Source organism: Cryptomeria japonica, chromosome 11 (assembly GCF_030272615.1).
Source record: "Cryptomeria japonica chromosome 11, Sugi_1.0, whole genome shotgun sequence".
NCBI lineage: Eukaryota > Viridiplantae > Streptophyta > Pinopsida > Cupressales > Cupressaceae > Cryptomeria > Cryptomeria japonica.
In genome coordinates this window covers 602,542,036-602,614,124 of record NC_081415.1, presented here as the reverse complement: position 1 = coordinate 602,614,124, position 72,089 = coordinate 602,542,036, and the positions used below count along the sequence as shown (strand labels likewise).

The window sequence follows — 72,089 nt, the reverse complement described above, 5'->3', positions numbered from 1 at the left end:
GAAATTGAAATTGAAAATGTGCCACAAGTTATTGAAAATGAAAATGTAGATTTTGAAAGTGAAAATATTGAAAATGTTGAAAGTGATAATGAAAATGCTCAACATGTGGAATATTTTGACATAGGAGGTGAAAATGTGGAAAAACTTTAACATTGAAGGTGGAATTGCCTCACCAAGTGAACCATATGTAACACCTAATTACTTTAGAAATGAAGACCCTCTCATGGATGAAAGACAAATTCCAAATCCAAGACCTTCAAGAACCCCAAAATGGTTATTTTGAAATCGATGAGAACATTATTGAGAATCTTGAAGGCAAGAGGTCAACAAGAACCGTTCGGTTGTGGGTTACAAAAATTTTCAACCAAAATTTTAGCAATAAGACATTGACCGAGCAATGCCAACTCTTTGTTCAATTGCTAAAGATGATAAAGATGAGACCATTGCTAAACAAATTGAAGATTCATATGAACAAGAAAATGGAGAGAAATTCTATTATTGCAAAAAAATCTATTTGACGCTCTCAATTCTATTGGAAAGAATACCAAAGAAAGAGATAAGAGAGCCACTCGAAGAGTGATTACAACCTCCTTAGTAAGCCATCAATTGAGGAAGGCTCGTCAAATGAGAAAAAACTTGTGTTTATTTTTAACATAAAACCGTAAAACTTTGGATAGAGCACTTGCATGAAGACAAAGACTTAACGATCCACTTCAACAAGATACATGGGCATTTGGTGGGAGGCTTCCATGTGTTGGGAGATTCAACAATTTTGGCACTCTAATTCTAGAGTGTCACTCAATGTAACGGACATTTTGAAATTAATAATCGGCAACCGAGACTGCACACCCACATTCGAAACATTTCTTGGAATCAAGCCAAACAATGTTGTACAATTTTTTTTGTGAATTACATCCAACTTTGCAAATATCACAAAGGGCCTTTGAATCTTTGAAACCATTTTATTGTGTTCCTCTTAAGATTTGCAATACCTGTTGTTGCAAGTACCATGTTGAGTTTTCAATGTACCATTAACTTTTATGTCATATTCGTTCTACGATGCATACTAATGAGATGTTGCAGGAGTGTGGTGCAATGCTATTTCCGAGATCATCAAGAGACTTGCAAGATCTATTTTTATGCCCTAGAGATGATGGCTGCTATTTCTATAGAAATGATTGTTTGAATGAGAAGTGCTCAGAATGCAGTGGGTTGTCAAAGTTTGTTTCATGTTTTCATGACGATAGCAAACACGAGTTTGGAAATAATTATGTTGAGAAAAAAAAGATACGAGATAGTGAAATATAATTTGAAGAGTGGAGGTGAATGTTATAGATGCAAATTAGTCTCAAGAGAAGTGAGTATTGCTGATTTTATTTTGGATTTTAAGGAAAATCTTTTCTACAAGTATGCAAGGCACACCCATAGGTCTCAGTGGTTGGATCAACAGTTCAGGATGTGTAAGAACTCTTTTCCCGATTGGCACTATTGTATCGGTGGTTGATTTTGCAGAGAACTATACATTGCAAACCACAAAATGATGTATAGCCCTTAGTACTTACAATTCAGTCCAAATTGCTATTTTTGTTCACATTACATATAGGACATGCTCTTGATAGTATAGAAGAGGACAGGAATATAATCAGGGAGTATCATTTTTATATGAGCGATGATAGATCGCACTCCTCCGAGTATGTGCAAACATTCTTTCGAGAATTTTTTTGAGTTCTTGCATGAGAAAGATATTGCAATTGACCAAACATATAGTATGGTCAGATAAACTGTATGGGTTAATTCAAGAATGCATGTATGTTTTTATTGGTTGAGTAGAATGCATGTGGAGAGGTGTATACCTCATATTTGGTGTTTTTTTGAGGCGGGGCATGGGAAGGGAGAGCATGATGGAGCAGGTGCATGTTTGAAGAGAGCTCTAGTTAAGGAGCAATTGAGGATTTTAGGTGCAAATTTCTTCTGATGCATGTTCTATTGTTGATTGGTGTAGTTCAGCATTGTCACATGGAGGTACTCTTGATTCAGTAGTGAGCAGATTCTTTTGGTTGGTTGAGGAGGGAATAGTGGGAGATAGATTGGATTGTCAAACAATTAAAGATTCTTCAAAGATGCATTCATTTCTCAGCTCAGATGCAAGTACATGGACCATTTGGACACGAGCGTTGGCTTGTTTTTGTCAGAGTTGTCCTTTGGTGTGATTGGGATCAGTGTGAGTCAAGTGAGTGGGTTGATATGTGGGTTCCCCCACTATCTAACTCCTTTATCTCAAACAATATCCTTTTCAAACGATGACATGGAAAGTTTCACTTGAGTATGATCGTCTATCAGATCTTGTACAACCAGGACATGTTTTTTGTAGTTGTTGCACCACAAGGGAATGAAGAGAGATTAGAATATTGGTTGGCACGATGTGTACAGGGAAAACAAAAAGCTAACACAACCAGTGACAGATGATGATGGGTACACATATCCTACAGATTCAGTTGTTGTTGTGGGAACTTGGTTGTGAACATACATGATTAGAAAGAATGGCATACCTGCATTTGAAGACTATGAGAGATACAAAAACCATTATAATGTATTCACACCTTATTATAGCTACAAATGTCAAGTTGTTGAAGCATCAAGCAAAACTGAAGACCAAAGAGCTATGGACAATGACTACTATTGATCATGAAGCAATACTGGATACTCTTAAACAAAGAGATGACCCTTCAGGCACACTTGAGTAGTAGGTCTTTAATGGTGCCTTATTTTTTTATCATGCATTTTATTTCAAACAATGATCATTAAACCTTAATGTTCAAGTTTGTTACATGTATATTAAGGATGTGTTCAAAATGCAGGTCTATTGATGAACGTTTTTTTTTGGCAACAAGGTTTTTGCATGCACATAGCGAGTACACTTGATATAATTGGAAGGGGACATATTTTTTGCAACATGACTTATTATCATGCATTTGATGAGCTTTACAATTTTTGTTATTAGAGAACACTATTTGATAATTTTTTATGATATAATTATCGCATAACCTTTATGCTCATGAAGGTATTTTTTGATGATATACAACAGTATCACATTACAATTTTTTGCGTCAACATAGTGGGTTTTGTTGATATAATTCGAAGGGATGTATTTTTATGGTATATGATCCTAAGGGATGTATTTTTATGGTATATGATCCTACCTTTTCATTTATTATCATGCATTTTAGTTGAAGTGATTATCATAAATCCATTATGTTCATCCATGCATTTTATGTGTAGACTAACAATTCTTAAAAATACAGGTTCATGCTAGATCATTCATCGTTGACAAGACCCTCTCTTGGTGATGGTACATATTCCTTTGTGCATTAATGAGATTAAATTGTGTGTCTTGTTGTATTTATTATCATGAAGATGATTCAAATGCATGTGGCCAGGACACATCTGTAGTGGATCAAATTGTCATGACAGATGATCTATTGAATCAAACATTTGACATTGATAGTTAGGTAAATAGGTTAATGTTGAGCCTTCAACATCAACACCTACTAGTTAAAGTGGTCATCGAACTTTCACTCAGGTAACCTTGTCTATTTTTATTCATTAATGGTTTATAAAACAAAGTCAGTTAGATTTTGGCAAATTGAATAACATTCTTTCATTTTCAAATACTGACATCAGATGCACCTAATATTCTCTCCACAATGGAGCATGGTGTTCTCTAGTAGAAGCATCTTTGATGCTTTTGATAGTAGTATGAGTCAAATTAATAAATTTCTAATTTGATGCTTCCCACAGGGCTTTGCGACTTCAGATTGTGAGTGTGCCCCTGTTACAAATGAATTGTACTTTAATCGACATAGATGGTCTATGATGGCTTTTTTGTAAGACTATATGGTTTTATTACATATATTCCATTGAGTGAGACTGACGATTTTTTTTGCCAACCAAAAAATTTCTGCCCTAATAAAATCATAGGGAAACTTGAAATACCAAGATAGGCTTTTGTAGGGACCCCTCTCATGGCCCCGTAGGTTCAAACAGATCATTCATAGGTGCCACAAATTCCAAGTTAGGGCCCGTCAAAGTTTGACAATTCTGAGCACTTAGGGCGCTCAAGGGACGGCGTCGGTAGGGTATGACCCCGAGTATTTGATCAAGTGGGGGGGGAAAAAAGAGGAGAATGCGTAGGGTAATTATGCCTAAATGGAAATTTCGGAGCTGACGATTCATCATCACGACGAGTTGAACGAGAAATCGACTAGGCGACAACATTCCATTGAGTGAGACTGACGATTTTTTTGCCAACTGAAAAATTGCTGCCCTAATAAAACCGTAGGGTAACTTGAAATATCGAGATAGGCTTTTGTAGGGACCCCTCTTGTGGCCCTATAGGTTCAAATGGATCATTCATAGGTGCCACAAATTCCGAGTTAGGGCCCATCAAAGTTTGACAATTTTGAGCACTTAGGGCACTCAAGGGACGATGCTGGTAGGGTATGACCCCGAGTGTTAGATCGAGTGGGGGGGCAAAATAGGAGCATGCGTAGGGTAATTATGCCTAACTAGACATGTCAGAGCTGATGGTTCATCATCGCGAAGAGCTGAACAAGAAATTGACCATGCGACAACATTCCATTGAGTGAGACTGATGATTTTTTGACAACTGAAAAATTGCTGCCATAATAAAACTGTAGGGCAACTTGAAATACTGAGATAGGCTTTTGTAGGGACCCCTCTCATGGCCCCGTAGGTTCAAACAGATTTTTTGTAGGTGCCACAGATTCTGAGTTAGGACCCGTCAAAGTTTGAAAATTTTGAGCACTTAGGGTGCTCAAGGGACGACGCCGGTAGAGTATGACCCCGAGCATTTGATCGAGTGGGGGGGGAAAAAGAGGAGCATGCATAGGGTAATTATGCCTAAATGGACATGTCGGAGCTGATGGTTCATCATCGTGATGAGCTAAATGAGAAATTGACCAGGTGACAACATTCCATTGAGTGAGACTGACAATTTTTTCGCCAACCGAAAAATTGCTGCCCTAATAAAACTGTAGGGCAAGTTGAAATACCGAGATAGGATTTTGTAGGGACCCCTCTCATGGCCCCGTAGGTTCAAACGGATCATTCACAGGTGCCACAGATTCCTATTTAGGGCCCATCAAAGTTTGATAATTTTGAGCACTTAGGGCACTCAAGGGACGATGCCGGTAGGGTATGACCCCGAGCGTTCGATCAAGTGGGGGGGGAAAAATAGGAGCATGCGTAGGGTATTGTTCATTAAATGAATTGTATTGTTTATGAATTGTATTGTTCATTGAATGAATTTTATTGTATTGTTGATTAAATGAATTGTATTGTTCATTAAATAAATTGTATTGTATTGTTCATTAAATGAATTATATTGTTCATTATAAAAACAACACTTACGATGAAATGAAATGAATTGTATTGTTCATTAAATAGGCATTATTAACCATTGTTAATTATTGGAATGAAGATTAAAGATTTCCATGATAACACCACACATAGATGAGCAACAATTTATATGATCGAATATCAACTTTTGTATATATAAAAATGTTGAATGATTACAAATGTATGTCCATACACAAATATGGCATAAACACCAACTGAAACAAAATGTATGTCTAAATACGTGAATGTATGTCCATATACAAAATATACATGCCAACTAGGCATGTAAGCATCCCAAAACTATCTATAACATCCTAAGCTGTTGATGGATCATCAAAATCGATCCTCTTTGCCGCACTGCTCAGCTCTGAAGGATCCTGCACAAGAAAAACAAACCACGATTAATATTAGTTATATTATATAATTCACATTCGAAAAGTTAACATAAAAATGAACTATTTAATTGAACTATTCATGTTTACCTCATCTCCGCGTTTTCTCTTTAGCTTTGCAAGACTCTTGATGTATGTCTTCAGTAGAGGAGGTATGTTTTGAATATTTTCATAAACAACCTACATATGTTTTAGAAACGTGAAATTGATACAAGTTAGCATATAATTGTCACTGATAATAACAAATTATATCTACTAATCAAAAAATAAAATAAACACACATCTACTCGAGGCATCTCTTCTTCTTCTTCAGGTATACTGGGTGTAGTCATCAAGGATGTGAAGCCAAGGATTCTCTATATATATACACAACACGTATATGAAACTATCAATCTATGTCTAGACATGTATAATCACTATAAGTTATTTAAATTATTCATTCAGTCATATTTGCATTCAATTACCTTTCCCTTGTCTCCAATTGCACTACCAAATCCTAGATCACACTGCACCGCACTCGTACTGCTTGTGCCCTACAAGAGTAAAATAAGATATACATGGAAGTTACTACATAATCTAATTAATAAAAATATAAATGATGAGCATGTATGTACAATAAAATACAAATGACTAGGTGCAATAATATATGTACCATCAAGCTATCGAGGCCAAATGAAATGGCTGACAAGGTGCCCTCCTGAATCTGTCTCAACTCATCCTCTATCATCAACTGTTAAATAGACCATGTAAATAAAAATTAGTACTTAATATTATCTAATTTATAAATATTTAATTAAAATATAACATGAACTGTGAAAACACAAATCTTACCAGTACATCATCAATGTATGATGACGGTGCCTCCTCGCCTCTAGCATGTGAGGACTCCCCAGGGTATCCTCCATTCTATGTAATAACCTCTAGTGCATCATGCATCTCATGCACCTCATAATCTGCACTGTCCATAGTAGGATCAATGGGTTGTCCAACTGGACCCAAGCATACGTGCCCACACATGACACAACTATGGGGCATGCATATGTGTGGAGCCAAGGATGACATGTTAGCACCACCCGATGCACCGCTACCATCAAAAGTAGGCTAAGCTACTGACGCAGCCTAAGAAACCAGAAGGCTACTCAAAGAGTCAATAGCCGATATGGTCCGTGAAGCCGCCTCACAAATGATATCAGGATGCTGAACTCTAGGTGGGGGGATCAATCGGAGGAGGGGGGACATATGGGCCCTGGACTGCTCTGACTGCCCTAGGTCTATTTTGGGGCATACCTAAACCTACACCCTCGAAAGGTTGGATGTCAAAGTAGTTCACATGTTTCTGTAAAACAAACTCAGCATACAATTTTTTTATGAAATAGAAGGGGATATCAAGATTGTTGTTGGGTGGTTTGTTGAAAACCATCCACCAACGATCCCAAAAGTTTTTCACAATCCCATCATTTGTGCACCATTTGATAGAAAGTTTTGTTTTTTTGGGATCTACAGGCTGACTAGTACGGGGATTGACAAACAATGAGGTGATTTCGGCTTTGGATATCTCAAGATCCTTGATATCCTTATATGACAAGCCATCTTCATATTTTTCCTTCATAGAATCTCGCCACAAAAGGGCGGCATCGTGCTCCTTAGTCATGGTTTCCATACTTTTTACGATCGACATGAGAGGATCAAACAATGGGTTTAGACGAGGGATCCTACGATATACTTCTGCAATCCCCCTCAATTCATTCAAATTTTGTGCAATCAAATCTTGAATTGAGGGGGGGTTTGGCAAATGAGGGTTTGGTTGTTGCAGTTGTGGTTGGTCAGTGTTTTCATTGTTATCTCCCATTTTTAACCTAATTGAATGTAAACAATTAAATTTAGTAAACAAATTTAAACAATTAGGTATTTGATTTTAAAAAACCTAGTTTTCATGAAAAAAAACCATATTTTCAATGAAAAATCAAATAAACATTCACAAAAAATACAAAAAATGAATGAAAATGATTCAAAATGACAAAATTCTTACCTCTAAATCTATTTTTTAGCAATTTTTTGTCAAAAAACCAAATATCGGATGGAGCAGTATCGGATTTTGACAAATTCGCACGACCTATGAGTTAAAAATGACTCGCGGGACTATCGCTATCTAAATATAAAAGTCTCAGAAAATCGAATATCCGATTTCAACACTTAAATTATTTTTAAATAACATATATAATATAATAATATATTATTATATTATATAATACGTATTGTATTATATTATATATATTATAATATAATATAATATAATATTATATTATATTATATATTATATAATATTGTATTATATTATATATAATATAATATTGTATTATATTATATTATATATAATATTGTATTGTATTATATTATATATAATATTGTATTGTATTATATATAATATAATATAATATTGTATTATATATAATACAATACAATATTTATATAATATATAGTATAATATAATATTATATTATATAATATTATATTATATTATATAATATAATATTATATTATATAATATTATATTATATAATATAATATTATATTATATAATATAATATTATGTTATATTATATTATAATATTATATTATATTATATTATATTATATATAATACAATATTATATTATATTATATATAATACAATACAATATTATATAATATATTATATAATATAATATAATATTATATAATATAATATTATATTATATTATATAATATTATATTATATTATATAATATTATATTATATAATATAATATTATATTATATAATATAATATTATATTATATAATATAATATTATGTTATATTATATTATAATATAATATTATATTATATTATATTATATTATAATATAATATAATATAATATAATATTATATTATAATATAATACAATATTATATAATATATAATATAATTTAATATTATATTATATAATATAATATTATATTATATTATATATAATATAATACGTATTATATAATACGTAACATATAATATATTTTTTAAATTAAAATTACAAATAAAAATCGGATATCCGATTTTATCCGATATCCGATTTGCATAGGTAATTACCAGGCCAAGCAAAAAGTCAACATGGATTTTCGCATTTTTAGGTGAGTGAGGAAGGCTATTTTTTTCACATCACCACTTTTTGGCCCCCCTTGATCCTGCACTAACCCGACTCCTAAGAAGAAGTCTATAGCTCCTATTGACAAATTACTAGATGAAATTACTGAGAAAATGTATAACACATAATCAGATGATGACAAAGATAAAGTAGAAAACAGTGTAGTATTGCACTTAGATATTTTAAAGAAATTTCTGATGCAAGTTGTTGATGAAATACTGACAGATCTCTGCAACAGACTTGAAGCTAGGAGAATAGGTATTATTGAACTTGATAAGAAAATAAAAATTGAAAAATTACTTGCTGTACATCTTGTCAACTCACCTGATGAGATAGATAAATTGATCTCAGAGGTTAACCAGTCAGTATTTTCAATTGCTCACCAGCATGTAGCACTAATGGCAGGGAGAGTGAATGAGGTAACAGAAGAAATAGCTAATGCATGGGACATATTTCTTGTAGAGAAGGAAAAGCATGAAGAGTATCAAAGCCCTAAACCCATCAAAGTATAGCAAAAGGATAAGGGAAAAGGAAAGGTTGGTGGACCACCCAGCATAAAAATAATAGACAATTTATCCCCACCACCTCTAGACACTCCACTAGTAGTTACTAGTGACAATCAACCGGCTAGTGAGAGTATGGACATACCACATGAGGACGCAAATCCTGATTCTGAAGTGTTATATACAATGAACATTGACACTTGGAAAGTCAATATTGTGGTAGATAAGGATTCAATAGGGAAAATGGATGTGGCAAATGAGCCACCAGCAACAGACAGCATAGAAGGTAAACCGATAGTGGACAACACTAAGAAACAGGTAGAGCAATAGGCTCCCTCACAGCAACAGGTTCACGCAGAGACAGTGCCACTGGCAACAGCTGAGCAATCCAAACCTTTGCTTGAAGAAATGCAAACACAAACTGACCTACCAGAGGTCACCACAAGCAAAGAAATTGCTCCCACCAGCAGAATATAGATTGTTGGTTCTTCCAATGTAGAACTCAAACCAACAAATGTGACATAAGTTATTTTGGATTCTATAAAGAAGATAAAAAAGTGTAGTTCACAAGCATACAAAGTAATTGATGACACAATTCCAATTTTGAAAATGATAGCACCCAAGTGTAATGTAGATAATAAATATTCTTTGAATCAACTTGACACATTGTCTAAGTATATTACTGACAACACTATGATAGTTGAACAAATAAATGAGGAAGCATTCAAGGAGAAACTAGAGAAGGAAAAACACAAATTCTTTGAAGAAGAAATAAAGAAGTGCAGGAGACAATTTGACACTCTTTTACCAGATTTATGTAGTACACTAAAAGAATTTAAAACTTTGTATAGAGATACATGCAAAACAAACTTCTTGACAGTAGATATAGACAAAAAGATCAGCAAGGTACAGGAAGAAATAAATAAATTAGCTGATAATTTCATTAATTAATCTATACCATTATCAGTTTTTGAGCAGAAAATAACAGGTTTTGAGGAGGAACTTTTGAAGTTGGAAAGAGAAATGGAAAGAATAAAGGAAAGGCAAAATATCTAAAATGGAGACTTAGTCCAAAATTGGACTACCTCACCTCCTTAAGAAAAGAGATATCTGAGGCTTTAATTCAAGTACAGAAAACACCGGCACAACAAATGTAACACCTCACTGGTACAATTCAGAGGACAGAGGCCGCATTAAAAGATAGCAAACGGTTCACTCAGAGCCTAAATCTGGTATTAGCAAACCTTTTTCAGATTGTAACCAACTGGTTACAAGGATGAAGATGGAAACCACACTCAATTAACACCTTGACAACCTTTGTCATTGATGCCAAAGGGGGAGTAGTGGTAATGAGAAAAATAATCAGCAAATGGATCATCAGTTTAGGGGGAGGCACATATTTTTTTTGGTACACAATTTTTGGTAAGACAATTCTAGCAAATTCTTTTTTATGATACTTTTTGGATTTTTCTCATGAGTGTTGCCATCAATGCCAAAGGGGGAGATTGTTGGCAAATGCACACTCCAATGACATATTGTAGGTGATTGAAGGTTTTTTTATTGATGGCAACCTTGCAATCCTATGACACTGGCAAGACAATTTATCGGCACCAGCAACAACAAACTCTACATCGACACATAGAACACCGGCAATAAAAGGAAGTATACTGGTACCCAAGCCGACAGGAATTTTGTTTATTATATATTTTGTAAATTATTGTAAAATCATTATAAGCTGACTTGGCAAGTTGTAAAATGACTCATATATGTATGAGATCATTTTAGAACAATTTTGTAAGGAAGTAGAAAAATGAAATAAGGCAGAACTGTTATGCGAATTATAGGTTAAGTGTTTATGTATGAAGCAGAGCTAAAACCAGTACTGGAACTAGCATAGTAGATGCTATTTTGAAGTAGTACAAGACATTGGATTTGCATAATCCATTTTGTAAGTCAGTGAGACTTTCCATTTTGTAATTGAGCAGTGAGCTCTAGGCACTTGGCCTTCCTACATGTGCAGGCCCCTATTGTAGCAGTAATATTCTCTTATTGATTAGTAAGTGAATATTGTGGGTCACAAATCCCATTGAGGTTTTTCCCACACCGGGTTTCCTCGTTAAACTACTGTGTTCTGGTGTGCTTTTCATGTGGTTGATGTTATCCTTGTTTATTGCATTACTTTTTGTTTACCGGTATAGAGTATTGATATGCTTTACATGTTTTAAGTTAATAAAATTATCTAACTGGGTAGATACTGATTCACCCCCCCCCCTCTCAGTATCTTTGGGAATCCTAACACACACATGGTGCAACTAAGAAAATTGTGGAGTTCACATCTAAGTTAATTTTCATTCACAACTTGGAGACTAGAGATATCATTGTGACTAGGGTGGTTGATCATGCATCTCGGTTATACTCCTTTTCAGATTTTCTTGATGATGATGATTTCACATATGATGATTCAACACATGATGATCACACTTCTTGTGATGGTTCAAATTTTGAGAACTTGGGGATTCTCACATGTGACCCCATTCTTGGGCCTTGTGTTTCATCTCCTCCTATTGATATCATATCACCTATTGCACCTGATGATGCGAATAGTGTGACAGTTTTGTCTTCATGTGATTCAGTTCAGGAGGATATGCATTATCTTCCAGCTTCAAATTCATGGGATTATTACTTGATAGACATTGTAGGTTTGTTTGTGGAGTCCTACATTGCAGATTTGGGAGACATAATTGATGATATTCATCTTCTCTTTGATGAAAATGATCCTTCTTTGAATGTTGTGAGGGAACATTCTGGCCCTATTATTCATTCTCTACATGATCATTCTTTTGAGGTTGACATGATTGTGGATACTTGTGTACATTGGTTGGAGGAGGTCTCTTTATGTTTAGAGGAGACATGTGAGTCTTTGGGAAATGTTCTAATTTCATCTCCACTAGATCTTGGAGTTCCTTTTCTAGTAGTGTGGAGCAATTTACCACCTTTCGAAGGGGTATCCTTCAATATCGACATGGGGAAACTTGAGCAATTTTCAAAGATTCCATTCATCAGGAGTTTTTTTCATACATCTTCCCTTCATGATTGGGGAGACTTCATGGATACACCTTTGGTTTTGTTTCTTCCTAAGGGTAGGAATGTTGTTCGATGTTCATGAAGCATTTTCTTGATGCATCATCAATCTTCTATCATTGGTGCAGATTATACATTGAGAGGGGGCTTCCTAGCTTCTCTTCTTCTCTCATATGGGGGGGAATTTTTCCTCACATGGGGTTTTGTTCCTCACATACTTCTATGATATTTCTCTTGTATCTAGCTCTCATCTCTCTTTTGGGGGAGGGTTTTTTCCCATTGGGTTTTTCTCTCTTTCCCCGCTTTGTGAGAGATTTCATTGCATTGGTTTGCATGCATTTGCATTTGTAGATGGGTACCTAACATGGCCTTGTAGCCAGGACCCATCTTGCATTGCTTAGTTGCATTATAGAATTAAGTGTATTCCCCTAAGTTTCACTTAAGGGGGTTTGTTGGTATAAATAAGTATTCATCATGGATATTATTACACCTTACTTAAGTTTACTTAGGAAATACATTTCATAGAAGTTTGGGTATGAGACACTTGGGTGTTTGTGCCACATTGGGATAGTGTGTGTAGGAGAATTTCCACCTTTTATGGTGTTGATCTTGTTACTACTCTATCATATACACTTATTGTGGAGTGATAATTCCACCTTTGGTGGGTGATCCACCTATGTGGAATATTTTATTGTTTCTCCTACCTACCACACCTACTTCCTACCTACCCTTGTTTCTTATTGAGCCACATGTCATGTTTGTGCTCTCACATATCCATATAGCCTTGCCTATATAAGCAAGCTCATCTACATTAAACAACACTTGATGATCCAGTTGATCATTATTTTCTAATAGAGTAAAATACTCTGACATCACTACGTCAGAATAGCTACACTGACAAGGAGACTATGGAAGTGCATCGGAGTAACTACTGAAGGCAGAATAGAAAATTTCCACTATCTCGATAATATAAACTATTTGGACTTATTTCTTATTGGAATACCTTATACCAACACATACACCATTAGATTAGATATGAGAACAGGATAGCTATTCTGATAGAAGAAAATGTTGAGAAGTCTCCTTGGTAAGTTCGTCAGAATAATGTATGTCAAGATGGAGGAGGTCTTTGGAGTTCAGGTTCAGAGTAGCCTATGCCGATTAAGTTTATCAACACAGAGTTTGATCATTGGAGTAGCTATGCCAATGCAAGTTCAAGTGGATTCATCAGAACAATTTTATATAGATAGTATAACATCTAAAAGCTAATCCGATAGTGATTACTATTCTGATGAGTATGCACTTTGAGATAGCTATATCGATCAAGGAAAAAGAAGAGTTGACCTTTTGGTTAGATCATTGTTATAATCTATGTCAATGGGGTTTGTCATTGTGGAGTTTTAGTATCAGGACATCTATGTCGATAAAGGGTGAATCAATAGTACATCATGGGTTTAACTTATTCTATCAATTTAACAGGTTTTACTTATGCCGATAGTTATGGTTAACCCGATGAGTGGTCATTTGGCCTAAAGACTTTCAGCCTGGGATAACCCGTACTGATGAAGAGTGTCAACATGGAGAATATGGTTTGGTATAACTTATGGTGATAAGGGAAATCAAAAGAGAGTTTCATATCAAAATAACTCATGCTGACAAAAGAATTCAAAGGCATCTAATAGTCATCAGATTAAGTTATAAAGGTAGCGTAAGTACAAGATGTTAACCCAATAGTTAAAGATACTTCGATAGCAGGTGAGAAATGTGATTTAAGGATAGCTTATTGCAATAGTAGAAATCAAAGGTGAAGATCTCATCGGGGTAACTCATGCCAATGAGGGTGATCAAAGGCATCAAATGACCATCTGGATAGATTATGAAGGCAGAATAGCTGGAAGATGTCATCCTGATAGTTGAAGCTATTCTGATAGTGCTTTAAGGATGTTTATTGGAATGAGTTAACCCGATGTGCCTACATAGCATTCCTTTAGGCCACCTGATAGCCCACATAACCTTTGGTCATGTCTGACCTGACAATGTGGCCTGTATGGAATGAATCAAAGGTTGTCCATCAAAAAGATGAAAGGGTATTTTTGCCGATAGAATTGATGCTTGTGATCGACTCTGTGGCCATATTAGCAAGTCGATAGACTTAGAGGACCATGAGGATGCCAACTAGGATTAAAAAAGTGACTTGGATGTTGAATGTGATCACATGTGTGCTCCAGGTTCTTAAACAAAAATGCAGGATTGTTGAACAAGGTGTTGATGGTCTAGTGAAGTTGTTGATTCAAATAGGGGAAGTAGTCGGTGAATTCATTAATGGAGGATTTGTAGTAGATAGGTGGATGACTCTATATGATCAAGCATATCTTATGGAAAGGAGATAAGATCAGATACGTAGGTGAAGAATCTCAACTTGCAGGGTTGTATGGACAGGTAGCTAGCCTCAAGGTGATCAACATAGGGTGGATCAGATTGGTTGAGCAGATTACAAAGTTAAGTAATCTATGTATAGTATGACCTAAAGACAAATCGAACAAATTTAATATGGACAGCTAGTCTGAGATCATCAAGATAGAGAATGAAATCTTGCAGATACAGTGCTAACAAAATGAAGAGGCATCTGATGAGATGTGACAATAGTGTTTGAGGTAGCTAAGATGGGAGAGATGTGTGGACACATGATAGAGTAGGTAGAGTGGAACATAGAGATGATGTGGCATGTGAAACCACCATGATGCCAGTAGTGAAGGTAGAAATTAGATTATCGACGACACAAATTTAAATTTTGTGAAGGATACAAGTTGGCAGGAGTCTTGTATGCATAGGAACTTGAATTGCTGATTGGCCAAATACAAATCGAATGAATGAATGATCTGTAAGACACATTGGTAATTGTATAGATCATGTGGATAACAACAAGGCAAAATGTTTTTCTTTTTTTGGTTTGTGATGTGTTAAGAATAGACCGATGGTGTGTAGGTGAGTGGTAGAAACAGAACTATGGAGAGTTGTTGTGAAGTGTATGATAGAAACAAGAAAAGATAGAGTAGAGAGAGAACAAAGAGTTATCTACAAAAAACAAAGGTAGGCAAACATTGAGTTTTGTTTTGGTGACACATGAAGGAGGAAGGGATCGGAGAGTAGTAGAACAGAGAGATGGGAGTAGAGCTAACAGAGAGAAAGAGCAAAAATGGATAGAGAGAAGTGAGCTGAGATCAAAGCCTAAGATTAGAGAGCAAAAAAAAGTGAGTTCAATCTCAAGAGCAGTTTAGGAAGGTGTTGCAAAACCTCATTTGCAACAAGGTATCTAACTTGTATTTTTTATCTGTACTCATTGTAATCTTTGAGTAGGTGCTCAGAGCTAGGGGTTGGTGCTCCTTGTGTTAGTGCCCTAAAGCTAGGGGTTGGGGCTCCTTTGGGTTGGTGCCCATAAAATTTGTAACTAGTATTTTCTTGTGAGGCTAGATTGGAGCAATAGACTCCAGGAACATTTCTCACCGAGGATTTTCCCCATTGTGGGTTTTCCTCATATACACTTGTGTTATGTGATGTGCTCATTTGTAGGATATCTTTGCTCATTGATTGATGATTAAATTTATTGATTCTTAGATATTTAGAAAGTAAAGTTTCATTTATTTACACCGATTAACTGCCCCCCCTCTCAGTGTCCATTTTTGTTCAACAGTTATGTCACTTCATTCATTTAAACTCTAAAAATGATACATTTGAGTTTTCAAGATATGGTAATTTTGGTTGGATATATGATTTGTCAAAATAATGATAAATCATTATAATGGTTGATATTAAATAAAATTCATCGCAATGACTTCAACTTAAGAACTTGATTATTACAATTGTTACTTCTTAAGTTGTGATAATTTTTTTAAATTCTTTTTTAATTTTCGTTTTTGTGTGGGAACTAAATTTTTGGTTATATAATTTAAGTACTAATAAAGAATAATGATAGTATGGAACACCATAACTCCAATTCATGAGTCAAAATTATATGACTCTTAAAGGTGAATGGTATGATAGGGATCATTATTGATTAGGAATAAATTTTTGAACCCTTAATATAATTAATAATAGACCATCAAGAGTGAAACCCTAGAACCCTCTTGACCTTTGTGTTGTTTTCTTGTTGAACATCTCATCTAGTTTCAATTGGAATTGTTGTCTAAGATTAAAATCACATATTTAAATCATGAGTTACTTCACCAAATTTTAAGTTCTTAATAGCATCTTGATCCTGGGTTGGAGACAATCACAAAGTTAATACTTTGTAAACTATAAACCTTGGTTACTCTAGGTCTCCCCTTCTACTTGAAATCAAGATCTGGACAAGGTATCTATTAAGAATTAAATTCTTATATTTTGTGAGGAAATAATAGATGTCACTTTGAGGTTGGTAGACAAGTGCTTACATAATGAATTTCATTGAAGTATGAAATCTCACTTTCCCCTATGAAATCAATATAGTAAATTCAACCTAAGTCCATTTAAAAAAAATATGGGAATTATAAGGATATTAAATGTATTTATTATGCATAAAATATATAACTAGAGCATTTGAGGAACACCATAACAAACATTTAGTAATTATTATCATTATATTATTACTAAACAATAAATTGTATAATTCAAATGGTTCAGATTCGTATTAAAAGTAAGAGTGACAAAAAAATTAAGAAAATAATGTTGTGCTTGATAAGAATTCTATAACACTTGAAAACAAGGAAACTTTTTATAAGGATATTAGACAAACCAAACCATCAATCATTAGATAGGACCTTATCTAGGACCCTTATTACCTGATGAGGTCCATTTTCTTTCGTTATATAAAACAATCAAGCATGAGAATATAAAGCTAAAGGTAAAGCAATCTCAGTTATTTAAACATAGGCACTTGAAGCCATAAGCACCATTAGATATGCATTGTGAACTAGAGGGCCATTGTAGTAATAATAATGATATTAAAATAAAATAAAAAATTAAACTACCTTAGAATTATGCATTTTGTAAAATTAAACTTGCATACTTTAGTTGATTAATTAGGAATATTGATAAAGGAAACTATGATAGAAATAAGTTCTATTATCTTATTTGAAGGATAGAAACATTACTGAAGCCACTCTAACCACTATGCGGAAGGCAACACTGCCCAAATTGGGTTACACATGGCTAAAAGAGAAGTCTTTACTAAAGTTTCAGATTAATGAAACCCTGATGGCAATTGTCATTGGTTTGGGGATGACAGGCAGAAAATTTTATAGGGATAGGAAAATCGAGGAGGAGGACTTGACGAGTTTCTTCGAAAAAGACAAGGAGCGCTCTAGAGTTACCAAGAGGGATGATGGTGGCTACAACAGGAAAGATCTTATGGCTCCCTGGGCTGACATGGTCGAGTTCATCATGAGGTATATTACTCTTGATGGAAGATATGCTAGCATCTTTTCCTATCATTTTACCATTTTAAATCACATTAGGCATGGTAAAATCATTTTTGTTCCTTTCTATCTAGTCTCCTCTCTTGAAAATAGCCTGGAAAAACATTTGGAGAATCCAAACAACCCTGTTCTCCACAAGGGACTTATTGTGCTCATCATGAAGAATGCTAAATCCCTTAAATTTGTGCCCCCTCTAACTGAGACTGGCCAACAGATTGATATCTAGGATGTCTTTGACTCAAAAATAGGTTTGGAAGAAAGTGGGGTTCCTCTTAAAGACCCTGAATATCAACCTGCAGATGAAGGGGAGATGATGGTCACCCCTGGGACATTTAGCAGCAAGAATCCTCCCAGATGAGTGGCTAGCAAATACAAAACCACTAGAAAATTGATCTCTAAGGTTGAGCCCCTCCCTAAAAAGAAAAGTTGGTGGCTAAGGACCATTGTCTGAAGATTTTGGATTAGGGAATTAAATTGAACATCCCTATCAACGTCTTGAAAGAAAAATAGGGGACCATGACCAAAGAAGAGAACATTGAGATATAGAGGATTGGTAACCTAATGAATCTTGTTATGGAAGATACAAGAACCCAAAAGAGCTGTTGGAAGTGGGTGGAGCGCGAAATTGATACCCTCAAAGTGGGGGTTAAAGAGATTATTGATATCTTCACTACTTCCCCTGAGCCCAACAAATCTAAGAAACTCATGATTATGACCCAAAATCTCTCCCAGGACATCAAGGTGATGAAATGAAATCATGAACAAAGAATTGAAAAGGTGGAATAGTCTATGGCAGAGATTAAGAAAAATCTCAAGAACCTAGTTGGGATAAGAAAAGAAGCCATGAACAACAGTATAGAGGGGATTGAAAAGATCAATGCCATGGTTGTTGATTATAGATCCTACCACACTGAACTGGTGAAAGATCTTGGAGGGGAAGATATGGTTGTTGGAGACAACAAAACCACTGGTCCTAGTTCTAGAACCAGAAGTAGGAGAAACAACAAGGGTACCTCCAAATTCATTATGGAGGAGCTGGAGGAAATCAACAATATTTCCATCGAGAAGAACAAGGATCTGGTGCTCTCTCTTAATTGAGAGTCTTTCTTTTGTATTGTCTTGTTTCTCTACATCTCTTTTATTTTCATGACTGTTTGGGGGTGCTCCCCTATTTTGATGTTGGTTCATGTCTGTTTGGCTGATGGCTGGGTGTTGTAAAACTTTTGGTTTTGGGTTCCTCTTAAAGTCTTAAAGTATATGTAAAACCCATTTATCTTTATCAAAAACATTATTGATGTTCTAAATTCTTCTCCTACAAAATTTGAGGCACAAGAAACATTTGCATATAAATATAATTTGTTTAGATCTATACTTGAATATTTTACCTTTTTGAGTGTTTTTGCAACTCATGATACTAAATTTTGAATAGATACATGATGAATTAGAAGTAATAGTTTTAAAATATTGAATGTCAAAACATTTATATTAACTTAAAGACTAATGGAATTGTGAAAAATGCATATGATGAATTATCTTGAGACCTAGACATCATTTAATTTATTATGGTGTATGATAATGAGTAATTATATTAGAAACAAGTTACAACCTAGCTTCAAAATAGGTACTTATTTAATACAATTGTGGAAGATCAAAAATGTATGGAGACCAAACACATACATAGAAATTAACACATACACAATTTAATGTTGTATTAGAAGTGCTCCATTGCAAGTCCTTTTGGCCATATGAGATGTGCACAATGTCAATAGGGGTTGAGTGATAGACATCCTCCATTGGAGTCTTATGACATCTCTTGGGTGTGAGACTCCAAAGGAAATTAGTCCCTATAGACTACCCCATATGTCGAACCACATTTGTTGGTTCATAGTGCAAACCTACTCCTCAATGTTTATACCCCATGGGTTGAGGATAAATTTCTATGAGCCATTGTATGAATATTGGATACTTCAGTGATATGGATAATGTTCATCATGATATTATTATTATATGTGGTTAGAGACCACCATTACCCTGCTCCCTTTGAGTGGCTTAAGAAAAGATACGTAGTGAATGTAATGTGCAACTTTTTACAAGTCTAAAAGTTATTGATGACCTTTTTATTGACGATTTATTTCTTAATATTATGGAAACAATATTATCTATTTCATATGGCCTACTTAGCCATTGGAATTTTACCTTAGTTTCCATTTTCCCCAAGGACTTAATTAATTTAATTTTTGATTGGAATTGGAATGTTTTTCATTTTTCCATTTTTACTTTACTTTCTTATTTATACTTTTCAAAATTCTTTTGATGGTTATTGTTAAAACTCTGGCTTAAAATTTTATAAATTTCAATTAAGGCTTTCTTTGTGATTTATAAATTGTTCACATAAGCACTGTGTTGTGACCTTTGTAAACTACTATACACCAGGTGGGTCCCTATCAGGTTGTATAGGAGAGAAAATACTTTGGGGAATATCTTTATGTGGATAAGGGTGGCTAATGAGACTGTTATGGGATGGTTGAGAATCCATTTCCTCCTATGAGATTTATATGAGGTATCTTTCTTTTGGAGGCTAACCCCCTTACACAAACAAAAGGAAGATACAATGAAATGTATGGAGAGGTCCTTAGAGAATTACACACACACACACACAGACACACACATACATATACATATACATATACATATAAATATACATATACATACATACATACATACATACATACATACATACATACATATATATATATATATACTATATACATATACATACACACACACACACAGATATATATACATATATATATATATATATACATACATAAACATACATGCATACATATATACATACATAGAAGCATACATACATACATACATGCATTCATATGAATACACACACACACACACACACAAACACACACACATATTTATATATATATACATATATACATATATATACATACATACATACATACATACAAATACTTACAAACATACATACATATACATACATACATATATATGTAAGAAAGGTTAAAGATGCTCCATTTTTGAGCATTTTTAACCCATATTCATAACCTCAAAACGAAAAAAAGGTTAAGAATGCTCCAAAACGGAGCATCTCTAACCTTATTTCCTAACCTTGTGTGGGCCTGCTTTGTCAAGAAGGTTATAAATGCTCTGTTTTGGAGCATTCTTAACCTTTTTCATAAGAGTTAAAAAAAAATGTATAAACAAAATGCAGTCTCATAGATTTTTGTAAGAAAAGACAAAATGAGTGACAATGCAAATTTGCAATGCAAATTTTTCTTCCTTCCATTTCATCCGTACAAAGTTGTGAGCTTATAAACAAGTTATGGACATTCATCAAAGCTTAAAAAAAGACAGAGAGATTTCATCAGGTGTTGTCATTGTAGCTCCTCTAGAGACATAAATGTAAACCATGGAAACATGGTAAAATCATAAATGTGTGGTAAAGGTGCAAATTTTTTGACAAAATAATGTTGGGCATTACATGGATTTGAACCAATTGAAATGAATGCCTCCAAAATATGTCATCTCATGACATGTCGTGTTGCTTCCTTCCTGCCTCACATCAATAATGCAAAGCGAAATAACATGTTATAGATATTCATCAAGATGTAATTGTATGGAGATCTTTTGAGTTGTAATGCCTACTAGGCACACATGCAAAATGTCGATGTGTGGACAGAACATAAAATGTTTACTAGGAATGTCTCAACTCGATGTGGGGAGTTGACTCAGTTCGAACCATAACAATTGGAAGAATCAATCACCTTCATGTGTTACATCGGCCCATGTTCAACATCCTCTTCTCTTCCCCTCTACCTAGCTGCTCTTCCCCTCTCCCACTCTTAAGAGTGGATTGGGCCATAGAGTTCCTGCGTTACATACTACCACTCCTTTCCTACTATTGTTGGGTTTAATGGTAGCGTGGTTTCACCTCTCTCCGACTCAGTCTTAAAAGTGCTTTTGAAGGGGTGCATTGGATAAGTCCCTCGCGGGTTGGGTTTAATGTTGATCCGAGTTCCGGCCTACCCCGGGTGAGATAGATGAAATTGCTTATGGATGAGATGTTTGGCAAAAAGATACAGAACATGGCTAGTATAGACATAGTGCAATGAATCGGTTGACAAATGTGTCAAATTAATGATTGCATCTCACGACATGCCATGATTAAAGAAATACACATCATGGAAGCACAAATTATACATGTGAAGTATTTGACAGAAGGTTCAAGAATGCAGATTGTGCGAGCATCACCAATATGTCGTGCCCAAACTTTTAGGCAAAAACGAAACAACAATTTTTTTTTAAAACAACATAACTCATAACATAGTCTACATTAAAAGAGATCAATGGAGTTTGTCTTAACTAAGATGTATAGAGAGATGTTCTCTAAAGTTGGATTGAATTAACTAAAACAAATAAGCAACATTAATTAATGGAGATTAACTATTCTCAAGGGGGTTGTCGCATTTTAGTTAGTTCGATTAATCAGAGATAATCAATTAACTAATTAAATAACCTAACGACCACAATTATCAAATAACTATTCTCAAGGGGGTTGTCACATTTTAGTTAGTTGAATTAAATTTTTCCCCAATTACAATATAACCTAATGACCATAATTAATCAGAGATAATCAATTAACTAATTAAATTAATTAATTTGATTAAGTGTATAGTGTATCCAACTACATTATATCTTCATTTTAAACCCTTTTGAAATAACTATATTAAAATTTTAATTCCCTAAGAAATAAAAGCATATAATAATTCAATTATTTAAATAACCCTAAATATTAGTTATAATATTAAAAAATCAATTCAAATTTCCCCATATCTAATTCAAAATTCTTTTAAATAAAGAAACCCTTATTAATAAAATGCTAACCCTAACCTGAAATTGGGTTAGGGTTTCATTCCTATTTATTAATCACCTTTTTAATTTCTCCTCTTCTTTTTTTTTTATTTAAATTATACCCTAACTCGAAATGGGTTAATATTGCACCAAAATATTCTTTTATTTTACCCTACCCGAATGGGTTAGGGTTTGTTTTTCTTCTCTTTTTGTGGTTTGTGTGTGTGACTGTGCAGGTACGGGGCCGGGTTAGGGCACGGCGGCCATGGACGGCGGAGGGGTTTCAAAGGGCTATAGGAAGAGGTGGTGGCATGAGCTCCCTCGGATGCCACTATGCATACACATAGTGGCGGGAAGCATCACCCACTGTGTGCACACATAGTGGCGGACGGTATTACCTCCGCCCACTGTGTGTAACACAGTGGCAGCCACGGTCGTTCCACTGTGTCTACACATAGTGTGGTGCCTCCTACGTCGCCCCACTGTGTGTAAACACAGTAGCTCGGCCGTGAGCCATCCACTGTGTTAACACACAGTGGCTCGGCCGGTACCCCCGATTTCCCTCTTTTTTCTTGTTTTCTAGTTTTTTTTTATATGATATTTTTTTAATATATATATATATATATATATTTACATATATATTTACATATATATCCCTGCATTTAAACAACATACTCAATGAAAACCTTTAAAATATATATCAACCTAATAGGGTTAGGAAGCTTATTTTGAATAATTTTAACACATAAGGATGCAACCCCTATCTTTTTAACAACAATACCTAAGTCTATGTTATATTTTTTTTTAGTTTTACAGCTTGTAGGAATGGATTATATTGGCACATTCAGTGATTTTAGATCTCATTTCCTAGGTGTGATTTCTCTTAGTATACAACATTTAGAAGTTTTTTTTCTTTAAATAGTTATGCAACATATTTTCTATAGCAATCTACTTTGTTTAAATACTAGTTCTTTTTTAGCTATGCCTAAACAGAGTTAAAAGTAACAAAATAGCAGTAAATAAACTTTGCAAGTAAATACTTAAACATAATGCATTCCTTTCTTTTTTTGTTATTTGCAGAAATAAACAAGATAACAAAATTCTTTTGAGATATAATTTTGATATAATTTACAGCAACATAATAGGCTTCAGAATTTAAATAAAATGTACATTGCTTATAAAATATTTGAATACAATGGCCCACATTTACAATGGGTGAAATAATCCAACTAGTCTCTCATTCTTAATGATGAGGACTTGAATAAAAGAACACATTTCTTTATATAGAGAATAAAAGAAAACAATTTAAGGCTCTTTATTTACATTCTTTTTTTTGCAAGAAATCATAGAATTACATTTTTGCCTTTCTGCATCTGAATAAAAATTTGTATTTGAATAAAAATCTACAACTCCTAGATTCTTTTCCTAGCAACCTGCATTTAGAATTTCAGGGTTGTGACCATGGGGTGCTCACCTCCCAGCCTAGGCTTACTAGAAGCCACCCCCAAGCTTGGAGAACCAAGACCTAGACGGGGTTACAACCAAGCAACACAGCAAGCAAAGGGGAAAATCAACACAATAGACACATCCCTTCCCAAGCTAAAACTCCATCACAAAATGTGATGTCTTACTAGGGTGGAAGTGGACCAAGTACCCTAGGGGAGAATTCTACTAGATAGAATTTACAACCAATTCATGGCATCCATGATAGCATAACCAAAAAAAATCATTCTTAACCTCTACACCCTTATGACCCCCAAAAAGGCAAACTTGCCAGATTTGCTCCCCTTATGACCCCCAAGTGAAATAACACAAAAGAAAAGCAGCAAGGGTCTCATGGATAGACCCTTGAGATCACTCTCATAATGAGAGCCTCTCACCCTAAGGGCTATCAAGCTCCTTCCACCCCCAAGACCATTCTATCCTCCCAAGGAAAGGATGGTCTTGAACACTCCCCGAGCACAACAAAGAAAAACAAAACAGAATAAGCCAGAATGCACATAAATTTTACAAATACAAACAAATAAGGAAATACAACAATTTCCATTCAAGCATTCAAGAAGATTTTTACATTTACATAAAAGGGAAAAGTAACACCAACCTTGAACTGCCAAGGGAAATATAGGGGAAAGCTTGATGAAGAGCTGCCCAATCCTCAATCTTTTTCTGCAATTACTTAGCCCAAATTTTCTATCTCAAAAACTGGTTTGTTTTTTTTTTTCTCTAAAAATTTCTCCAAAAATCTCCAAGGATGGAGAGTGGGTGATTAGCTCACTAAGCTTCCATTCTTATCGTAAGAAGGCCTCTCTCACTCCTTCCAACCTCTTGGATAGAGTGAGGGATCCGCCATTGGATTAGTCTTCCCTAGGTCTTACACACTCCCTAACCAATGCACCTAGAGAAGGGAAATGGAATGGGGAAGAGGGATTACTCCCATCAAGAAGGTTATCCTACTAAGTATGGCACTCCTATAGATGGAATTCGTCCATCTTACGAAAACCACTTTTTTGGTTGGCTAAACAAGCCCTAAGGGAAGGACACATGGCCAATTTTGGCCTTCACCCATAGGTACTGCATGAGGCCTAATAGAAATGCTCTAAAATTGACTCTAGGAGTTGATTTGACCCTTAGAAAGTCCACCTAAAGTTAACCTACTGGTCAACTCTGAGTTGACCCTCCTTGTGGCTCACTAACCTAGATTTCTTAGTTCCTTCAAGGATAATTAGGAGATATAGCAATTAACAAAAAATAAAACTCTCCAAAAAAGGTGACATGACAAATTGCCAACACAACATACTACATAGGTGTCAAGTGACACTACAAAATAATTCCACATCATAATACACATGTGGCAATTGTCCCTTAAATGATTTAAACAATTCAATAAATACAATTTACACTCATGCAACATTTTACATTTACGAATAAAATACAATACATACGGGGTGTTGCCTCTCCAAATAGACAACCCCTGGTTTAACGAACACACATAGGCCTAGGCTTGATTCTCCATAATATTTAAATGGTCACATGGATAATTTTCTGCACATCTCAATTTAAACATTAGTACTTCCCAATAGCCTCATATAATATAAAACACATAATAAGAATACAATACAATCATTCTGCACAGACTTGTCATTATAAAATACGATTGTCACATATCAAAGCAATTCATCATAATCCTCAAAATTTGATCCATTTACAAGATATGAAAACATATTTCTAGCATTATAACAAATCCTAAAATTTAGATAATAACATACATCATCATGATGTTACCCTATTCTAGGATCATATAAGATTTTATAACCACAAGGTATAGAAATGAAGCATCAATATATATCAATATTACCAAATTCCTGGGACCATATAAAGTTCTATATCCATAGTATGTCAAAATAAGCATCCATAATAGTTCCAATATGAAAATAACTAAAGAGATAGGATGGGTCGGGGTAGGGCCTCATACCCTCCCCCTCTAGGCATGAACATCCTCTTGGAGTTCATCAAAAAGATGAGGGTACTGTGATGTCATACGTGCTGCATCCTCCCATGAAGCTATAACCTCATCATAGCAATCCCACTGGACCCTAACCTGGTCCAGCTCTCGACCTTGAAGGGCCAACGTCTAGTGAGGCAAAATGCGAATGGGCTCCAAAGCTAGCTGCCAATCCAACTCCACCTGCAAGGCATCCCAATCTAAAATATGAGACTCATCATAGATATACTTCCTCAAAACTGACACATGAAACACATCGTGGATGCATGACAGGCTAGGTGGCAAAGCTAGGTGATAAGCAACTGGTCCTATCCTCTCAAGGATCTCAATAGGTCCGAAAAAGTGAGGTACGAGCTTAGAACCCTTTCCATAATGGATCAAACTCTTATGCAGTCGCACTCTCAGAAAAACTCTATCTCCAACCATGTAACTCCGGTCTATCCTCTTTGCATCTACATATTTTTTCTGCCTATCCTGTGCCTCTCTAAGCTGTTATCTAATCAAAATTACCTATTGCTCCATATCACGGACCATCTCAGGGCCTACTCTATCCTCAATATAGTCCCAACTCAAAGGTGTCTTGCATGGTCTGTCATACAAAGCCTGAAAAGGTGGCATCCCCAAAGAAGTGTGATGCCCATTATTATAGGCAAATTCTACTAAATGTAGGTACTCCTCCCATCGGGTCTGATGATCCATGATGTACATGCGGAGAATATCCTCTAACACCTAGTTAACCCACTCTGCCTGTCCATCCATTTCCAGATGATAGGTTGTGCTGAAATTGAGCTTGGTGCCCAACGCCGCTTGTAATGCCTTCCAAAAGGAAGAAGTGAAGAGGGAATCCCTATCAGAAATAATCTTACGTGGAACACCATGAAGCCTGACAATGTCTCGCAAGAACACTTGTGCCACTGCTAGAGCTGTGAAGGTAGTCCGGACTGGTGAGAAGTGGGCCACTTTGGTCAATTTGTCAACTGTCACCAAGATAGCATCATGGTGACGAGGTGACATGGGAAGATGAATGATGAAGTCCATGGATATAGTATCCCACTTCCACTCTGGTATAGCATGGGACTGGAGCAACCCACCTGGATGGTGGTGCTCCACCTTAACTCTCTGACACTCAAGGCATTGGGCTACTAACTCAGCAATAAGCTGCCACATTCTTGGCCAATGATATAACTACCTCAAGTCAACATGCATCTTATTAACCCCGGGATGTGTTGCATAAGGAGCTCTATGAGCCTCCATGATAATGAAATCTCACAAACCCCCAGGAGAGGGTACATATATGCGCCCTCTATGGCGTATTAAACCATCAGACTCTAAAGAGTAATCCACAAACTTCCCCTCCAGGGCCTCCTAAGTTTGGATCCTCTGACAAACCTCTAGATACCATCCATCCTCTAGCAATCACTACAAAATATGGTCTCTCAAATCTGTGCTCATAGATATGGTGTAAACCTCATGTCGTCTCCTACTTAGGGCATCTACAACTATGTTCTCCTTCCCTTTGATGTAGTGGACATCAAAATCATACTCACAAAGGAACTCCATCCATCTCCTCTAACGTGCATTAAGGTTAGGCTGGGTGAAGATGTACTGCAAACTCTGATGGTTTGAATGAAGCTCGAAGTGATGACCTAAAAGGAAGTGTCTCCACCTCAAAAGTGCATGTACAACTACTGCAAGCTCTAGGTCATGCGTAGGGTAGTTAAGCTCATGAGTCTTAAGTTTCCTAGACTCGTACGCTATAACCCTACCCTCTTGCATAAGAACTGCTCCCAATCCATCTAAGGAAGCATCTATGCATACCATGAAGTCGGATGTGGGGTCTGGCACAATAAGAATAGGTGCACTAGTAAGTGCCCTTTTCAGATCCTGAAAAGCCTTCTCACACTTCTCTGTCCACTCGAATTTCTTCCCTTTTTGCTGGAGGGATGTGATGGGGTGTGCAACTCTGGAAAATCCCTCAAAAAAGCATCTGTAGTATCCTGCTAAACCCATGAAGCTCCTGACCTCTATCACACTGGTAGGTGCTGGCCAATCCATAATGGCTCTGATCTTTGATGGGTCAATTGAGATCCCATCGCCGGATATAACATGCCCTAGGTACTTGACCTCTGATCTAAAGAAAGCACACTTCGACAAACTATCAAACAACTGGTTGTCCCTCAAACACTGCAAAACTTGCCTCAAATGCTCCTCATTCTCCTTCTCATTCCGGGAATAAATCAATATCTCGTCGAGGAACACAATCACAAATCAGTCAAGGAAGGTGCGGAATACCCCATTCATGAAACTCATGAATACAGTTGGAGCATTCGTAAGACCGAATGGGACCACAGTGAACTTGTAGTGGCCATATCTGGTGCGAAACGCGGTCTTGTGGATATCACTTTCCACAATCCTCAACTGATGATATCCTAACTTCAGGTCTATTTTGGAAAACACTTTAGCACCCTAAAGCTAATCAAACAAGTCATTGATCCAGGGCAAGGGATAGTGGTTCTTGATGGCTACTTTATTCAGTTGCCTATAATCCATGCACAACTGAAGGGACCCATCCTTCTTCTTCACGAAGATGACTGGTGCACCCCAAGGGGAGACAGTAGGATGAATGTGACCCTTCTCTAAGAGTTCCTCTAGCTGCATCTTGAGCTCATTAAGCTCATGAGTGGTCATCCTATAAGGTGCTCTTGAAACTAGCTTGGCTCCCAGTACCAAATCTATGTGGAAGTCAATCTCTCTGCTAGGCAGCATTCCAGGTAGCTCAGCTGGAAACACATCTGCAAATGCCTCAAGGATGGGATGATCATCTATGGAAGGCTCCTTCTCATTTTCTTCCTCTCTGTCACTGATCATGATAGCAAACAACTAGCATCCCTTTTGCATGCTCTGCTTAAGCTGCATAGCAGATATCATATGAAGAGACATGGGTCTCTGAATCCTAGTGATTACTATGGGAGCACCATGATCATCCTCACACTCGATCTTTTTCAAGCAACAATCCATCTTGGCTCTGTGGGCGTAAAGCCAATCCATGCCAAGTATGACGCCATAAGATTCGAGTGTTGTAACTCTAAGGTCTACTAAGGTGGTGGTATTACCAATTTGGAGCAGACATCCCCTAACCTCTAAATCCACTAACACTCTAGCCTCTGAAGCTAACTCCACTTCCTAGCTGACGCCTTGCCTAACTGCCACTAGCCCACAATGCTCCACAACCAATGGAGATATAAAGGATTCAGTCACCCCTGAGTCAAATAATATAGAAATACTGCTACCTCTGATCTTACCTGCAGCCTCGATGACTATGGCCTGGTGCTCTGCCTGGCAGTTGTCAACCACAATGAAGACTCTATGGGTCTTGCCCATATCCCCAACTATAGGCTCTGATGTTGCCATCCTCTTATTTCCTATCATCTGACCCTGCGAACACTCTCTCACCATGTGCCCCATGGCTCCACACATGAAGCAAGCATCACGTGCTTAGAACTGTGCACCCTGAGGCCTGGAAAAAGGATGCCCACCTGTCTAGCTAGAACCACTGTACCCACCCCTGGAGGATTGCTGAGCCCATGCTGGGGGTGTGTATGTACCCTGTGGTCTCTGTTCATACCTAGGATGTTGTGACTACCATTGCTTAGGGTTGGAGCCCTACTGTCCCTAAGGGGGCCTTTGTCTTTGGCTCTGTTGTGACTGCTGCAGAGGAGGGGGTTTATAGGACCCCGAAACATTTCAGTGGTTGCCTTTCCAATGGGGTTTCTGAAACTTGAAAGACTGGGGAGCCAGGTTTTGGTTTTGGAACCGATCCCTCATGTCTTATGGCCTGATCTGAATCTCCTCGGCTATAAGGGCCTTCTCCACAGCAACCCAAAGGCTTCCTGGAGTGGCCATCCTCACTGGTCCTACTATCCCAGCATTAAGTCCCCTGACAAATCGGTTGACGAGCAACTTCTCATCTTTCAAGTAATCTACATAAGGTAGGAGCTCAATAAACTTACTCTCGTACTGGGTCACTAAGAGGTCATGGAACTCATCGATCCTACACTGCCTGAAGTGCTTTGACAGGTACCTCTCTTTGAACCTCTCTATGAAGATTTCCCATGTGATGGTATCTACAATGAGTCTGCACTTGAATTCCTCCTACTTCCACCATGTGGAGGTTGTCGATCTCAGAAGGTGGGCTGCAACTCGTGCCTTCAGATTGCTTTCGTAAGATCGCAATGCGAAGCACTGATCTAGGCTCAAAAGCCATGCCTCAGCCTCTACTCCGTCAGTAGATCCTCCAAAAGGTGGTGGTTGGAGGCGCAAAACCTCTCTAATCAGATCTCCTAGTTTCCGACGTGCTCTCTCAAAGTACATAGGTGCTGCTACTGGAGGTGGTCCAGGTAGGTGAACGGACTCTGGCTCATGCTCTGCCTCACCCTCTATGGGATTTGGAGGTGGACTCCTACTCCGTTCCCTATCTACTGACCTATGACTCCCTGAGTTCTGATTGTTTGCATGACGGTCCACTACTGGAAGCCTATCCTGCACTATCCCAATCAAGTTCTGAAGAGCTAGCAAGATGTCTCGGTTAGTGTCAACCGGTAGTTCAGAAGGGGTTTTCGGGTTCCCTTCTGGAACTGGTTCCTCCCTATCAACATCCTTGCATGCCATACGTGTACGCTTAGGACCTCTTCCGCGCTTGCAAGCTTGTCGCGTAGTCGGAGGCATCCTAATGAGAGAATAAAAATAAAATAAATATATAAATAATTTTTTTAGGGAAAATTTGATTAATTTAGATAATTAAAGCGAAACGTAATGGAGAAAGGTTCCGAGTGTTGGAAACCTTGCTCTGATACCAAAATGTCATGCCCAAACTTTTGGGCAAAAATGAAACAACAATTTTATTTTTTTAAACAACATAACTCATAACATAGTCTACATTAAAAGAGATCAATGGAGTTTGTCTTAACTAAGATGTATAGTCTACACAAATAAGCAACGTTAATTAATGGAGATTAACAATTCTCAAGGGGGTTGTCGTATTTTAGTTAGTTAGATTAATTTTCTTAAAATAAGTTGTCATTAAACAAAGTCGCGGATTATTTAAATACCTAAATCGCTTTGAATTCATTTCTGACTGAACAATGATAAAGAATTCTCAATTTTTAAATTAATTGATTGAATGCACACCAATTTCATCATTTAAATCTAACCGTCATAGGCTCAAATTTCACAGGGTCATTAGTTAAATAAATTCAGTTTTATTCTAATAAATTTTAATATTTCCCTAACCTTTTTATTTTGGTGATATAATTCATCGGGCCAATTTCGGTCTCAAAAGCTTATGATTCATAAATTAATTAACAATTTCCCCTTTTAAATTTTTCCCCAATTACAATATAACCTAACGACCACAATTAATCGGAGATAATCAATTAACTAATTAAATAAATTAATTTGATTAAGTGTATAGTGTATCCAACTACATTATATCTTCATTTTAAACCCTTTTGAAATAACTATATTAAAATTTTAATTCTCTAAGAAATAAAAGCATATAATAATTCAATTATTTAAATAACCCTAAATATTAGTTATAATATTAAAAACTCAATTCAAATTTCTGCATATCTAATTCAAAATTCTTTTAAATAAAGAAACCCTTATTCATAAAATGCTAACCCTAACCCGAAATTGGGTTAGGGTTGCATTCCTATTTATTAATCACCTTTTTAATTTCTCCTCTTCTTTTTTTTTTAATTTAAATTATACCCTAACCCGAAATGGGTTAGGGTTTATTGCACCAAAATATTCTTTTATTTTACCCTACCCGAATGGGTTAGGGTTTCTTTTTCTTCTCTTTTTGTGGTTTGTGTGTGTGACTATGTAGGTACGGGGTTGGGTTAGGGCATGGTGGCCATGGACGGCGGAGGGGTTTCGAAGGGCTACGGGCGGAGGTGGTGGCGCGAGCTCCCACGGATGCCACTATGCATACATACAATGGCGGGCAGTGTCGCCCACTGTGTGCACACACAGTGGCGGACGGTATTACCGCCACCCACTATGTATACACATAGTGGCGGGGCGCCACCCACTGTGTGTAGCATAGTGGTGGCCGCGGCCGGTCCACTGTGTCTACACATAGTGTAGTGCCTCCCGCACTGCCCCACTGTGTGTAAACACAGTGGCTCGGCCGGTACCCCAGATTTCCCTCTTTTTTTTGTTTTCTAGTTTTTTTTTATATGATATATATTTTTTTAAAAATATACAAGCATATATATATATATATATATCAACCTAATAGGGTTAGGAAGCTTATTTTGAATAATTTTAACATGTAAGCATGCAACCCCTATTTTTTTAACAGCAATACCTAAGTCTATGTTATATATTTTTTTTGTTTTACAACTTGCAGGAATGGATTAAATATTGGCACATTCAATGATTTTAGATCTCATTTCCTAGGTGTGATTTATCTTAGTATACAACATTTAGAAGTTTTTTTTTTTTTAAACAGTTATGCAACATATTTTCTACAACAATCTACTTTGTTTAAATACTAGTTCTTTTTCAGCTATGCCTAAACATAGTTAAAAGTAACAAAATAGCAGTAAATAAACTTTGCAAGTAAATACTTAAACATAATGCATTCCTTTCTTTTTTTGTTATTTGCAGAAATAAACAAGATAACAAAATTCTTTTGAGACATAATTTTGATATAATTTACAGCAACATAATAGGCTTCAGAATTTAAATAAAATGTACATTGCTTATAAAATATTTGAATACAATGGCCCACATTTACAATGGGTGAAATAATCCAACTAGTCTCTCATTCTTAATGATAAGGACTTGAATAAACGAACACATTTCTTTATATAGAGAATAAAAGAAAACAATTTAAGGCTCTTTATTTACATTTTCTTTTTTGCATCAAATCATAGAATAACATTTTTGCCTTTCTGCATCTGAATAAAAATCTGTATCTGAATAAAAATTTGCAACTCTTAGATTCTTTTCCTAGCAACCTGCATTTAGAATTTTAGGGTTGTGACCATGGGGTGCTCACTTCCCAGCCTAGGCTTACTAGAAGCCACCCTCGAGCTTGGATAACCAAGACCTAGACGGGTTACAACCAAGCAACACAACAAGCAAAGGGGAAAATCAACACAATAGACACATCCCTTCCCAAGCTGAAACTCCATCACAAAATGTGATGTCTTACTAGGGTGGAAGTGGACCAAGTACCCTAGGGGAGAATTCTGCTAGACAGAATTTACAGCCAACTCATGGCATCCGTGATAGCATAACCAAAAAAAATCATTCTTAACCTCTACACCCTTATGACCCCCAAAAAGGCAAACTTGCCAGATTTGCTCCCCTTATGACCCCCAAGTGAAATAACACAAAAGAAAAGCAGCAAGGGTCTCATGGATAGACCCTTGAGATCACTCTCTTAATGAGAGCCTCTCACCCTAAGGGCTGTCAAGCTCCTTCCACCCCCAAGACCATTCTATCCTCCCAAGGAAAGGATGGTCTTGAACACTCCCCAAGCACAACAAAGAAAAATAAAATAGAATAAGCTAGAATGCACATAAATTTTACAAATACAACACAAATAAGGAAATACAACAATTTCCATTCAAGCATTCAAGAACATTTTTACATTTACATAAGAGGGAAAAGTAACACCAACCTTGAACTGCCAAGGGAAATCTAGGGGAAAGCTTGATGAAGAGGTGCCCAATCCTCAATCTTTTTCCGCAATTACTTAGCCCAAATTTTCTATCTCAAAAACTGGTTTTTTTTTTTTTTCTATAAAAATTTCTCCAAAAATCTCCAAGGATGGAGAGTGGGTGATTAGCTCACTAAGCTTACATTCTTATCCTAAGAAGGCCTCTCTCACTCCTTCCAACCTCTTGGATAGAGTGAGGGATCCCCCATTGGATTGGTATTCCCTAGGTCTTACACACTCCCTAACCAATGCACCTAGAGAAGGGAAATGGAATGGGGAAGAGGGATTACTCCCATCAAGAAGGTTATCCTACTAAGTATGGCACTCTTATAGATGGAATTCATCCATCTTGCGAAATCCACTTTTTTGGTTGGCTAAATAAGCCCTAAGGGAAGGACACATGGCCAATTTTGGCCTTCACCCATAGGTACCCCATGAGGCCTAATAGAAATGCTCTAAAATTGACTCTAGGAGTTGATTTGACCCTTAGAAAGTCCACCTAAAGTTAACCTACGGGTCAAATCTGAGTTGACTGTCCTTGTGGCTCACTAACCTAGATTTCTTGGTTCCTTCAAGGATAATTAGGAGATATAACAATTAACAAAAAATAAAACTCTCCAAAAAAGGTGACATGACAAATTGCCAACACAACATACTACATAGGTGTCAAGTGACACTACAAAATAATTCCACATCATAATACACATGTGGCAATTTTCCCTTAAACGATTTAAACAATTCAATAAATACAATTTACAACTCATGCAACATTTTACATTTACGAATAAAATACAATACATACAGGGTGTTGCCTCTCCAAATAGACAACCCCTGGTTTAACGAACACACATAGGCCTAGGCTTGATTCTCCATAATATTTCCATGGTCACATGGATAATTTCCTGCACATGTCAATTTAAACATTAGTACTTCCCAATAGCCTCATATAATATAAAACACATAATAAGAATACAATACAATCATTCTGCATAGACTTGTCATTATAAAATATGATTGTCATATATCAAAGCAATTCATCATTATCCTCAAAATTTGATCCATTTAAAAGATATGAAAACATATTTTTAGCATTATAACAAATCCTGAAATTCAGATAATAACATACATCATCACGATGTTACCCTATTCTAGGATCATATAAGATTTTATAACCACAAGGCATAGAAATGAAGCATCAATATATATCAATATTACCAAATTCATGGAACCATATAAAGTTCTATATCCATAGTGTGTCAAAACAAGCATCCATAATAGTTCCAATATGAAAATAACTAAAGAGATAGGATGGATCGGGGTAGGGCCTCACACAATACACATATACATGTTGTGTTTGATAAATGTAGATTATGGAAGCATAGACGATGCATGTAAACAGTCTCACACAATCCTTCAAAGAAACGTTGCCTTATGGAATGCAATTCGTAGGTGAACGGTCAAATTTCACCACCCTTACAACCATCCTTTTAGATCATGTCAAAATAGGAGCTTTCATCGTGGTATGGACATTCATCAAAATATAGAAAGACAAAGGAATTTAGTTAAATGTTCTAGTTGCAACTACTCCGGCCAATATATCTGCAAAATGTTAAAGCATAGAGAATGATGTGAATTATCGAGCAAAAAGACTTAAAGAAATTATGTATTATGGTTTGCTATGATATTGCAGAGGTTTTGGAACAACTACTTAGTGAGTTATCTAATGAAAATGTTGTCAAACTTGTGAACATGCACATAAATCATATGGACATGTCTCTTTACTTGGCATTTGACTATGCAGAATATGACGTTTATGAAATTATTCAACATCATCAGGAGAAGTTTAACCATGGTATTTATCAATATACTGTTAAGTCCTTTCTTTGGTGGTTGTTGAATGGTTTAAACTATCTTCACAGTAATTGGATTGTACATCATGACCTTAAGCCATCTAATATCTTGGTTATGGGTGATGGTGACGAGCATGGTGTAGTCAAAATTATTGAATTTGGGCTCGCTAGGATATACCAGGCTCCCTTATAACCATTGTCTTACAATGAGGTTGTTGTAACCATATGGTATCGTGCACCAGAGCTATTTCTTGGGGCAAGAAATTACACTAATGTTGTTGGCAACTTAACAAGATATTTAAGGTCTTAGGTCACCCAACACTAGAAAAGTGGCCAACACTGGTCAATCTACCACATTGGAATTCAGATAAGCAACATATTCAACAACACAAATATGAAAATACAGATGTACATAATTTCGTATCATAAAGAGCATCATAAGCATGCGATGTAAAGGATTAAACATGATCATCAAGAGAGGACTTTATAGTGGCAAATATGGAGTTTTGGAGAGCTCATTGAAGATGAAGAAGTGGAACGAGTTGGTGGTTTGGTTTTAAATAATCAAAATATGATCTACTTAAATTCAATAAAAAAAAAAAAAATCACATCTATATGGTATATCCTCAAATTAAAGTAATAGAAGCTAGAGCTCAAAAGTTAGAGCTATCCTAAGAGAAGGAAAATCATTTAAGAAAAATGATATAACACTTAGTAGATGTGATTGGAATGTATGTCCTTGAAGGTCTAATGTCTTAGTCTATGAGTGCATTGTAAAACTTAAAAGTTTTCATCCTCATGGTTAGCCTGGTGAATTATCTTTTTACTTCAAATGGAAAAATGTAAATTTTCTTTTTCCTAAATGGTGGTATGATGAGGGAGATGTAGATTCAACTGAGAAAGAAAAGACAACTAATGCTCACTATCAGAAATATTTTGAAAAGGTGTCATGGAGTGAACGAGTAGCTTAAAAAACAAAATTTGACATTTCATTGAAATTGGGGGTTTTCAAGTATCTTTGGGGTAAATGAGACTTATGTCAAGCATTTGTAATAAAATTGGAAAATCAACTTCATTTGTGTTGGAGTTGAGAAATACAACACCACAGGAGCCCAAATGATCTCTGCAAGCTGAAAAACCTATTACAAGGAGAAGCAAGGAAACAAATCATAGAAGGAACAAAAATAGAGGAAAAATATGCTCCAAAAGATGAGAGCTCAATAATCTCCAAAAATGTATTGTCAATAATAATCCTTCTTACAAAGAAAAGAATGAACTCGACCTTTAATAGGTCAAAAAACCCTAAAAGGTGAAACCTAGGTTTGCACTTAATAATTAATAAAAGAATTAATTATTATGCACCTAAAGTTAGATTAATTGTAAAAGAGATAAAGGGAACTTAAATAATTAAACAAATATTGTTTAATTAATCAAGTAAATACCCGAATATTCTAACACCCCATCTTAAGCTAGACTTAGGGATAAGCTAAAACCTAGAACGACTACTGAAAGCAAGAAAGATGGGTCCCAACAACAAAGCCTGAGCAGGTACCCAAATACAATGAAATCTCTATGAACTGGAGAAATAGAGAAAACCACATGGAAAAAAACTCTACTCCAAAAAGAGACAGAAAAAAACACCACTGAAGCATGAAGAACCTACAAACTCTGTCAAAGAATAACTGTTGATATGGAGAACCCCCACTGAAATAGAACATGACTTGGTAGAGAAGACTGTAATTTATATGAGTGCCCTCAAATAACACTACTCGAATCAGAAGGCAAACAAGGCAAACACTAATCTCGAAGATACAGATGGCATGATAAATCAAAGCTTGAAGAGCTGATCAATTGAACCACGGAAGCATTGGAACCAACAAGATAAACCTTCCCATAATGCTGAAGAGGGAGACGGACAGGAACATTGAAAAGAACAACCAAGAAGAACTGCATGATGAAGAACCAGGAACATCAAAGGTGCTGAGAAAAGTACATGGTGTCATGGAAGGAACACTCACTTGACACAAATCATGAGGCAAATTTCATGGAAGGAACACTCACTAGACAAAGGAAGATGGAAAACAATAGGCAAACATCAACCCCCTCATGGCACTTTATCAATAGTGCATGTACAACAAGGCACAAGATGTGCATGATCCCAAGTAAACAATGCATGATGGGACTTTATCTCAATGCATTTGCATAGATACAAGCTACAATGTAAGAATACTAGAAATAGAAACGAAACCAAAATAGAGACATCCTACCCAGAGAAGTGATCCTAGGACCTGAAACAACCAAGATATCCACCAGATTGCTAAAAAGCAAAAAAAAGAATAAAATATTGAATGGAGTAGAATCTGGAAATAAAACTCATATAGCTGGAAAGTACACAACACATGCTTTCCAAAAATATAAACTTTTTGAAAAATGGAGGTCGGATGCTCATTCTATGGCTCCCGGAGTGCAAAAATTAGACCTCACTTTGACTGGAAAAAAAATAGTCAAACAGAAAAATTGAAAAAAATTACCAATATGAGGATGTCCGGCTTGGAACCATCTTTTCGACACCTATTTGATTTTGAAAAAATGACTCCTTATGCCCAAGATATGACCAAACAACCAAACCCCCATTCAAAACAAGAGGAAGGGGTAGTCTGGTGGCTCTAGCGAGCAAAGGTGGCCAGGGAGTGGTGCTTTGGTGGCTGGGCGGTTGGGCACTACTGGCTAGGGTGGTTTTCGACAGTGGCAGCCGATGGGGCCAAGAGTTAGCAGGAGCCACTGGTGGAACAACCTAGGTGGAGCTGTGGGGAGCCAAGCGTGTGGAGCTGCGGGGAGCCGCTGGTGGAGCAACCTAGGCAGAGCTGCGGGGAGTCGGGCGGCAGTGGGGCTACAGGGAGCAGCGATGGTGGTGGGGTTGAGGTGTAGGCGGGGTCGTAGGTAGAGAGGTCAGCGGAGCAGCGACGGGAGTTCCGGTGGTGGGAAGTGAAGTTGCTGGCAAGGGCCAACGGAGGCACTAGCTAGGTCAGCAGGGACCAGCGGGCGATGGGGGACGCATGGAGACTAGCGGGAGGTTGAAGCCAGTGGGAGTCGCATGGAGGCCGACGAGAGACTAGAGTGGGCCAGAAGGGAGAAGCTAGCGGCAGGGGCCAAAGCCAATGCTGGTAGTGGCCTGAAGGAAGGCGATGCGGGGCCTGAGGCAGGGGCAGCGTCAGGGCTCCCATACTGACACCTGCAGGGGCCTTTTTAAAAAAAAAATTTGAACTTCTTTTTACAAAAAAATCAAATTTCGGCCTGCATGTCATAAAAAGGAAAATGTTTTTTTTTTGAATTTTTTTCTCGATTTGCATGTCAGGGCCATACAGCCTGGATCTGAGAAAAAATACTCCCAAAGGCTCAGGAACAAAAATAGGTCAAATTTTATATGACCATAGGGGTTTTCGGGCCTTCTGAGCACGATGGTGAGGTCTATTTTATTCCCAAAGTGCTCAAAGAAAAAAACCTATACCTAGGTGCATAAAAAAAACTTTTTGAAACCCCAGATCTGCTTCCAATGCAAAAATTCTCAAAACAAGAACAGGTAGCTGCAGATCTAAAGCTCTGATACCATGTTTAAGTTGAGAAATACAACACCACAGGAGCCCAAATGATCTTTGCAAGCTGAAAAACCTGTTACCAGGAGAAGCAAGGAAACAAATCATAGAAGGAACAAAAACATAGGAAAAATATGCTCCGAAAGATGAAAGCTCAATAATCTCCAAAAATGTATTGTCAATAATAATCCTTCTTACAAAGGAAACAATGAACTCAACCTTTAATAGGTCAAGAAACCCTAAAAGGGAAAACCTAGGTTTGCACATAATAATTAATAAAAGAATTAATTATTATGCACCTAAAGTTAGCTTAAGTGTAAAAGAGATAAATGGAACTTAAATAATTAAACAAATATTGTTTAATTAATCAAGTAAATACCTGAATACTCTAACAATTTGTGTAAAAATTGAGAAAATTCAAAGTAATGAAGCTTATTTTTATTTTCTCAAATTTGAAAAGGTAGTTATCTCTAGGTAGTTATCGGGTTACTAGTTAGTTATCAAGGGAAAGCCTATAAATACAAGTCTATTTGTAATGTAAGAAAAAAAAATTATAGAGGGGAAACTCTACTAAAATTCTAGGAGAACTTGTAATGACATTTTGATTTGCACTATGTATAGAAAGGATTTTGGACTTTTGTAACTCCAAAAGGATAATGAAGAATAAATCTTATTTTGTATGTTTTAAATTTATTCATGTGTTATCATTGTTGATTTCTTGTATGTCAAATTGGAAGTCTTTTTATGCTTATGTGATTTGTACAATTGATGTGATGATACACAAGCAACCTTTGGTATCTTAGTTTGAATTTGTTGAAGTATCTTATCTTTGCGTATGTTGATATTTGTCATTTTTCTTTACCGTCACCTTATGGCTAAGCATATTATGATATAAACTCCCCTATGTAATTTGTTGCAAATGTTGAGAAATCTTAGTCGATGTTTGTATGTCTATTATTGGGGCTTCTATATTTATTTATTTTTATTTTTATGTTTTCTCCTTTATGTACTTTCAGGTTAAAAGTACACAAAAATCCTAAATACCCCTATCATACGAGGGAGTTGCCCCTCTCAAGCGCAAAGGAAGATAATGGTTTCACTTCAATCTCTCCAAATGTTGGAATGTTTTGTTGGCATTATAATAGACAAGAAGAGATTGTTGGCATTTCAATAAGGATATTGAGAAGGTTGTTGATGATTATGGATATAACTGATTAAGGATGTTTACTATCTTAACAATATTATTTTGTCATTGATGTCAAGAAATTGATTTTCTGATTTAGTATGATGTTGCCATATCTTAAGAAGTATGTTTTGAAGAGAATTAAGATGTCGGTAAAAGACACAGAAAGAATGTGATGAATAAGGGGAGGAATAAGTTATTCAATGGGAAACTATTACCAAGTTAGACAATGATGAGATTATGATGTTTAGATTGTTTTGATATCCTACTTATGCTATTGTTTGTAAGGTTAATACTATACTATGTTACCGAGCAAGGAACCTAGTCGGTAAACCCTAAGGTTATTGCTATCAGTTAATGAAGGCAGAATGTCTACCGAGTGAAGTTTAGTATTTACTGAGTTGCAACCGAGTAATAACATAATGCATTGGATGAATACATGTGTTATTTAATGATGGAAGTTGATGAACTGGATATGATTAAATGACTGATACAATGTGTATGAAGTTTGTTAAAGATCTATGGCATTGAAAGATTGGCAGAAAGATCTACAGCTCAGATTGAACCGCAATACCCTAGCACAAGTTCCAAGAAATGTATGCAAGTTCCAAGGTGAGGTAAAACATTTTTAGATCAAAATGATACATTAAACCTAGTCAAGATTGAAGATCTGATGGCTATGATTGATCATGGGAAATGTGATAAAAAAGATTAAGCGGTTAGCAAATTGTTTATAAATAAGGAACTATTGATAAACAATGTATGCAGGCAAGTGTAAGAATAGGGATGCTACATAGTGATTACAGAGCACAGAAGCTTGAAGACCTGTTTGAATAACAGAGTAGAGGAGCCCAGCAGAGGGACAAGATAAGTCCTATGACTAGATTGTATTGAGCAAATAAGAATCTGCTTTAGCATTTTAGATGCAAAGTTGCAGACATACTCATTACTATTGTTTATTTGCAAGTGACAGAAAATCTCTTAACCAAGTGGACTTAACAGTCTTATTTGTAAATCCTCTAGCAAGGTGACATTCTGATTGAGTGTTTGAAACCCTTTAACAAGGTCACCTCTAACAAGGTGAAGATCTTAATAGATCTGAGGGAAATCCCTTAATCGGGTCACATCTAGCAATGTGTTTGTAATCTTTAACAAGATTTGCTTTTAACCGAGCATACTCTAGAAGAGTATATTTCTTAGTGGGTCCAAAATCCCACAGTGGTTTTTCCCTATTTGGGTTTCCATGTTAAATCTAGTGTTATATGTTTTGTGGTGTTATCTGTTTATAAGTTTGCATGTTTAACAGTTTTTGGTTATGTTGCTGAAAAATAAGTTACCGAGGTTGAATCTGTTGATTTATGGAAGTTTAAGTTTGTATGATTCACCCCCCCCCCTCTCATCTTGATTAGCTATTGGCATTTATACTTTACATCAAGTATCAAAACTAACAAAGGGTATCAAAGCATTGGACTCTGGAAGAAAAGTTTAAAGGTACTTGAGGAAAAGATTCAAAGATGTATAAGAGGGATGCACCGAAGCTGAACAAGTCAAGTTTCTCTACATGACAGGAAAGGATGAAGCTGCACCTATGAGGAATTGGAGAATATGTTGTATATTATCTGGAGAATGATTTCATTACACCTAGCACCTATCCATTGACAATGGAAGAGATAAAGGCAAAGTAAGAACATATTCAAGCAATGATTGAAATAGCGTCTGCATTGACCGACTCCAAGTTTAATGATCTAGAAGGCTACAATGATGCCAAGGCAATGTGGGACAAGCTCATATTTGTGTATGGTGGTGATGAACATGTTCAAAGAGAAAAAGTGGATAGTCTAAGAGGACAACTTGAATCTATGAGAATGAATGAAGGTGAGAACATAACCCAGTACAATACAAGGTTAAAGGAGATTGTCAATCAAATCAAAGGAGTAGGAGGAACCATTGAAGAGAAGGATGTCACAAGTAAGTTATTAAGAACCCTTCTATCTTCTTATGCAATCCAAGTCTCTGCAATCAATGAATTGAGGTTTGTACCCAATATGCCAGTTTCTTTGGATGCTACTATTTGTAAGCTACATGCATTTGAGTTAAGTAACTTTGATAACAGTGGGTCTTCAATAAATAAAGTTGAGTCTGCATTTAGTTCTTTTCATCTTGATGAATCTGATGATTAAAATGATAGAAAGTGAAGAAGTCATGTGTGTGTGTGTGGACTAGTATATAATAATATTTTCACATATTAAGTTTTATCAGCCCACTTTTCCCGCATACAGAAAGTATAAGTATTCTGAAGGGAATCATAGTGGAGCAAATGAAAGATTTCACAAAAACATGGAGGAGGTACACAAACTTAATGAAGAAATTAGAAAGCAAGAAGAGTTTGAAGCACTATTAGCCAAAAGGCTACCGAGAGGAAAACGGAAGTACAAAGGAAAGTTGCCTTTGAAATGTTTTAACTGTGATAGAATAGGACATATGGCTTCTAATTGTCCTAACAAAGAATCCAGTGAAAAGAGAGATTACTGAGATGATAGACAGAAAGATAATCATTACAGAGAACACCGAGACTTCAGAAGAAGAGATAAAAAGACACATCTAATAGCTGATGAGGAATCTAATGATGATAAATCAGATGAAACTGATACAGAGGAAGTTGTTTATGTGGCTATCAAAGATGGATCAGATGAAGAAAGGTATGAAGAAATTTTTTTAATATCTCACATAAATACTAATGATTCTTGGATCATAGATAGTGGATGCTCACATCACATGTTAGGTGATAAACACAAGTTTGTTATATTAGAAGATTATGATGGAGGTTATGTAAGATTTGGTAATGATGCACCATGTCCAGTGAAAGGTAAAGGATCTATAACACTTCTTGACAATGCTAAATGTGATGATGTTTATTGGGTTGAAGGTTTGAAATACAATTTGTTGAGTGTGGCACAGCTAAACAATACAAGATACCGAATAGAGTTTCAGAAAGGAATTTTCAAAGTTCATGACAAGCATGGAAAGTTAGCAGCTACCGGGACACAAACAAAAGGTAACACATTTCACCTTGACTCAACTTGGAATAAGTGTTTATATGCAAAGATAGATGATACATGGCTATGGCATAAAAGGTTTTGTCATGTAAATTTTGATAATCCAATCAAAATAAGAAAGAAGCACCGAGTAAGAGGTCTACTGAGTCTTGAAAAACTTGAGAATGCTATGTGTCGAGGATGCCAGATGGGTAAGAGGACAAGATCAAGCTTTACAAGTAAGTCCTACACTTCTAAAGGAATTTTAGATCTAGTGCATACTGATCTTTGTGGTCCTATGAACGTTCAAAGTTATTATGGTGATAAATATTTCATATTATTTGTGGATGATTACTCAAGGATGATGTCAGTAATGTTTTTAAAAGAAAAATCAGAAGCTTTTCAAATGTTTAAATGGTACAAGGCAAGAGTTGAAAATGAAATAGAAAGACTACTGAAATGTCTTAGATCTGATAGAGGAGGAGAATTCACTTCTGATGAATTTAACTTATATTGCAATGATCATGGTATAAAGAGGCAAGTATTTGCACCAAGAACACCCCAGCAAAATGGGATAACCGAGAGAAGAAACATATCAATTATGGATTGTGCAAGAACCTTGATGATAGAAAAGAAAGTACCACAAAAATTTTGGAGAGAAGCAATAAGCAATGTTGTTTACACCTTGAACCAAGTTCAACTGAAGAAAGGAATTATGAAGACACCATATGAGATCTGGTATGACAAGAAACCTAATGTAAGTTACTTTAAAATCTTTGGAAGTAGATGCTATGTTCACAAAGATGACAGAAATGGTAAGTTTGATCAGAAAAGTGAAGAAGAAACATTTCTTGGTTATTCTTCTAGAAGCAAAGCATTTAAATGTCTGATCAAATCATCTAACAAAATAGTAGAAAGTGCAAATGTGAAAATTGATGAATTTGCAAAAAGAAATGACGAAGGAAACTCCAAAGAACTAGAAGATTATGAAGAATTTGTATATGTTCAACCAAGAAGTCCTACCAAGAAAACTGCTGAAGGAAATGAAGAGAATATCCTATTACCGAGTGATGAAGAAGATCATACAAAACCTACCAGGCCTATATTAGCCAAATATGTCAGAAGACATCATGCATCAAGTCAGATTATAGGAAATAAGGATGATGCAGTGATGACAAGGAACAAACTGAGATAGAACACATGTCTAGTATATGAATTTGAACCAAGAATAGTGAAAGAGGCATTTAACAGTGAAGATTGGGTAAATGCTATGACATAAGAGATTGATCAAATAAAGAAGAATGACACATGGACTCTAATCCCAAGACCAAAGGACAAAAATGTGATTGCTACTAAGCGGATTTTCAGAAACAAGCTAAATGAAAAAGGTGAGGTCATTCGAAATAAAGCAAGACTAGTTTGTAAAGGTTATGCTCAAGAAGAAGGAATAGATTATGGTGAAACCTTTGCACCTATGGCCAGACTTGAAGGAGTAAGAACATTGTTGGCATATGTTGCTTTAAAAAATTTCAAGGTATATCAAATGGATGTCAAATCTGCATTTTTGAATGGTATACTAGAAGAAGAAGTTTACATTGAACAACCTGAAGGATTTGTTGAAGACAAGAGTAAAGATCAGATATGTAAATTGAACAAAGCTTTATATGGTCTGAAGCAAGCACTTAGAGCATGGTATGAAAGATTGCACTCTTATTTAATCAAGATTGGTTTTATAAGGACAAGTGAAAACAATAATATGTACATGAAGAGAGATGAGGACAATGGAATATTGATTTCAGCCATATTTGTTGATGACATTATATTTTGTGGAAATGTCTCTTTATGCAAGAACTTTGGAAATGAAATGTGCAAAGAATTTGAGATGTCATTAATCGGTGAAATAATGTATTTTGTAGGTCTATAGATACTGCAAATGAAAGATGAGATTTTCATTACTCAATCCAAGTACATAAAGGAAATCTTGAAGAAATTTGGAATGGAGGATTCAAAACCAGTAGGTACTCCTATGCCTACCAACTATAAACTATCAAAGAATGATGAATCTGCATCTGTTAATGAGACACTTTACTGATCTATGATTGCAAAGTTACAATATGTTGTTCATAGCAGGGTAGATATAGCACATGCAGTAGGTATTGTAGCAAGATTCTTTGCAGATCCTAAGGAAACTCATATGATAGCAATGAAGAGAATTTTTAGATACTTGAAAGGCATTGAGGATTATGGCTTAGTATATCAAACAGAAAATGACTTTGATTTAAAAGTTTATACTGATGCTGATCGGGCAGGCAACATTGATGACAAGAAAAGCACAAGTGGTGGAGCTTTCTTTTTAGGAGAAAGACTAGTAAGTTGGCTTAGCAAGAAACAAGGATGTATTTCACAGTCAACAATAGAAGCTGAATATGTTGCTGCAACATTGAATTGTACCAATATAGAATGGATCAAATAGCTATTGGAAGGCATAAATGAGAAAGTTACCGAGCTAGTAACTATATTCTGTGATAATACTAGTGCCATTAACATTTCATAGAATCCTGTAATGCACTCTAAGACAAAGCACATCTCTATCAAATATCATTATCTTAGAGAAGAAGTTCAAGAGAAGAAAGTGTCGTTCGAATATGTTAGCTCAAAGGAACAAATAGCAGATATTTTCACCAAGCCACTGCCAAGGGACACTTTTGAGTATCTCAGAAGCAAGTTAGGGGTCATACCCCTATCTTCTACTCACTGACCGAGTTCGGTGAAAGCATCAATTCGATGACTCTAAAGAATACCTTTTAGGAGTTGATGCTGATTTACACACTTTAGGAGGTTTCACTAAAGGTGTGTAGGAAACAAAAATAGGGAACAGAAATTGAAGACAAAATGCTCAAACCGATACTGAGTTGATACCGAACAACAAAGGAATTACTTCACATAGGAAGAAAATATGTATTAGTTTTCTTTTGGCATTGTTGTCAAAGGGGGAGAAGACTAATGTATGGGGGAGAAGACTAATGAAAGGGGGAGAGCATCACAACAATCTAAATTCAAATCATTTAGGTAAAATCAATTGGTTTTGCCATCAATGCCAAAGGGGGAGATTGTTGGCATTTCAATAAGGATATTGAGAAGGTTGTTGATGATTATGGATATAACTGATTAAGGATGTTTACTATCTTAACAATATTATTTTGTCATTGATGTCAAGAAATTGATTTTCTGAATTAGTATGATGTTGCCATATCTTAAGTATGTTTTGAAGAGAATTAAGATGTTGGTAAAAGACACAAAAAGAATGTGATGAATAAGGGGAGGAATAAGTTATTCAATGGGCAACTATTATCGAGCTAGACAATGATGAGATCATGATGTTTAGATTGTTTTGATATCCTACTTATGCTATTGTTTGTAAGCTTAATACTATACTATGTTACCGAGCAAGGAACCTAGTCGGTAAACCCTAAGGTTATTGTTATTGGTTAATAAAGGTAGAATGTCTACCAATTGAAGTTTAGTATTTACCGAGTTGCAACTGAGTAATAACAAAATGCATTGGATGAATACATGCATTATTTAATGATGGAAGCTGATGAGCTGGATATGATTAAATGATTAATGCAACGTGTATGAAGTTTGTCAAGGATCTATGGCATCGAAAGATCAGTAGAAAGATCTACAGCTCAAATTGAACTGCAATACCCTTGCACAAGTTCCAAGAAATGTATGCAAGTTCCAAGGCAAGGTAAAACATTTTCAGATCGAAAGGATACATTGAACCTAGTCAAGATTGAAGATCTGATGGCTATGATTGATCATGGGAAATGTGATCAAAAAGATTAAGCGGTTAGCAAATTGTTTATAAATAAGAAATTGTTGATAAACAATGTATGCAAGCAAGTGTAAGCACGGGGATGCTACATAGTGATTACGGAGCACAAAAGCTTGAAGACCTGTTTGAATAACAAAGTAGAGGAGCCCAGCAGAGGGACAAGATAAGTCCTATGACTAGATTGTATTGAGCAAATAAGAATTTTCTTTAGCATTTTAGATGCAAAGTTGCAGACATACTCATTACTGTTGTTTATTTGTAAGTGACAGAAAATCTCTTAACCGAGTGGACTTAATAGTCTTATTTGTAAATCCTCTACCAAGGTTACATTCTGATTGAGTGTTTGAAACTCTTTAACAAGGTAACCTCTAACAAGGTGAAGATCCTATCAGATCTAAGGGAAATCCGTTAACCGGGTCACATCTAGCAATGTGTTTGTAATCTTTTAACAGGATTTGCTTTTAACCGAGCATTCTCTAGAAGAGTATATTTCTTAGTGGGTCCAAAATCCCATAGTGGTTTTTCCCTCTTTGGGTTTCCACATTAATGGTTTTTGCTTAAGTTGTTGAAGTATAGATGCCAATAGCTACTCAAGATGAGAGGGGGGGGGGGGTGAATCAAACAAACTTAAACTTCCATAAATCAACAGATTCAACCTCAATAACTTATATTTCCCTATTTGGGTTTCCATGTTAAATCAGGTGTCTCATGTTTTGTTGTGTTATCCGTTTATAAGTTTACATGTTTAACAATTTTTGGTTAAGTTGCTGAAGTATAAGTTACCGAGGTTGAATCTTATGATTTATGGAAGTTTAAGTTTGTATGATTCACCCTCCCCCCCTCTCGTCTTGATTAGATATTGGGATCTATACTTTACATGAAGTATAAGAACTAACATGTTTGTCACTGCTCATCAGACAAACAGGGTCAGTTTTAGATAAATGACCGCAGTGACAAATCTATTTACCAACAAATTTTTGGTGATTCTGCTGGTAATCAAAATACTAGTGTTCTTTGTTCCTCAAAAATTGTAAGGTACATTCTTCAGAATGAAAGTTGGTGACTCTGTCCGAAAGATCGAACTTAGAACAATGGTTTGGTACAAAGGAAAGTTGGAAAGTGACAGTGAAAGTGACAGCGAAGACTATATATATCAAAAGAAGTAAGTTTTTGATGAGCCCTTACAAGATGAATTCTTGAAGAACTTCTATGGTGACATGCAGTTTTCTCCTAATAAGATTCATCCCTCCTTATGTCAAGTATTGCAAGATATTGAAGAAAAGCATGGAAAAGAGATTTGTTTTCTCGCTTCTGATCATTTAAATCAACAACAATCAAGAAAGATGAAGACAAAAGTGATCTTTCTCTAGTACGAGTTTCTCAAAAGAATCAAAGTATTGATAACCCTAAACAAGTCAACTTCTTGGAAAGTTTCTACAATGGAAAGAAACTTTATCATCGTAAAATTAATCCTTCTCTACTCCAGACTCTGCAAAAGATTGAGGAAAAAGATGGAAGAGAGAACTATTTTTTTGCTCATGATTGTATTGTTGAATCAACAATGGATAATAATGCTCATTCTCCTCCTCCTATTTCTCAACAAAATCAGATTCTCAATGATTCAAAACTGATCGAGTTTTTTATAAACTTCTATGGAAATAGACATCTTGATTCTGAAAAGGTGTGCCCTTCATTGCTTCAAAAGCTACAAAAGATTGAACAAAAAGATGAGAATGAGAATATTTTTCTCATTGATATAAATTCCCATGAGCAAAGTAATGAAGGAATCTCATTAGAATGTGCATACGTAGAAGAAGATGAAGTGACATCTACTTGTAAGGATACATGTCGAGAGAAAGATCTAAAAGTGAGTGAGATAGAGAAGGAAGAAGGAAGATTGCATTGAAAAATGTCGTGAGTATTATGAAGATTACCATAGCAAGGAAGAAGTCTTTCGTGAACCTAAAAACAAGGAGCTTGAAGGAGAAATAAATGATTTCAAGACTTCCATGTAGCCCGAGCTCCAAGAAAATGATGAATAGGAGAGGGATAAAGATGAATCCCCTATAGTCTTCATTCCAACTTGGTGTCTAAATTCTTTGGATGATGATTGTCTATGTGGTGAAGATATTCTCATTCATCCATCACTAATAGTTGAAGATAAAAACTTTTTCAAGGAAATCAAAGGTATGATACCTAGTGGACAACCTTGTATAGATATGACCAATGTAGAAGCAACCATAAGTAAAATTTTGCAGACATATCCTTTATCTTCAAAAATGGAGACTTTCACTGAATTTCTAGATCAACCCCGACCAAAATAAGATGAACCATCAAGAAGCCACTCTTTATCATACATACCACCTGAGTATGAAGTTTTCAAATTTCATGGAGAGTGTGGTGAAGAGGAATCAATGGGACAAGAGAACACAAAAAGTAATATAGATGTCTATGAGCAGGTTGAAAATGAAATCTATGTAGGTATGTCAACAAATGTCCCTATCTTGATGGAGTTACAATATATGCCTCATGAAGTATTCAAGGTTCAAAGAAATCCTCCTTTTGAATATTTGAATCAAGAAGACATCCTTATTCAAGAGGATATATTTAGGAATTGTACCAAAAATGCAGAGATAAATGAGGTAATGGATGATATAATGAAGGAAAGCAATGAAGTTAATTCTCATTATGTTTTTATTTTAGATTGTTGTTTGAAGGCTTCAAATGATGACTTCTTCTATTGTGAAACTGTGTACCTCAATCCTTTGTTTTCAGATGAGTGTATTTCTACAAGTGATTTTCAAGCTGATATTCAAGAATAGGATTCGATGGATGTGTCAACTCAAGTTTCTTCACATTACAGATTATATGAAGGTTTTCCAATTCATGGATTAATTTATTGCAAACCAGACTATCAGAGTGATCTCCATAAAGAGGATATAGGTATACTTGAGAATATTCCACAAATTGCCAATAATGTTCAAAGTGGTACCCAAATATTTCAAGGGAGCCTATAGATTTATGATGAGAGATGGTTGTTTGGTTCATTGCTCAAAGATATTTCTCATCTTATACATGTTGATCTTTCCAACTTGCTGAGATTACAGGTATGACATGGATGCATGCCACTTTTCCACAAAGGTTACTATTTCTCTCAGCCTGTGAATGGTTTTGTATGACAATCCTGGAGAAGTTTGAGGTGGACTTTGCCTACCATGTACATAATTTAGTTATAATTTTTGTTGTGTTCATCCTATTCCTAGTTTGTGTTTGGTTTCTCCAGCTATTCCCTATGTTGTTTCCTCTTTGACTATGTTGCCTAATGGATAATGCACTAGCCTACGAACCAAAGAATTTGGGTTCATTCTGCATCCTTTGGAGTCCTTGTCCCCAGTCAGAGCCATTTGTTAGCCTCATATTTGGCATACCTAAAATTTAAACTTCAAATCAATCTCAATGTCGAATGAATATCCAATAGGTGTTTATGCGTAAGCAGTCAACATTTGATCCAAAGTCGTTGTCGGTCAAAATATGAAAAATGGACGATTTTAGGAAATTACCAAGAATTTAGAGAAATCATTTGATAGATACGTCCTAAGCATCATTTTGTATCATGTGGCCAATTTTTGCTTGAACCCAATTCATAGTTTATCATATTTTAAACTTTCAAATTTTGATGTCCCTCGCCCAAAAATGATTAAAATCTCTCATCGTAGGTATTTTCATTTGGAATAAATGATGATGTTGGCTCTTTTCCCTACCATCAATGTGTGTTTTAATTTTTTTTTTAAATTCTAGAGCCTAACTTCTTACCATTTGTAAGATATGGCCATTTTTCCTAAGTTTGAACATTAAATTTAAAATATTTAAATTATATTTCAAAAGATAATTTAATAGTTGTGGTCATTTGAGGAGGTATAAGTTGTCTAAAGAATCATTTTCATTTCTCCTTTATTGTCCTCCGTGTTCTATGGTTTCTGAAATCGAGATCATAGTCTTTGTAAGAAAGGTTAAAGATGCTCCATTTTTGAGCATTTTTAACCTATATTTATAACCTCAAAAAGAAAAAAAGGTTAAGAATGTTCCAAAACGGAGCATCTCTAACCTTATTTCCTAACCTTGTGTGGGCCCTCTTTGTCAAGAAGGTTAGAAATACTCCATTTTGGAACATTCTTAACCTTCTCCATAAGAGTTAAAAGAAAATGTACAAATAAAATGCACTCTGATGGATTTTTTTAAGAAAAGACAAAATGAGTGACGATGCAAATCTGCAATGCAAATTTGTCTTCCTTCCATTTCATCCATACAAAGTCGTGAGCTTATAAACATGTTATGGACAGTTATCAAAGCTTAAAAAAAGACAAAGGGATTTTTTAAGGTGTTGTCATTGCAGCTGCTCTTGAGACATAAATGCAAACCATGGAAACATGGTAAAACAGTAAATGCATGGTAAAGTTGCAAATTGTTTGACAAAATAACATGCGGACATACATGGAGTTGAACCTATTGACAGGAATGCCTCAAAGAGATGCCATCTCATGACATGTCGTGTTGCTTCCCTCCTGCCTCGCATCAGCAATGCAAAGCCAAAGAACATGTTATAGATATCCATCAAGATGTAATTGTATGGAGATCTTTTGAGTTGTAATGCCTGCTAGGAACACATGCAAAATGTCGATGTACATGGACAGAACATAAAATGTTTACCAGGAATGTCTCAACTCGATATGGGGAGTTGACTCAGTTCAAACCATAATAATTGGAAAGAATCAATCGCCTTCATGTGTTACATCGGCTCGAGTTCAACTGCCTCTTCTCTTCCCCTCTCCCGGTCTTAAGAGTGGATTGGGCCATAGAGTTCCTGCATTACATACCACCACCCCTTTCCTACTATTGTTGGGTTTAATGGCAGTGTGGTTTCACCCCTCTCTGGCTCAGTCTTAAGAGTGCTTTCGAAGGGGTGCATTGGAGAATGCCTCGCGGGTTGGGTTTAATGTTGATCCGAGCGCTGGTCTACACCGGGTGAGACAGATGGAATTGCTTACGGATGAGATGTTTGACAGAATGATGTAGAACGTGACTAGGATAGACATAGCCAAGTGAACTGGTTGACAAATATGTCAAATTAATATTGCATCTCACGACATACACGTCATGGAAGCACAAACAATACACGTCATGGAAGCACAAACAATACATGTTGTGTTTGATAAATGCAGATTATGGAAGCATAGACGATGCATGTAATCTGTCTGACAAAATGCTTCAAAGAGACGTTGCCTTATGGAATGAAATTCACAGGTGTACGACCAAATTTCACCACCTTTACAAGCATCCTTTCAAATCGTGTCAAAATGGGATCTTTAATCGTGGTATGAATATTCATCAAAACATAAAAAGACAGAGCAATTTAGTCAGATGTTATAGTTGCAACTGCTCCGGCCGATATGTCTGTAAAATGTTAAAGCATAGACAATGATGTGAACTATCGGGCAAAAAGACTTAAAGAAATGTGGTATTATGGTTCACTATGATATTGCAGACATTTTGGAACAACTACTCAGTGAGTTATCTCATGAAAATGTTGTCAAATTTGTGAACGTGCACATAAACCATATGGACATGTCTCTTTACTTGGCATTTGACTATGTAGAATATGACGTTTATGAAATTATTCGGCATCATCAGGAGAACCTTAACCGTGGTATTTATCAATATACTGTTAAGTCCTTTCTTTGGCAGTTGTTGAATGGTTTGTACTATCTTCATAGTAATTGGATTGTACCTCGTGACCTTAAGCCATCTAATATCTTGGTTATGGGTGATGGTGACGAGCACGATGTAGTCAAAATTGCTGATTTTGGGCTTGCTAGGATATACCAGGCTCCCTTATAACCATTGTCTGACAATACGGGTGTTGTAACCATATGATATCGTACACCAAAGATACTTCTCAGTGCAAGGCATTACACTAGTGTTGTTGACATGTGGGTTGTAGGTTGTATTTTTGCAGAGCTGCTGACACTAAACCACGTTTTCAAGGTGTGGAGGTCAAAGTTGCACCAAATCCATTTCAGCTTGATCAACTTGACAAGATATTTAAGGTCTTAGGTCACCCAACACTAGAAAAGTGGCCAACACTGGTCAATCTACCACATTGGAATTCAGATAAGCAACATATTCAACTACATAAATATGAAAATACAGGTGTACATGATGTCGTATCATAAAGAGAATCATAAACGTCCGATGTAAAGGATAACTTTGATCATCAAGAGAGGACTTTATAGTGACAAATATGGAGCTTTGGAGAGCTTAGTGAAGATGAAGAAGTGGATCGAGTTAGTGGTTTGGTTTGAAATACTGAAAATATGATCTACTTAAATTCATTAAAAAAAAAAAATCAAAAAAATATCACATCTATATGGTATATCCTCAAATTAAAGTGATAGAAGCTAGAGCTCAAAAGTTAGACCTATCCTAAGAGAAGGAGAAGCATTTAAGAAATATGATATAACACTTAGCACATGTGAATTATTTTTTTGCTTCAAATGGAAAGATGTAAATTTTCTTTTTGAGAAAGCAAAGACGACTAATGCTCACTATCAGAAATATTTTCAAAAGGTGTCATGGAGTGAACAAGTAGCTTAGAAAAGAAAATTTGACATTTCATTGAAATTGGGGGTTTTAAAGTATCTTTGGGGTAAAAGTGACTTATGTCAAGTATTTGTAATAAAATTGGAAAATAAACTTCATTTGTGTAAAACTTGAGAAAATTCAAATTAATGAAGCTTATTTTTATTTTCTTAAATTTGCAGAGGTAGTTATCTCCAGGTAGTTAGCGGGTGGTTACTAGTTAGTTATCAAGGGAAAGCCTATAAATACAAGGCTATCTGTAATGTAAGAAAAAAAATTTACAAACAGGAAAGTCTCCTGAAATTCAAGGAGAACTTGTAATGACATTTTTATTTGCACTATGTATAGAAAGGATTTTGGACTTGTGTATCTGCAAAAGGATAATGAACAATACATCTTATTTCGTATGTTTTAAATGTATTCATGTGTTATCATTGCCAATTCCTCGTATGTCAAATTGGTACTCTTTTTATACATATGTGATTTGTACAATTGATGTGATGATACACAAGCAACCTTTGGTATCTGAGTTTGAATGTGTTGAAGTATCTTATCTCTGCATATGTTGATATTTGTCATTTTTCTTTACTATCAACTCATGGCTAAGCATATTATGATATAAACTCCCCTATGTAATTTGTTGCAAATGTTGATAAATCTCAGTCGATGTTTGTATGTCTATTGTTGGGGTTTCTACCTTTATTTCTTTTTAGTTTTATGTTTTCTCCTTTTTGTACTTTCAGGTTAAAAGTACACAAGAATCCTAAATACCCCTATCATATGAGGGAGACAGGGTCAGTTTCAAATAAACGACCGCAATGACAAATCTGTTTACCAACGAGACTTTAATCTTTAAGTAATTTGTGTCTAGTTTTAATAGTAATATTATTTTATTTATTTTTAATCTCTATTTGAAAATGATTTTTAAATAATTTGGTAGATTAAATAATATAAGTTAGATCTAGATAAAATTAAAGTAATATTACATTTTCTTACACACTATTAAAAACAATTTTTTTTTGTTTCAACATATTATGTTTAAAAAAAATGTCTGCGTGAAATTGGAAGTGGTTTATTATTTTACCTTGAAGAAAATAAATTATGTTTTATGAAGCCAATTTTAATTGTATTGATTATTCTGATTATATTAGTACATAATGTATATTCAATTTAAATTCAAATGTTTAATTGTAAATGATTATTTTTTTTAGTTAACAATTAGCTATATTAGAAATTAGAAAACATTTACAAAACTAGGATAGAAGTGATATATAGTGCTACTTTTTTGGGAGGTTATAAATTGACATGATTTGTATAGAAACATTTTTGTTCCTTGACCAATGTCAAACAATTCATATAGAAATGTTTTATTATTTTCCTATATATTTCATAGGTAATAGGGGAATTAGTTTTCTTCTCATTGACCATGCAATCCTTCAATTTGAATTATGTGTCCTATGTAACCTTATATAACTTATACATCTCCTTCAAGTTGTAAGATTGCCTATGAATTAGGATAGAAATAAATTCTTCCATCAACTTTTTGGAATCTACTTATTCTCACATGTTGTGTGATGTATGATTGATGACATCCGAAAAATGATGGCATCAGTTGGGAAAAGAAGTCCTTTAATAAATGTGTTGATTTTTCTTTAATTTTAGAAAATATTGGTAGTTGTGTTGTTTGTAGGAAGTGTAAATAGTGGGCATTACTTTTTGTGTTAGAGAAAAGTGTCCATGCCAAAAACTTTGATAATTATATAGGTCCTTAAATTGTTTAGTGTTGTGTGTTATACAAGTCACTACAAGATGGTTAGGATGGAAGTAAAAAGTCATGAATAAGATTAAATGCATTTGACCTTTATGAGAATATTAATTTATTTTTCATTTAGTGACTCAAAAGGCACTTTGCATATTAAATGTTTCAATCATGTGATTAACATGATTTTATCACCTAACTTTTACAAACTATTCTAAAATTGGAGAACTAGAATTGCTCCTTATTTCTTTGAAAACCTAGGCTATTAAAGGAATGTTGATGTTAGGCATCTTGCTACTCTGTATGACCATTAACATTGTATATTCTTTCTAATATTAAACTATAAGAAATGTGTTATTTCATACAATTATCTTTATTATTCATGTTATGTACAAATATTTTTGACTTATAGTGGGAGCTCCTTAGGATCACTTACCTCAGTTTTTGTGTGATGTGATCACTCTTCTCTTTTCTTTCAATATTCATAATAGAGTATGAGTTGACCACTCTTCAATATAAGATGATAAAATCCATTATAGAGATAATTGTATTCATAACTTTGTGTGAAGAAACACTATTTATTTTATGTTATGTAAACTCTAATTTTTTTTTTCCATTATATCTCTTTTAGTATGAATGCTTGAATAACTCTAGTTATAGATAGATATCCTTTTATAGTACGAAATAATAGTTAATAAATAAACATTCCTCTAAAAAAATCTAATAAAACATTCTAGACCTCTAGAAATTAGTCTCATGGACTACCTACCCCCTTTGTAAACTATGAGTAACTGCCCAATCGAAATGAGGATAGCAAGTATAAATAATACTAGTAACTACAATTTTTTTTTATAATGAAAAATATTTATAATGGAAGTTGAAATGGTTATTGAGATGGCTTTCAATTCTTTAACTACCCCTATTCACATTGATTTTTTAATCTAGGTGATTGGTCTCCTATGACTAACTCCAATCAAAACAAAGATAGAAAGTATAAATAATACTAATACCTACAAGTTTTGTTATAATGAAAAAAACTTAATAATGCAAGTTGAAATGGTTATTGAGATGGCTTTCAATTCTTTAACTACCCCTATTCACCTTGATTTTTTAATCTAGGTGATTGGTCTCAATTGTTGACACTTTTTTTTTAAGGCTTACATCACATATATATCAAATCCAATTTGGTTAATCTCGACCTAGGTCATGATTTTATAATGGCTTTGTAGGATTACCATATAGGTTCATAGGCATAGTTTCTATTTATTGTCCTAGTCTCTAAGGTCATACCTACCACGATCTTATTCCAAATAAACAAATTTGATTCCTAGATTTAGGCTAATCTCCAACAAAATTCTTCTTGAGATGCTTATTCAATATACTATGTAGTTGGATCATGCAACTATAATTTACATGCCCTTATGTTTACCATAAATTTAATTTCATATTTTATGGGATTTGGTTTGCTGAATAGTTAGAATATTTTTAGTTCTATTTTGAGTGATAGAGAGAATATTTTTATGGATTTTAGATATATTAAATAATAATAGCTTAGTAATTAAAGGATAGAAAAAATCTTATATAAACCCTCATTTTGTATGTAAGTTTGTCCTTCCTTAATAATATTTTTTTATTAATACTTCAAATTGAAATAATGTGTTAGATTACTTTTAGAATTACTTAGCACTCCAAATATACTTGTCTAATTTTAAAGCAAGCAATCTCTTATCTTCCAATATTTAGACAATTGGAACCATGTTATCAAATGATTTTAGACATAGAAAACGGAAGTGATAAGGGACCTCATCATTGCTTCTTTATTGTCAAAAATTATATTTTAGACAATTTTTAAATATCTATTACACTATAATTATTACATAAAACATAACTAGTATTTATTTATTTTTTATTACCTCATTAGCTAAGCCTCCAAATTCTTTTATATATATATATAGAATAGATATTCTCCTATCTTTGAGTTTTTGACCTTAAAAAAAAAATGAGTATGTCAACGTTTCTCGTACATTAAGTTCAAACCAAAGAACAAACAAGTCCACTAGATATAATATGTGTAAAGCCTTTCATCGAACTTCTATGTTTGTTGTTTAAAATCTTGCACTTAATAAACATAAGCAAAATTTTATGTTTAATTGACATAGAACGAGATCTAAGTTGGACTATTTATTGTTGGTTTTACCATTGATTCGCATATACTCAAGATACAAAACGATGTTCAAATGACGCCAAATCTAGTCCAACTGCTCATCTTCATCACCTTTCTAAAATCTCCAACCTATAAGTTTATACCACCATGATGAGCCATCCTCAAGAAAACTAGATCGATTCCTTTTCTACCAATATGTCAAAGCTGGCAAATGACATTTTTGCTTTGCAGAAGCTGTTCATGTTCATTCTTTCCCATTCGCTTACGCAACAAAAGTTCATGCACTCAAGGTATACAAATTATCTAGATAAATTATTAACGCCATTGGAGATTTATAAAATAGCCTAGCAGTAAATGTGCAGTCTTGAGTTTGAGTCCTAACAAATCTAGGCAAAATTTATCATAAGCCATTTTGTAAAAACTGTCACTCTTGATTTTTGAATTGATGGAGCTCTAGTTTTAAGAAAGAGGTGGTTCGATGAATAAAAATAATTTGTGCTGCAGATTATTTGGAATATTTAAAAAAAAAAAAAGAAGCCCCTGCCCGAGGTCTATAAATTTGAATTATTTTTACTTGTTTTTATTATATACATAAAGATATTATATTCATGAGATCACCAGCTTTCTTAAATTTCCCAACTTAAATTTTAAAGCTATACTACACTACAAAAATTCATGAGACCACAAGCTTTAAAATTTTCCTAAAAAATTTCATCATCTCCATCTCTACTGTTTAAGAAACCCCTCCATAAAACCCCATAATTTGGCATACTCCCTCCGACGCGTGTCAAGTCCAAATTTTATGTTGGATAGTGGAATACACGTGGCGCACTACTAGTGCGCAGACCCACAGGCCACGTGACACAGCCGCCCCGGAGAATTTTTCATAAGATTAACGAATTAAATTAGTGATTTTATCTTGCAGCAGCCAATTGAAATGCGCTTCCCACGTGGGGCGTCGAATAATATCAACCCTCTCCTTCTCCACTAGTCTTCCTGCTTACCGTCATTTTCATGCAGATTTCGTCTATAAAGCTGTTTTCTTTATGCCACAATTCAACCAAAGAATTAAATTTGCAGAAGCTTTAGATCTGTAAGAGACCTTAATATGCAGGCGCCTGTAGATTCCTCTTCATCATCGTCTTCATATATTCATTTGGTAAACCATTGAAACCATCTTTTACTTTTGGATTATAGACATTGTTTGAAATTATTCAGTAAAGTATAGAAAAACTCTTTTGGGTTGTTTTATTTTGTTGTGGGTATTTGTATTTGTGCAGGTTCAGCACTTGATTGAGAAGTGTTTGCTGTTTAACATGGATCAACAGGAATGTTCAGAGACACTTTCTAAGCACGCCAATATTCAACCCACCATAACTATTACAGGTATAATGTGATTATTTTTTTAAGGTTTTGTATTATTTTGTGAGTAATTAGTCTCCGTTTGATTGAGTGAATTGAATTGAAGCTTATATTGATTGATCTATTCTGTTTACTTATGATGTGACTTCAACAATCAGCGTTGTTCATAGGGTGACTTGATTAGGGTTCTCAGTTTGTTGTTTGATTGATTGTAGTGTGGAATGAATTGGAAAAGGAGAACAAAGAGTTCTTCACAAGGTATAAGGTAAAGAGAAGAGAAAATCCAAGCCAAGGACTGAAGCAGATGATAGATGATATAACAGCTAGATTTTACAAACAAACTCTTTAAAACATGGTTATAAACTGTTTGTGGATAATTTTCTAGTGTGCATATCTATTGTATAAGGTAACTGAACTGGCAAAAGCAGATCTTGTGTCATACAATTTGATTTATGAGATCAAATTGCAGAATATCTCATCATTATGTGGTTTTCGGTGTATTCATTCCATATAATGTGCACCAGTGTCCACATACAAGTATAGATTTATTAAAATTCTAAATTATCTTGTTTGTAGTGATGGGCCTTGAATGAATAGCTTGGTGAAAATAGTCTTTCATGTTTGTGATGGATCCATCAAAGATGGGAAAATTTAAGGCAGTAATGCACAGAACAAAATTTTTTGTTCAACTGATTATTATTATAATAGCATCTAACATAAGATTGGTTCATTCAAAAGCACTATTTTTTTCTATACAACCTATTCGAGAAGCATCCAACAAAAGTTTACAGTGCACACAAATTAAAATATTCTTTAAGCCATCCAAAGCGGCGTAATCAGCAGAGAGTCAATGGTAAATAGGAAAGTAAAAATTTCTTCATATTTTTCCAATATTTAATTATCTGACCATTATTTTAATAAACAAAAGCAACTTTTAAAATGAACTTTCGAGAATTTGAGTGAACTGTCTCTTGTTTTTTATCTTGCTAGATTCCATTGTGTGAATGACTTTGTTATCAATATTTGAGATTGTATTCCATGATCTACCATCAGAATAGTAGAGAGCATAAGGAAATTAAAATGGTTTTTATTGTCGACCTAAACAGACTAAAAATAAAGAGAAAGGTGAAGGGAGAGAGAGGTGAGGGAGCATATGGTAGAAGTTTACACAAGTGACAAGTGGCAAAAAATAGAAAATTAAAATAATCATAAACAAAGAGATAATATACTAATATTTAATGAAAAACATATAAACAATAAATTAACATATATGCAAAAGGTAATAGCTTCATATAATACAAACAAGGAGTGCAAGAAAGCAAAGAAATATTAAATTCTGGAGAAAATAGAAAACAAAAATATTTAAGAAGGAAGAGAAATTGATAGGAACTTATGTTTAATTAATATTATAGAAATAAGGTATATAATAAGCTAATGGATAGTAAATATATTAATATAATTATGCATCTAATATGAGAGCGAGGAAAGGAACCATAAACTATATCTAATGCAAACTTATTCTAGACAAATGATAATAATTGCAATGATCCATTAATTTAAGAAAAAAATTGAGGAAAATGAAAACATAAAAATTCAATGAGCAAACCCAAACATAATAGGAAACTTTTGTGTTATATGGAAAAGAGGCAAAATAAAATAATTACTAAGGTTTATGTATATAGAAAGAGAAGATGAAAATGTTATGCACTTATGAAATTTTAAATAATATTACTCTATACAAGGTTTGTATTTATAAACAAAAAAATTATCTTACAAAATAAAAGAACAATAAATTAAACAAAATTAGTAAGGTATTATATATACTGTTAAGTATGGTCGAGAAAAATTGAACATATATAGATGTTTAAAAGACATTGTTCAAAGTGGCTTAAACATTAATAGAAAGCATATATAAAAAACAAATTAAACAAAATATTGTAAAGAATCAAGTTTCTGAAATGAGGAGGGTGGGTTGCAAGGGAGGTGGAAGGTGGGTAGGATGAAGCAGACGACGATGATGCAAATGGGTCCATTTTCCCTTTTCAGTGCATGTGTGTATGGTGTGTTTGGTCGGGAGGATCTGTAGTACCCCTACTCGTTTGGACTCATATTTTATTTTGATTATTTTCAGTGGATAGATTACCATGATTTGTTATTCAGGCTTATATGACATTATTTCATGCTTCATCTGGATAGGAGATGTTTAACTTATTTATAGTATTTCAGTACTTGTGATTTATAGCATTTTTATATGGACTATTGCTATTTACTGACACTTTACCTTATCTATGCAATGTATCTTGTGTGTCTATGAGTGTATTGGATGTAAGGGGATGATTTTCCTTCACTCATTTCGGTGAGACAGGGAACGTCGCGATTCTCCTTCATCGGTGTGTATGTCGTGTTATCTATATTGTATATATGCATGTGTGGTTCAGTGATGCAGGATAATTGTAGGTACAAGTACCAGGTAGGTATGAGGTATCATCTCCACCTGGCTTCACGGGTCTGAGCGTGCCTTATATATTTTCCGATGGAAGTGAAGGAGATAGTAGTTGACCCTATTTGATTCAGTTACACTCATGTGAGTGTCGTCACTTGGTCATTCGGTCAGTTTGTTTGGCCTTCATATTTTGTTGTTGATCTTTTACGAGTATTTGCTTGAGGTTTGCTCAGTTTGTGTGTTAATGGTTTTAATTACTGCATGTTATGTTTTATTTGTTTGTGAAGGGTGAAAAATTGTTAATAAGGTGAATTATCAAAAATATATTCAATCTTTGGTTTTCAAAATTTATACTATCATTATATGTATTTAATATGTAGATTCGGACTCAGACAAATACATATACATATACGCGTAGGAAATTATGAGTCATATTCAATTATGTTGATTATTCTTAATAGGATTACTTATAATTTGGATTTTATAACGTAACGTACTATATATCAAATATTTATTGTCTTTCGTACAAAAAGAAATACATCTTTATTAAGCATCGTTTTGGTTATAATAATACAATTTTTATATAATATTAGTTAAATATATTTGGTAGTTAAATAATTGTGAAATCGGTCGTGTATATATATATATATATAAACAATTATCGTGAGAATAAATATATAAACATATTTTAAAAAATTATAAATATTACTTTAATGAAAAACCGAAATATATATTTACATATATATTTAATTTATTAAATAAAGATTAATGTAAATATATATATATTAGTCATTAATTATATATATTAAAAATATAATTAAAAAAATAAAATTAAATTAAAATAAATTAAAAACTAAAAAATTTATTATAAAGGAAGGTAGTGGGCTGTAAGTTTTAATAAAGTTTTAAAAAAACTAATAAGTAGGGTGGCCAATAGTAATATCGACCACCCCCTTAATAAAAGGGAGGGGTCGGTATTACTACCGACCACCCTCCTCCCTTTTTGTTTTACGTAGCCCATGTTAACATGCAAATACGATGGAGGCACCGATTAACATGCAACCTTGCTCATTAAGGTATGTGGTGGAAGGAGTTAATGTAGGGGTAGGAAGTAATGTAGGGAGTAACTTGTAAAATAATGTGGTTTACCAACCCATGTATACTCACCAACATATTTATCAACATGCATAGTAAGAAGTAGTTTAAGTTAACCTTGCATGTTTTTAGGAAGTTATTTTTAGTAAAGTTGACTTAGTCTTGGAGTTAAAAGCCGCATGGATAATCTATAAATATAGACTTAATCACATTAGTGGTGTGGTGTCATGAAATGGATAGTGAATAACTTTACTTGGTGAACACATAGGTGTTCATATACGATTAGGACTGTTATGATGCAATTAGATCTTGAGTGGTGTCACTTAAGATCAATCCACCTCTAGTAGAGATAGCCCGAAAGTAGGAAAGAGGGTAGATGATAACCCTATATATAGACCATTGAGTTGGAAGAGAAGGGGAGGTGAGATGCAACGAAGGATTAGAGAATTCATTTTGCACCCAAGGAAGGACGATAGACTCAAGAGGAAAGAATAGAATAGGTTAGAGAGATAGTGAGGATACTTTTGAAGTATCAAAGAGAGTTAGTTTTGAGATAAAGTTGGGAGTATATTGGAGATAGGTTCACAAGCAAACCGCATTACTATTTGGTGGAAGGGCATCGAGGTCTTGGAAACCGATCAAGATTACAAGAGGTCAAAAATTTCTTTAGTTTTGGCTTATTATTTACGTAAGTTTTTGTTATAAGTTATGATTATGATCTTGCTTATACTATGGTTATGGAAAGGTATCATTAGTCATTTGGGATAGTTAAATGAAAAATCATAGGGTTTAGATGTAATTAAGTTCTTAGCAATAGTAGTGGAATTTTGTTTAAATGATTAGAATATTGCAGTTTAAGAACATATTGCACACTTGTTATTATATAAAAGAAATTTATGCTTGCGTTCAGAACCTAGGTATTAAGACTTATTAGTCTCTTCTCTAGGAGAGTTTGGGGAGTAATGGCTTACTGTTGAAACATTAGGATTATGACTTAGTAAATAGTGTATTAATATAGTTGTAATTCTTATTTTCTGGAAGTCTTTATTTGCAAGTTGTTTATGCATTGAGTGTTTTAAGGAAAGATTGTCTGTGTTAGGATCATGTGTAAATGGTGTTTTCTGTCAAGTTTAAATTCCAATTTTGGTTGCATCATCATTGTGTCCTATGTTATTATGTTCCCTTGGTCAGGTGTCGATGTATAACTTTATGGATGTGAGCCATTGTGTATTTTGTCCAAATGGTCAACCTTTGGTTAGTAAATTGTGTATCCTTCACCTGTGTTTTGTTAGGATTAGGTATGGTTGTCTGTTTCACCATAGAAGTTCTCATAGAGAGACCTTGCCTATAGTGTCCTATGAGAAAGAGTGGCTTTCGAGGAGGGGTCGTGCCCGAAGTGGATGACAGGATAACCCATCGAAAGTCAGTTAAAAAGTGATAACCTAATAATATATTGGGGTGGGAAAGTGAGATAAATATTAATTAAGATAATGTGCCTCGTGCATAGGTGTAGTGCTAGTGCAGGGCTCATAATGCTATGAGAAGGCCTAGAATAGCAAACTTGCCAGCTTGTCTCCATGAAAGGATTGGTAGGGTTTGCATGAGACTTAGTTGGAGCCAGAAGTTGGGAGAGGTTACCAGGATAACCTAGGATGGGGGCCAGGACCTAGGAGGTTGTACCATGGTATCCATTGTAAGCTATGCGATGACACTCTCTCCTTAGAGTCACTAGTGTATGTGAGTTGAGTCACATGAATGTTTGCGGAATCATGTATTTATTTCGTACTTGTCTTACTTTTCTTGCTTGAGGGTTTTCTACTATCTCCTAGCATGGTGGGGTGGTAGTGCCACTTCCCATTGGATGTTCCAGAATGTATCTTCAGGCGAGGAAGGGCTTCATTGGAGTTCTTGGTTCATGGTTCATGTACCATCTCATGTTCGTGACCATTGTTCAGTTGAAATCTTGAGGTCTTGTATCAGAACTTTTATGTAACCTTCATTTTGTAACATTTTAATTCATGGTGTATTTTTGTAAACATGTATTTTTGAATATTGTAAAACAAAGAAACATTGGAATGCATGTTATTTCTATTACTTAATTCTTTTGTATATATGAAATGGTTGCTTTGGAGTACTTTGAATTCTTTCGTTGTGGAATTTTTATCTTAAACATTTAATTTTCCTATAAAGCTGAACAGTAGGTTTTTCCATGGTGTTAATATAGTTTATGAAGTAATCTTCGTTGGTGACCCTTAGGAAATTCAGGAGTTAGACTTCTGTTGTGTTATTAGATGTGCAATGGTTTAATTCAAGCACTTGTTCTTTTTAAAGAAAAAACATATTTCACCCTTTTAATTGCCCAATTGTATTGTTTTCCTTTAGGGTTTCTGGCGGGGCATTACAGAATCGATGGGTCCAAGATTTTTTTGCATGTGAACCACTGAGGATGGAATGGAGCATGGAGGGATAGGAGGGAGTTGAGGTGTTGGGGTTTCTGCAGGCGGGGTCTTTGTTGGAGATAAAGTCGACTCAACTTCGGATAGATGGAATGGGGGTTTTTGTGCAGGTGTTGTTTTAGGTTTTGGCATGTGGAATGGAAAGGCTGAAGTGAGCCCTTGTTTTGGGTCTTGGTTTTTTTCTCCTACAACTCACTGTTGCATCATGCTTGGGCCTCTAGTTTTTTTGGGTGAGTTGGTTGATAGATATCTTAGAGGGCTCTAATTCCCCTCCTTTACAGCTATTGAAGGTCATTGTTTTGGTTACTCTCCTTAGTATTCTCTCTATTTTCCTTCTCATGTCTTCCCTACAACTTTGTTTATAGAGGTGGCTCCATCTCCTATAGAGGTGAAGATGTGTTTTTCTTGTGAACCCTTGAGTGGATGCAGGGAGTTGTGTTGGGTGGTTGTTTCTCTGGTTATGCATGGACAACTCCTTTGGAGGTGGAACTCTCCCCCCATCCAGATGTGGGTTCTTTTGTGGTTCCCCCTTGTTCTCTTTTTTCTTTCTTTTGGTTGGAGGATTTTATGGTTTTATTCTATGATGGTTTTGGGAGCCATGCTAAAACCTAGTGCTTTTGGTTTGGAGAGCTTTTTAAAACCCCATGGTGTGGATTATCTAGGTTATGGGATCCTTGTGAAAACCCTTGTTCCTTTTTTTTAGAGGAAGGTCAAGGGAACCTTTTAAGGACCCTTTCTTTTCCTTATGATGGGGTCTAGTCTTCTATGTGTATATCTTTTGACTCCTAGGTCTCTTTGTGAGAAGGGTTATTTTGTCCGTCTCTTTCTTGGTTTCATGGCTTTGTTTGTTGGGCTCCATTTCTTGCATCTTAGGGTTACTCTAGTCTTTCCTATTGAGGTGGTCCTATCTTATATGGAGGGGAAATGGATGTGGATAGAGGTAACCTTTCTCCTATTGAGTTGGAGTTGGATGCCACTAGAAAGGCCTAGAAGTGTTGTTGGGGGGTTGTTGAAGCCTTGTCATTTGGCTGGAAGGAAGCTATAGATAGCATTTCTTCTATCTTCTTTCCTTTTTGTTCTTTGGAGGTGGAAGTATTGAAAAGCATGTTGCTCAAAGCAAGGATCACTCTCAAGGATAAGGTTGTGGGAGCCTAGATAAAACCCATGATTATAGCCGAGGGGACTTTCTTCCCTATGATCATGTTTGTATAAAATATTTTTGGGTGGCTTAGGTTTTTTTCTCTTGCCATCAATTCTATAAGTCTTATTTTCTATTATTAGGTTGTGCCGAGGAAGCTACTTGTCTATGTTGTATCTTTCTATAGCATTCCTTTGTTGGTTCTAGATCGGTGAAAAATTTGAGGGTTTCAGGTTCCTTAAAAACTTGTTGTATGGGGTCTTGGGTCCCCTCAAAATCTGTTATATCCTTTATAAAAAATAAACAAACGGAAAAATCATTATTATAATATAATGAGAATTAAACATGTATACATAAAATTAATGTGGCTTCAACATTTATATCAAAAAATATGAAATAACCATATATATTGATGTTTATAATGCATAAGACATGTTGGACCGATATAGATTTTCAATATACATGTGTGTGTGTGTCTATGTATGTATTAATTATATATATATACATATATATATATATATATATATATATATACAAGTATATATGTATACATGTATATATACATGTATATATATATATATATATATATATATATGTATATGCATATATATATATGTTATATATATGTATGTAGATATATATGTATGTATATATATACATATATATATGTATATGTATATATATATACTTATATATAGACATACATATATATATTATGTATATAAATATACATATACATATATATATGTACATATACATATATATATGTATATGTATATATATGTATGTATATATATGAGAATTAAACATGTATACATAAGATTAATGTGGCTTTAACATTTATATAAAAAAATATGAAATAACCATATATATTGATGTTTATAATGCATAAGACATGTTGGACCTATATACATTTTTAATATACATGTGTGTATGTATATGTATGTTTTAATATCAACGTAATCTTCAAGTGCTACCTAAATTTTCTTCTCCAAAGTTTTATCCATGGAATTTGGATTTAGGATCTTCCTCAAGATGTTAAACTTCCTCTGAGGTACAAGGCTCTGATACCAATTGTTGGAATCCAAGAACACTAAGAGGGGGGGTGAATCAGTGTTCTACTAGAATGATCAATTTTAACCTTATTAAAACATGCATTCACCAACCGGTATAACGATACATATAAGATTGAAAGAAGTAAAGCAACCAATAAGACAATCACACATAATTATACATGGAAAACCTGAAAGAGGAAAAACCACGATGGGATTTGTGACCCACAATATCAATCCAATGGCCATATGAAGAGATATTATAAAATATAGGGGCCTACACTTGTAGGAAGGCTTACAACCTAGAGCACACTGATCAATCACAAAAGGAGCCTCGCTGACTACATACAAATCTAGACTGCAATCCAGAGAAATGATTGAACTACAATGATAGCATCTTCTATGCCTGAATATAGTTCTGGTTAAGCTTTGTCTATTCCGATCTGGAACCCTTACCGGAATACCCTTTTACATAAATATCCTCACATACATGATCTTTCTCATATTTTTTTCATCTCCATTACATTTCATAACCTTACATATACATATCCTTTCCTATACAGATTCATCTCAAAAAATGATCTAATCAATTGACCTATATACCCCTTTACAATTCATCATGCCTTATGTTGACTTACAAAGATAATTACAATATGAATATACATGTCGGCTCAATAACATAAATACATGAATATTAAAAACAATTTCTGATGTCGGATCTCCCAAATGATGTCAGCCTCCAATAATGATAACCTGAATGTGAACCATGTCACCTTGCAATGTCAGTAAACAAATAATTCCTTCCAATTTGCCAGTTCTGGTGCTGGTGCTGGTGCCGGTGCCGGTGAAGTGTATGTCGGTACACAACTAAACCCAAATATGAAGCCAGAACATGTTGCCATGTTTCCATTAATGACAACATATTTAAACCAACTAATTGAGTGTCAACTACCAATAGTTATTAAATAATTATATTAGGTAAATAGATAAAATTATAATAGATTAAATATAGAAGGAACATAAATACTAAAAATATTGTAAGAACCAAATGAGATAATAAAAATCATTGAAAGGGTATTATGTATACTAAAAATGGAATAACCATATATAAGTATGGTTTCAATCCATAACATAATATGTTATCACAATGTGTACGTGTGTGCAGATACATGTGAGTAAATAAATAATATTGGAATGCAATATTAGTAGCCTAAACAACACAAATATCAAGAAAAGAGTCAAGAAAAGAATGTTTAAAAGAAGCTAAATTAACAAGAAATGAACAAGAAATCACAAACTCCAAGCTTCTTTTGATGAGGATTTGTCCTTAGGTACATTTTCATGTTTGCTCACTTTGATACTTCCAAGAGTGCTCAATCTAGCTCCATGATTATGCAAATTCAAGATGGATGATGATGAAATACAAAATGTAAGCTAAAATAGATGCATATTATGGACTCTAAACGACATATGATAACTTCACTATGAAATGACAGTGATGATTTGTGAAGGAAAAAGGATGCATTAAGTAGAAATGGAGGGGGAAGTGAGGGTGATTGAAAATGAAACACTTGTCCTCTTTGAGGTAGTGGCAATACAAAGGGTGACATGTGCAAGGGAATCCACATGTCAATTTGTGAGTAATACATCCAAATTTAGATTATTTTTCTCTCATTTATTTAAAATAGGAATGTGCACATATTAGGATAAGGTTGGTTAGGGGAATATTGTTAGTTAAGAACCAAGGGTTATTTAGTGGGTTGCGGTTAGAGGAATAGTTATAGGGAGGTTAATGGTTAGGAACCATCTGCTCAAATTATAATTTAATAAAATTATTTAATTAAAATGGGATGACAAAGTAGTCAAGGACAAAATGAATTAAATAAGACAAATTAATTTATTTTTTTATTGAATAGAAGAAGGGGAGTTTAATTAATTAAATCATCAAGGAGATACATTAATTAATTAATAGGACATAGCTTTATTAATTAAATTAATTCAACTAGGGGATGACATTAATTAATTAAATAATATGTAATTATTTAACTCATGAATGTGACTCAGATGACTAAATTTAATTATGTAATCAATCAAATTTAGGTGTCTACATTTTGCACCTTTTTGCAGTGGTGATAGAATATTGTTGGTGTAAATAATTATTCATCTTGGATATTATTACACCTTACTTAAGTTTACTTAGGAAATGCATTTCATAGTAGTTTGTGTATGAGACACTTGGGTGTTTGTGCCACATTGGGATAGTGTGTGTAGGAAAATTTCCACCTTTTATGGTGTGATCTTGTTGTTACACTCCACATTCAGTGGGTGATTCACCTCATGTGGAATATTATATTATTTTTCCTACCTACCCACACCTATTTCCTACCTACCCTTGTTTCTTATTGAGCCACATGTCATGTTTGTGTGCTCACATATCCATATAGCCTTGCCTATATAAGTAGGCTCATATTCATTGTATAAACAACAACGTTTGATGATCCAGTTGATCAGTATTTTCATCTTGATAGACTACAGTTTATTTCTCATATATTTTGTCTCTCTTATTTGTGATTTCCATTGCCTCTTGATCTTGGCAAAATCTCACATGGTATCAGAGCCATTAGAGTGTCATTGGTTTGCTAATTGAGAGAAATTTGATGCTATATGGGGTTGTGTATTTTGGAGTTTTCTATTATAGGTTTTTATTGAAGCTTGATGGGTCAAATTTGAGGTTACCATTGGATTTAGGAGGTCTGGGAAAGTCAGTTTTGTCTTTTGTTTCATCAGAATCGGACTTCGGAGGCCAAATCTAGAGGCATTTGAAGTTTGACGCTGCGATGGAAATTTTCTAGAAATTATAATTTTGCAGGCAATTTTCAAATAGCGATATCTCACTCATTCGGACTCATTTATTCGAGCAATTTTTTTTGTTTTGGGGTATAATTTTGTGATCTATACAATGGCGTGAGACTTTTCTAATATTTGGATATAGGTTTTTCAGAAATCATGAAATCCCAATTTTGTACAACTTTGGAGGCTTCGTTTGGGCTCATATGGACTCCTTTTCAGGTGCCATTTTTTTTTAAAGTGCATATTCTTTTATCTACTTTCATAATCTACCATCTGTTTGTAGTGATTTTAAGTAGAAATTGTACTTTCAGTATTTGGCCATTTTTGACATATTTGGTACTTGCATTTTGCTTGGATCTTAGTTTAGATCACTAGCAGTATTTGTTGAAGTCTCTTAGATCTCATTTCGAGAAGTTGTAAATTGAAATCAAAAGTCCACTTTTCCTTATTTTGCAAGTGGCCCATTGTATACGCACTAAGTATAAAGTGCCAAAACCACCATTTTGGGGGGTTTCTTGATTGAGTATTTTGGGGGGATGCCTTGTGTAATTGGGCCTCTCTCTATCTTGTGTTTTTTCATTTTGGTGCTATGGGTTCTCCTAAATTTCCACTTTTAACTCCTCATAATTATGCATAATGGAAAAATAAAGCATGGAGTAAACTAATGGAAAAAGGACTCATTCATTATGTAAATGAAACTATTACAGCACCACCTAATCCTAAGGCTAATCCTAATGCTCAAATTGAATGGCTTACTAAGAATGCTATGGCACTTGGAACTCCTAGAAAGTATGTATCATATGACCTCATTTTTCACATTGATAAGTGTACAACAATTAAAGAGGCTTGGGATATTTTTAAGAAATTGTATGATCAAGTTGATGAGATTAAGGGCTGCAAGCTTGATAGTGAACTCACAACTTTGGATATCAAGGATTTTGATACAATCCAAGATTATGTCACAAAAGCAACTGAATTAAGAGCAAAGCTAAAGGATTGTGGAATTGACAAAAAGGATGCTCAATTGATTTATAACTTGTTGGACAAGCTTCCTTCAGAGTATGCAACCTTTGTATCTAGCTTTCACACCCATAGGTTAGCTCAAGGTTCCTCATACACTTCTCCCTCATTTGATTCATTCACGGAGATGTTGATACTTTAGCAATCTAAGTTGACAACGATGGGGATTCTCAAATCTTCAAAGTCACAAGCTTTGGTGGCTAACAAAGGGAATAAAAGTAATCAAGGAAAAGGCAAGAATCAAAAGCAACCTAAGTCTAAACCACAACAACATGGAGCACAATCTTCCTCTCCACAACAAAGTGATTCACCATTCTCACCTAAGAGGAAATCTTATAAGGACAATCTTTTTTGTGGATATTGCAAGAAGTCGGGACATGATGAACATCATTGTTATAAGAAGGATATTGATGAGTTGAAGAATCTTCTTGAGAAGAATAGAATCAACCTACCTTCTAGAATGTCTACATCAGCTTCTTATTCCAA

General features: G+C 34.9%; 2 protein-coding genes and 1 pseudogene across 2 annotated transcripts; all 3 read left to right on the top strand.

The window, feature by feature from the left end:
* The first annotated feature begins 17,700 nt into the window (after positions 1 to 17,700).
* LOC131860360 (uncharacterized) lies at positions 17,701 to 36,172 on the top strand. Its single transcript, XM_059214758.1, has 3 exons — positions 17,701 to 17,975; positions 32,285 to 32,439; positions 35,820 to 36,172. Exons 1-3 carry the CDS (start codon positions 17,701 to 17,703, stop codon positions 36,170 to 36,172), a joined length of 783 nt encoding a protein of 260 aa, XP_059070741.1.
* Positions 36,173 to 44,038: 7,866 nt separating this feature from the next.
* LOC131859976 (cyclin-dependent kinase E-1-like) lies at positions 44,039 to 53,858 on the top strand (annotated as a pseudogene).
* A 5,412-nt stretch (positions 53,859 to 59,270) lies between these two features.
* Positions 59,271 to 60,072, top strand: LOC131068838 (uncharacterized). The gene is made up of 3 exons (XM_058004108.2): positions 59,271 to 59,346; positions 59,468 to 59,573; positions 59,765 to 60,072. Exons 1-3 carry the CDS (start codon positions 59,296 to 59,298, stop codon positions 59,896 to 59,898), a joined length of 291 nt encoding a protein of 96 aa, XP_057860091.2. The 5' UTR covers positions 59,271 to 59,295; the 3' UTR covers positions 59,899 to 60,072.
* The last annotated feature ends 12,017 nt before the right edge of the window (positions 60,073 to 72,089 follow it).

Bases quoted from the DNA above. Each gene is read 5' to 3' on its own strand.
- LOC131860360 (XM_059214758.1), top strand. From the start codon at position 17,701: ATGCGGAAGGCAACACTGCCCAAATTGGGTTACACATGGCTAAAAGAG. The intron at 17,976-32,284 runs GTATATTACTCT...GTGACTATGTAG, and splicing joins ATGGTCGAGTTCATCATGAG to GTACGGGGTTGGGTTAGGGC. The intron at 32,440-35,819 runs GTATTACCGCCA...ATGATATTGCAG, and splicing joins TGCACACACAGTGGCGGACG to AGGTTTTGGAACAACTACTT.
- LOC131068838 (XM_058004108.2), top strand. From the start codon at position 59,296: ATGCAGGCGCCTGTAGATTCCTCTTCATCATCGTCTTCATATATTCAT. The intron at 59,347-59,467 runs GTAAACCATTGA...GTATTTGTGCAG, and splicing joins CGTCTTCATATATTCATTTG to GTTCAGCACTTGATTGAGAA. The intron at 59,574-59,764 runs GTATAATGTGAT...GATTGATTGTAG, and splicing joins ACCCACCATAACTATTACAG to TGTGGAATGAATTGGAAAAG.